Here is a 72,089-nt window from a genome sequence, read left to right as displayed (position 1 = left end):
GTCACTTGGCACAACACCTGGCTTCTGAACAACAAACTGTAGGCCCTACTGTACAAATTGATGTTTCATGACATCTCCAAACTCTGTTTTCCCAAATATTCAACAAAATTTAAAGGAGACCTCCGGATGATTTTCAGATTTTTACATTTGATCAACTATAAATTAGTTATACTGAGGACACAGTTTCAGAATTTGCGATAATTGGGATGAAGAATAAGAATATTTTCAAAATTTAGAACAAATTGCAATGAACAAGGATGATGACATGGCAGAGTCAACATAAGAATGCATGAGTTGGGGCTCAAGGAAGCAGAACAAAAGAAGAAGGCATGCATAGATTACACACAGGTGAACTCGCAAGCAAGCGTTATTGTAATGGAATTGCACTGCTTCATTTCTGAAATATGTGAACCTCCTATGTCATCATCCTTGTTCAGTGTAATTTGTTTAAGATTTTTCAAAGTATTGTTTCTCTGCTCAAGAACCACAATAAATTCCACAAATCTATACATGGAGTTGTCACTTTATGTACTACTCTGTACAACATGATGTGAAATTATGAAAATCGTCTGGAATGTCCCTTTAAGTGTATTCCAAATGATCTGAAAATGCTACTTGGCCATACCTGCCAACTGTGAACTACAGTTGTATGAACAATTTTTGGAAGCTGCTCAGAGAAAACAAGCTCATGGTGAACAGGTTGCAAATAACTTTATAGGCCTATAGACTGCAATTAAATTCAAGTTCATTTATTTCACATATTGATAAAAACAGACAAAATATAATAAACGAAAGCATTGAAGGAGTCACTGATAAAATAGATTTAATCATAAAGGTAAAAACTAATACAGGATTGATCAAATGTGAGGGACAAACAAAGGCCGGTGGCCTGTCAATGGTGTATCCAAAATTTACATTACATTGTAAGACTGCGGCGAACCTTACTACCACATTTTGATGTTGACATATTAAATACAGAGCAAAGTTGTCATTCTAATATATAAAAAAAAAAAAAACAGGTGAGATCTCTTTCTTACAATGCTTACCTGGTACCATTCAACAAGTGATTGGTCAGCAGTTTCCACAGCATTCAGACCTTGAGCAAATCATTTCAATTCTTATACTTTCCAAGCTTGGGACTCCTTTATAAAAATCTCCTCGGATCAAAGAAAACTGAAGAGAGCACGAATTAGAAGTTGCAGGACTGAGGAAGCACTTAAATTGATCCTCGTCATGACCAACAGTGGTCGTGGGGCCAAGAATATTCAGGATCTCTCAAGAGACCTGCAGAGTTCTGCTGGTTCTGCTTAAGCAAACACTCTTCAAATTCTTCCCCAGCTCATCTTGTTTAAACTTGAACTACCGGTATTCAGGCAGGCGGTTAAAATCACAAACCTGCGTGTGCCACCACCAGCAAAGCTTCTAGCAGGGTTGCTGAGGCTGGAGGAGGTCGGAGGTCAATAACTGTCCCTAGCAACGCCCAAGCCTTCCTGTCAACAAGGGCACTGAGGTTCATTCCCCTGTGATTCCTGCAAAGTATGTGAATGGGGTGCTCATCTTACTATGCACCATCACACATTGGCAAGCCGGAAAAATTCTAAATATCTCAAGCATACTAGAATGTAGTAAGCACAGCAAAAAACATCTTTCTTTTGAGATGTTTGTTTATAAAGACAACTTGGAAATGTGGACAGAGCAGGCAAAGCATCAACTGGGGGAAACTTGGAGAGCAAATAAACAAGACGTGTTAATCATTTGAATGGCCCAATTTTATAAAAGTGAGATGTAAAAACAAGCATAGCAGCAATTCTGCCAGGCAGAGTACAGCACAGAGGTCACGACCTTCAGTAATAAAGTCAAGCTATTGTGTACCGTAACCAAGTCATAAAATACCAGCATGGTACAAAGGTGAATATTTTGTGTATCCAGTTGTAGTATATTGGTTTCCAGACATCAACACAACCATTCATCACCCATCTTTCTCCCTCCTTCTCCCAAAGAGACAGGGGAGCAATACTAAATGACCTTATCACACCTGTCACTCAGGCCCACATCCAGTCAGTTCAGGGCAAACATCTCCACAGAAACAGAGGAGGATGTTGACATGCTCCAGTAACTCTGCATGGTGACAGGTAATTGATTTTTATTTAAATTGAGCCCTTCATGACTACCATTTCCCAAAGTTTATACACCATCTAATATTCAGTGACATTAAATCCCATATGAAGGTGATTGATTGCAAATATAAAACACACATGGAGAGGAAATGGGATGCAACAAATCGTGTAAATGTATTTCTGGAACATACAACTGTACATGTACACATTGTACAGTACACTCTTTGTAAAAGACATGATGGGTTTTGCCCTCATGCACAAAAGTACAAATTTGTGTTCAACTTTTTATGCAGCCATGTGACTGAGGTTATAATATTGAGACTAGAGATATTCACTGCATATTCAAGATGGAACTTCACATGCATATATGTGTACCGGTAATTTCATTTTTTTTTTAATCCTACAAAACCTACTTTGTATTCTCTGTGGCTGAAGATAGTTCCCAGCACCAATCCTACAGATTCATTTTACAGTGTATGCATGCTTGTGATAATACATATTTGTAATTTCAACTTTCATAACTGTCCCCCCCCCCCCCCCCCCGTTATCTTTTCTACGATGTATGGTTATTTGCATGACGGATACAGTACATACATTAGTTATGAAGGCAAGATCAGTAAAAATAATGAGATAATTGAACACCTCCATGATTTTATTGACCATGCTGGATTAACCTTTTGCCCTTACAACTGTTCTACAATGTAATGGTCAAGTGTTGCCAAACCTTGATCACTATGATACTCATTATTACTTCAATAATTTATTCACAGAAGTTTCTTTGTGATGATTATGATCTTTTCATCTTACCATCCAATGAAGCAAACTTTACTGGATCAAATATACAATAACATGTATACAACAACATTTTAAATGAAGGTCTACTCTAGAGGACAATACAACAATGCACCATACTTTCTCCTAGACAGAAAGATCCGTCTGTCCGGAGGACTCATTTGTATTTTGCCATTAACGCCGTCCTCCGTAGACAGACGGAAGGTTGTAGTACCCATTGCTGTGTGGATGTTCTTAACCACTGTCTCTATGGAAAATTGGGTGAGGTACCTCACCCTTCTCGATTGCGTCTAATTCACGGCCCTAGGTCGGCAAATCAACTATTCAAGAATAGACTACACTCACCAGATTAATGAATAATCCAATATTTCGGTCGAATTTTCAACGCAAAACACACATCAACCAGCCCGTCGCGTCGTCATGTTCAAACTGCAGAAACATACAGTATGAATCTATTAGCCAATCACATGCGAGGTAGTTTCTACGTGTTTTTTTTTTACTTAATAAAGTACATCTCGCATGTGATTGGTTTACAGATTCAAAATGGCGACCTTCAGCTAGCGAACGGCGATGTTGCGATATGGATAAAATTTCTGCATTATAACCGCGTTACTGTGAGTATTTCGATTGCAAAATGTGAGAAATTAACCCCAAATATTGCTGCATAATGTGTCATGTCATGTCAAACTTGTTTGTATGTAAAAAAGCTGTCTGAAATTTGGTTTATCGTAACGTTTGATCTGTGCGCTACTGCCACACAGGAGCTGGCATCATTGACTTCGGTCTGTATACGGAGGGGATCCGTGAAGCCAGACGCAGTCTCCGCGGAACATTCCCCGACGGACAGATACAGACCGATCTTTCGGTCAAACTTTCTCCAAGATCTGTGAGACATCATCGTGTTTGCTGACTCTCTCTGCCTTCACAAACAAAGGGCTTTTCACTTGGCAGGCTTCTGTTGCTTTTAAGCAAACACGAGATTGGCTTTAAAAGAAAAACACTGTTTGCGTTTGCTGCACAAAATACAAGGGATGATCAGGCTTCTCTTAATTTGAATATCCCATTATTATCTTAAGTGAAATTCTAGTGCTTAACTATGGCAGTTTGCTTTTCAAGCAATACTTAAAATATAGCTGAACAATACATGACATACATACATAGTATGTACATTACAGGCTTTAATATTCAAGTCCGTAATCTTTTTGCACACAACATGAACTTTCCACAACCTTGAAGGATTGATACAACTTGTTTTCAATTCTACCTTTTTCATTTTAAATTCAACCATACAGAATCCTAAAGCTATTGACTGCTAGTCAATGCAACGCACTTTGATTTCAGCAACTTTCCAACACTTTGAAATCCTAATGAACGTAACACTACATTGTAACATTCAATACAAGTTTTTTACTCCAATGTGTGCAAACCAACATCTGCTGTTTATTCAACTGATTGTGTTTTATCAAGCTCTTGACTTTTATTTCCTATATCAATTATCATTTGTACGTATCTTTGGACGTTCTTTTCGGGCTTGGTCAAATTCATGTTCAGGCAAGTGTTTTGCAACAGTTTGAAAATCTGCTTGCCTGACTGAGAAAGTGATTTAAAAAAAAGAAAAGTTATGTAGCACCCTGCAATTAATCTTGTATCAAAATAAAACACCATACAATGTACAATGTACACACACTACAAATATGTAGCATGTACAGTACACTGTAATTCCCTGCCATCAGTCAACCAAAGCAAAATGTACAGCTGGGCAATTCCGCAGTTAGGTGGACATGACATGGATAAAAGAAATGTGCCTCTTTATCTTACTCTTTAATCTAGGTATCAACTAATGCCATGGATGTTCACCAATCATTAAGGTCTTTCAAATTCAGTAGATTTTATCTTTCGTATTGATTGATTTCGCGAAATCTAAAACCATCATTTAAAATGTACATGTGGGACTGGGGATGCTGAAATTCACTTAAATGCAAATTACAGTGGGTTCCTTTGAAATTTTTTCCTCAAAGTTTTGCTAAAGGGTAAAAGATAAATACATTTAAATACTCCAGAAGTCGTGTGACATTTTGTAAATTACAAAAGGGTGAAATGACCTGCGGAATTACTCTGGACAAATGTAACGTTACTAACCGTAACGTTACTAACCATGCTTTTGGGGGTCTAGCTAAGAAATTATTGGTCGAACTGCTAAAAAACATTGTGTGAACATTTGTCATGATGCAATAATTGAAATTAATGCAACACTTTGTTTGAAGTAACTTGAATTTTTGCACACTTTTTGTTACAAGACATTGATTTTTTTGTCATGTCCTTTTTTCATAACGTTACTAACCAGCCCTTTAAGTTGCCATACATTGTAGCAATGCTATTATTTCTTATATTGTATTCATTCTTTTCTGTATCATAAACCTGGGAATGATGAACATGTTTTTGACATAATTTTGGCTTGAAATGAATAAATGGTAATTTAGTAGTAAAAACAAATATCTAAATTTGTTCAAATGTAACGTTACTAACCGTGGAATTGCCCAGCTGTACATGATGTGTACATCACACATACACATTGTACATGTCTACATACTGACTATAATTCAAAGTGAAATTTTCTTTTATATTCTACACTCTTGTTTAAAAAAGTCAATAGACAGAGCATTTCTTATCAACTGCAGTTTAGAAATACAGCTCTTCCCAAAGTTTCAATTTTAGATCATGAAATTATTTGATAAATTGAATATTTTATTGCCAGTTCTAAACTGCACTGTTTCAATTTTTAACAGCCATTATAATTTGTTCACTCATTTTCTTTTAATACATGTACAGGATCACTGGTCAAAGACCTGTGCTTTCTGGATTTTTACTTTTTACATGGTGACCCCACTTAAAATCATGTGGGATAGGAGCACATTTACATGAGTCATTGTAGATGCATTATAATATGTAAAATCCACTTTATACCTTCCCTATCCCTACTGTATTAAGTTTCAGTCAACTTGTTCTTGTATACTTGTACTGGAGAATGAATCTAATAACAAAAAAGCAAAAGAATTTACTAAATACCTGTAAAACAAAACAAAAAATGAGCTGCAATTATGTTTAATCTGGCAAATAAAGTACATTGTTTTGAGTATAAAGTGTACATTGCAAATTTATGCCAACTGATGGATCAGAATTCTTGTAAAAAAAGAAACAACAACAAAACAAATATGTTTGCTAACTTGTATGGCATGGTGTCCACAAGCATGGTAATCACTACAAAAGTATGAAAATGTTTGAAAAACTGTTATAGTACAGTGTATCAATGGAAACATTTTAGAATAGAGAATTTGCAGATAAGGAAAATTTGAATTGTAAAACTCTTTGGATAATATCTGATATCAAAGCTTCTGAAACAAAAACACAGGAAAAAAAATGGATTTAAAAAAAACAGTCCTGCACATACCTGTATATACAATGTACACGCTATTATCAGTGTACTATGCTTTTTTTTTAAATGTAATGTACAGTGTACCTGCAGTCCATGAACAGTCAGTGAGATGCATTTTAACACTTACATCCATTATCAGATTAGAAGATAAAGATTAACAACCTATGTCTTGTATAAATTTATACACTCAAGTAGTAGTAACAGATGTCTGGAATTTGATTAAAAACGTTACTTAAAAATCTATGAAGAAAAATTACTGAAAAACATAAGAAGAACATCAAAAAATATATGTTTAACCTTTCTGGGCAGCCATGTCAGAACTTTTCTTACCTCCTTTGCTTTTCTTCTGAACATCTTCCCTCCAGTTTGGAATGCATTGTCTTTAATATCCTCTGCGCTCACTCCGTTTATCCTACGCTCAAAAACAAGGCTATCCGTAACTCTGGAATGCTGGCCTTCAGTTTGCTTAGAATGTGATGCATTATGTTCAAAGAACTTGAATCTGCTCTGTGAAAGGGTACCCTCTCCTGCCAGGCACATTGCAGCATTGGTTTGCTTGGGACCCTTTTCACTGACGGAGCGGAGGGTCGCCCCATCCACAGTGCTCTCACTGAGCACGTCGAAGTGGGGCACGTTGGACTGTTTCCCTCCAATCCCATGATTCTCTGCGGGGAGGTCTTTGCACTTTCTCTGTGAGTGTGACATCTGCATGTCTTCCACTCTTCATTTGCAATTGACATCATCATGAAGGTGCAGCATGTTTGTCCGTGGTGCCTTCATCACAGCACAAAACGATCCTACATTGGGGAATACAGACAAACAAAATGTTTCACTTGAGTCTTCACTAAATCAAATTACCTGGTAAATGTGCTTTGGAGACAAGGTAGGTTTATAAATGTTTAAAACAAAGTTTCACTCAATTAATAGAATATGGAGACATGGTACATACAGTTGCATTTCTTATCATGATCATAGACAAGTGCACCAATCTGCCCCCCCCCCCCCCCCCCCCCACGGAAAAAAGCAGTAACTGACATTTTTATGAATTTGTACTTTTTTGGAAAAATGAATAGTTTACCCAATGCTCTTAAATGTGAATAAGTCAGTTTTGAAGAAAAAAAATTAAGATTGACCAAATATGCAATTTCTCACTTTTGCAAAAAGCAGTAACTGCATCCAGTCGATTCAACTTTTCAAGTTTCCCCATGGAAGAAAGCAGTAACCAACAAAACCTACGGAAGAAAGCAGCAACTAACAATTTAGTCTAATAATTCAGACTCTGTAGTCCTGCCTGTACATTTTTCCTAATACTTTTTTTTTCAAATTCTATCAATTTTCTAAAACAACATAAACAGCAGTTTCTTCATTAATTTAGGGGAGTAGATATAAAAAGATTGTTTCACCAGTAACTTGACTCTGCCCGCAGGGAGTCATTATGACAAGTTGTAGAAAAAAAGTTTCTTTCTGGAGACTAGCAAAGCTAACATACTGAGCGCACTCAGAGTGCAGAATACGCGTACTGCATGCGCGCATAAATTTTGCAGCATGCCTACACCTTACATGTCACACTGCAGCAGTAACTGCAGAATTCATCACACACAGTCTAGTCATCACTTGCACAGTACAGTACAGTCTGAGTGACAGTGCCAACCATGCAGTCACACAGTGACTGAAAATTTTCTGCAGTCCAGGCATGCCTGCAAATCTATCATGAATTGTAGAGGAACCAGAAAATCAAGGTGAGCTGAAAATATGAGTAGAAATTTTGAATGGAGATGAGCACTAGATCAGTATACACTAGAGGTCTAGTCTAGTAGTAGATCGTCTAACGCTAACGCTAGGTCTACCGCGTACCAGACCATTCACTTCAATTACCTTACTGACTCACTGTTGTGTTTAAACACAAAATACCATTTATTCCTAGATAGAGTACAAGCGACAAGACCGAGTCTAGGTCTAACGTTAGGTCCTAGATCTTATAGATCTTATAGATCTAGACTAACCAGAAAGTAGAAGAACTTTATAAGCTGGTGGTGGTAACAATTCTCCTTACTATGGTCATGTGACACGTGCAGTTACTGCTTTTTTCCATGGGGAAAACAGCAGACTCCTGGCCATCTGTAGACCGAGTGCAGTTACTGCTTTTTTCCGTGGGGAAACTACCCAGAATCAAGGGTGAGTCACCGCAGTAACTACATTTTCCTAAATAACATTTAAAAAATAACGGAAACACAATTTTTTTCCTAGGTTTTGTTAGACAACTAGGTATGGTGCATAATCATACCACAAAATTATTTTCGAGTGTTTCTGTGTTTTTAAAGAATCTGCAAAAAACACAAAATCGCATTTATCTCAGCTCAGCGGATATGCAGTTACTGCTTTCTTCCGTGGGGAGGCAGCAATAGTCATATTAATTTAATGCCTTGAGCAACAGTAACAAGCCAAGCCAAAATACACTTGAATAATCTTACACCTCTTTCAGCACAGGACTATATTATCAAACAGGCAGGCTACTCAGTTGACGAGAGCCTCGCAACCACACTCCTATCAGGTACCATATTCGAGAACTGAATCGCATCACCATTCGTTCTTCCCAAGCTGGCATTCCCTGTCGTCAGAAATTGTTTCAGCGCCATCTGTGGGATCATTTCGAAACCGTCTAACGGTTAATCACAGTGGCTAGTTCAGTCCGGGAAACCCGCTCATGAGGACCGCCCCCGCGTACGAGGATGGTCCCTCCTCATGAGGACCTCCCCCCTCCTCATGAGGCCCCCCGGGGAACGCCTCATGAGGCCCCCCCTTCACTTCTTATTCATCTCACATCTGACGTATAAATTGTCGCAACTTTGCACGGTGATTTTTTGTTACACACACATGTCCACTATCCATGATGAAAAGAAGAAAAAATCCTGTCTGTTTTTTTTTTTTTTAATCGAGTTTTAATCACCCGATGCAGAGCGCCCATCAAAACACGGGCGCCAACGCGTTCGCACAATGCAAGACTGCCGCACCTAGCGGCCTGATCCGACTAAATATTTTCGATGCTTTTTTCTGCGGCTCTCACCTCTCCGCGCACGAATCAGCCTCGTGAAGCTGAAGTCTGACATCTTTTTACACAAATTCGTAACGAGAAAAATTAAATCAGTACTAACCTGATCTTGTCCATATATTCCAAATTACTATTCCACACTGATAGAGTAGGTGGGTAGATGACATACTCCAGTTTGTTAGCAAAATAATCACTTTGTAGGTATGACGAGTTCACTTTCTTCGTCAATTCCGCCCACGATTCCGCCGCCCGCTTACCGTTTGGGCGCTTTCTCTGGAATCATCCCGCGACGCGACGTACGTCGCATCACATCACGCATCCAGCACATACCAGTCTGGTACTTAGTATGTGCTGGATGCGTGATGTATGCGACGTACATCGCGTCGCGGGATGATTCCAGAAAAAGCGCCCAAACGGCGGAATCGTGGGCGGAATTGACGAAGAAAGTGAACTCGTCATACCTACAAAGTGATTATTTTGCTAACAAACTGGAGTATGTCATCTACCCACCTACTCTATCAGTGTGGAATAGTAATTTGGAATATATGGACAAGATCAGGTTAGTACTGATTTAATTTTTCTCGTTACGAATTTGTGTAAAAAGATGTCAGACTTCAGCTTCACGAGGCTGATTCGTGCGCGGAGAGGTGAGAGCCGCAGAAAAAAGCATCGAAAATATTTAGTCGGATCAGGCCGCTAGGTGCGGCAGTCTTGCATTGTGCGAACGCGTTGGCGCCCGTGTTTTGATGGGCGCTCTGCATCGGGTGATTAAAACTCGATTTAAAAAAAAAAAAACAGACAGGATTTTTTCTTCTTTTCATCATGGATAGTGGACATGTGTGTGTAACAAAAAATCACCGTGCAAAGTTGCGACAATTTATACGTCAGATGTGAGATGAATAAGAAGTGAAGGGGGGGCCTCATGAGGCGTTCCCCGGGGGGCCTCATGAGGAGGGGGGAGGTCCTCATGAGGAGGGACCATCCTCGTACGCGGGGGCGGTCCTCATGAGCGGGTTTCCCGGACTGAGTTATTTTCATCAAATTTTCTATGTGCTTGTAAATATCTGTTAAAATAAATTGTATCATAATGTAAATAGCACCAGTTTGCAAGAATCTTCAGTATACTGAAGGAGGCAGACTTGAAGAAGAAGAAGCCAAGTGATATTCATGGCAAGGATGCAGTATTCTATAAATACATTCTAATTTCAAGTAGTAAACATTGTTACCACAATACAAAGAATCTTCAAGTTTGAAAGAGGCAGACTGAACCAAAAGAAGAAGAAAAAGATGCACAATATGATTTTATTGTTGCCCATGCCCATGATTCGACAGTGCGTGCCTTTTTACCGTAGTTCGTTCTATTCGAACGTTAACGTTACAGATCATGCTAGCGCCAGCTAGTAAATCCAAGGAGGTACAGTATTAAAATCACACAAAAATATTAGTCTGGGACTATTGACTTTTTACACTAACTTTTCACCATTTTCGGATGAACCCAGGTTTCGGGTTAGATCAACGAATACAACACTGATCCGCGAATGAAATTAAAGCCGTATCCAACTACTCACTTAACCAATCAAATCATCTTGTCAACTTACCATGAAACTGCAGATATGTTCCAGGCATTTATCACGAGTATGTTAGTCAACTTTTCCAGATACGGTAACTAGCATTTTGTACACACCGCGCTCAAAATTTTGTTTCCCGTCGAATCGCGATCGCGCACCTCCTCGGTGTACTCCAATGTTGACGTCCCAATCACTGCGATCCCGTTTTGACCGTAAGTGGCGTTCTTTCTAAAAGACCGGTTCGTAAACTTCACCAATCTGTTCCGAAGAAAGGATTGGTCAATGATCATAAGCAGACATTATTAATTTTGTTTTGAATGCCGTTGTAACAAGCCAGACGTTAGAAACTTTATGAACATTACATAAGTACAATTTATACGCATGCAATTCTTTTTATTCAATAATTTTTACTAAAATTAATTGAAGAAACTTTGGGTTTTTCTCTTTTTTTTTCCTTACGGAACTTGCTTTTATACAAGTTATGTTGTTTTTTTTTTGAAGTTTCCTCTATTCTTTACAATTTAGTGCTATAAACCTATCAAATTAGGACCTACACTGATTTACTAAAAATATTTATAACTTAAGCATATCTTGATATGCATGTTGTTCGCAAAAGCCGATAAGTCCATTTTCAATTCTTCTAGATCACGATTTTTCGTTACACTCTGTTGGCGTTAAGTTTTTGCCTTCTTTTGTTAGACACGGACCCGCAAAAAACAGCTTTGAGATCAAATCAGGAGCCTTATATTGCAATCAAAAATGATAAACTCAAAACTAAAACTGACAGACTAAAAAAAAATCAAAATCAAAATTGATAGAATGAGAATAGTGGTGTTATAATGTATAGATGGTCAGCAGCAATAATATATTGCAGTATGAGTTTACAACGTTGTGTTCAGGGGCGGCGCAGCCGTGGGGGCTCGGGCCCCCCACTTTTTGTGCACCATACAAAGGAATACATAAGGTGTCATCACTTTGGGTCCCCACACTTTTTTCAACCCGGAAGTACGTAAGTAGCACTAGAATAGAAATAGATAGATATCTTGAAGTATGGCGGCGGTAATAGGTTAAGTGTTTTCTCTGAAGACCTTTCTTTTTATAACACCCGGAAATGGGATGGGAGAGAATGAGCTGATGACCGTTATACCCGGAAGTGGACGGGGAGAGATGAGCTGAGGACCTTTTTTTGTTTGTTTTGTTTTGTTCTGTTTTGCTTGTCAGCTGAAGAAACCCGGAAGTGGACGGGGAGAGATGATCTGAGGACCCCTTTTTTTTTTTTTTTTTTTTTTTTTTTTTTTTGCTTGTCATAACGGCTGAAGAAACTCGGAAGTGGACGGGGAGAGATGAGCTGAAGACCCCTTTTTTTTTCTTTTTTTTTTTTTTTTTTTTTTGCTTGTTAACCCGGGAGTGGGCCCCCACACATTTGAAAACGCTGCGCCGGCCCTGGTGTTGAAAAGTGAAACAAATATAATATATAACTCGCATGAATGATATTCAGCGGTTATAAAAAGTTTCATCACAGTGATACCATTACTATGTATCAATCCCGCTTGAAATGAAGTGAATAACTGAGGTCCGCGATTGTTTCACGTAATATTATTAATCATACCACAGTTATGTGTGTGTTTTTTTTTTACACATGTATCATACTGTATTTTGATATCTTGGCTGTTGGATTAAGACCAATTTCTTTATTCAGTTACATTCAAACTCATCGTCTTCTGTTATCATCGTTGATTAGGTTTATTCAAATCTTAATTTATTTCCTTCTGATATTTTCATGTCAATGAGAATCCTTTTTATCCTTTATAAACTATCCTCCTCCTGTCTTCATTTTGTGAGGCAGGATGATGTTTTTATTATCTGTAAATATAGCAGGTTTCACTCTATAAAATAACGCTGATTCTTCTCCTGTCCTATATACACTGTAGAAAGAGTGGAAAATGGTGTTGATTTATGAGGTAGTGCATGAGATACGCAGGCTTCCTTAATACCGGTATAGCTTTTAACGGTCTGATGTACTTTATATGTTATAGCAGACACCAAGCCTATATCAATTACGTTAAAGTTAAAACTTGCATTGATAGGCCTACTTGTATAATGTACAGGGGATGGGGTAATATTCGCTATTATAATAAGTAATAATGATAATAATTATATCAATTTATAAAGCGCAAAACCTATAGACTTTCTTCTGCGCTGCAAAAGCTTCTGATGTGGCTACTTGATGATAATAAACAGTTCAATGAAAAGATGTGTTTGAGTCGTGATTTAAAGACTGCTATGAATACAGTTGGGGATTTCCTGACTTCTAATGGTAGATTTTCCAGAGTTTGGGAGCTGCACGGGCAAAAATGCTCTGTCCAGGGCCGGCGGAGCGTTTTCAAAAGTGTGTGTGTGTGTGTGGGGGGGGGGGGGGGGGGGGAAGCCACTTCCGGGTTTCTAACAAGTAAAAAAAAAAAAAAAAAATCAACTTCTGGTGCCACTTACGGGTTTCTTCAGCTGACAAGCAAAAAAAAAAAAACCAAAACAAAACAAAACCCATCAAAAAACAACACAAAACAAAACCCAAAAAAAAAACCAAAACAAAACAAAAAGTCTTCAGCTCATCTTTCTCCTTCCACTTCCGGGTTTCTTCAGCTGACAAGCCCAAAAAACAAAAAGGTCTTCAGCACAAAAACACTTCAAGGTCTCTATTTACTTATTTTTTTCTCGTGCCACTTATGAAAGTGGGGGAGGGATGGCCCGAGCCCCCCCCCCCGTTCCACCAGCCAACATGCTGTCTCCCAATGTTTGTTCCCAATGTTACATTTTTTGCTTTTTCCGAATTAAGATTCGATAATCCAAAAGTAAAGTAATTGTAACGTTCGTTTTTCCAAAGGTTCGTTATTCCAAAACACAAAAATTCTGTATACCCATAGTCTTGTCCGAAAATGAAATAGGGTTCGACCGGTTCGTTACAATCCGAACATTAAAACTTGTGATATCATTCCGACAGTTTGTTAATCCGAAAGTGAAATACTGTATTAGGTTCGTTATTCAGAACATTCGATAATCGGAAATGAAATTAGGGGATAGTTAATCCGAGAATGAAAAAGAGAGGTGATGATAACGATCCTTTGAAATTTCGAGCCATATTCCGATTTCGGAAGAACCTTCGGAACAACATTTTTTTTTTTTTTTTTTTGATTAGCGAACCTTTGGAATAACAAACCTTTGTAATACCCTACTAATAAAGGGAATGAGGAGAATATAAACTAATTAAGTTCATTGATATCATGTATCTATAATATCTATATTGATTTATATATTTTTTATATTTGGACTAACGAAATTTTGCGGAATTTGTGTATTTCGGAATAACTATATAGAGTAACCTTCGGAATCCGAACATCGCCCAAGTAGGTTCTCCTTCTTCTCCTTTTATAAATTCTTCTTCTTCTTGACATTGTTTATGTAGCTGTTGTTGTTGTTGTCATCGTCGTCGTCGTCGTCGTTGTTGTTGTTGTTGTTGTTTTGTTGTTTTGGGGGATGGGAGGGAGTGCACTAATTCGTATGCCCTACTGGTCTTCAATATGGCCTATTACACAATAATGTTCCTCATGAGGTTGACCTCCAGACCGAAAAGGGGGTGGGGGGGGAGGGGAGGGGGTGGATGGTGCTCGGTTTGTGTTGTTGGCATTTATTCAATCGTTTCTGTGCTGCTTTTCTTCTTTTTTTCTTTTTTAATCAAGGGTCAATGCTCCTGTCCCCCCCCCCCCCAAGCCAATTGATATTAATAATCTCAAGCCGTCAAGCATGGATTGTCTTATGTGTGTGATTTTGTTTTTCCAATGTTTTTTTTTTCTCGTTTTTTCTTGATAGTTAAAGTGTATCATGTGGGTGGGGGGAGGGGGGGGGGTGGTTCAGGTCACCCCATCCACCCACCCTCCTTCGCCCCCCCCCCCCCGCGTTTCGTTTCGGCCCCGGTCTTTTGAGTGGCTAAAATATACCTATTTATCCTTTGCTTCGATTAAGTTCTTCTATAAAAATGACTGTGTATTTTAATATTATGATAGGCCACAGTTAGATGTTGATATTAATGTTATATTCCACATGTTTACATGCATGTCCAAAGTAGGTCTCAACAAGAAGTGAGGAACCTTTATTTCGTGCAATGAAAATTTAAAGGTCGGGGGCACTGGGGGGCACTGGTATGTTTCGGTTCTATTACAGATAATAGCGAAAATACTTGTGTATTAATCGGTGTTGCACCCCGCAACTTGTTTTGTGCAGTGCGAAATGACTATGCAATACTTCCTGACTTTCCACTGCTTGATCTTCCATTTCTGTCATTCTATCCTTCTCTCCAACTTTCTCATGAAGATAACACCGCAGGCGCAGACACCATCGCGCTTGCGGGATACCCGAAGTCCCGCAATGCTATACACACATAAACATATCAGTGGCACACACCGGATAGGAGTCACGTGACACAACATTAGCATAATACTGTGTGGTGGTGTAGCCATCTTGAAAGTTGGCGAATCTCGACTGCAAAATCTTGGCGTAGATCTGTCGTCTGTGCGGTTCCTGAGGCCGTTGGTGATTCTCTCAAGTATTCAAACGTAAGATATGATAGATGGAATCCTCTTGTAACTAGTGGATGACCTAAATTACTGCAATTTTCATGTTGTGGTGGTTATTTTAGCCTCACAATGTACAAACTCGAAGTTCCAAACTGCAACGTTTATGCATCTGTGTGTATTCACATGCACCCGTACACAGTAACTGTGCCAAATTTCTGCTCACTTGTCCTCGCACATGCATGCTTGCACCGCATTACACTCGGTGCTGAGTGCTGGAGGAGGGAAAATGGGAGGTTGGGCTAGCCTTTGGGCCCGTCGAAGGGCACACACATTGCATGCGTGTGCCTCCCGCAGAAGGCTGGTTGCGTGTTTTAATAGCCTCAATTGCACAAGGTGGAGATAGTTATTGTGGTTTTCAGCCCTGCTGGTCTGTTCAACAATTTTAAGTTATTAAAGAGCAAATCTTAAATTGGGATACAAATTTATTGCAAGTCAAGCTAAATAAACGGTTATGTCATGATTCATCATTTTCATGTAGGATTATTAGGAAGTCTAGCAATGCACTGATATCTGTTATATGGAAAAAGGTCCATATTGCAAAAGTATTTAACGCATTAGACCTTTGAACCACATGGCTGTGAGCCTAAATCGAGATGTTGATGTTGCTTTGCCTTCTAAGATTTACACTCAAGTGTGGTAGGCCCTATCAAAATTCCAACTACCAAGCACAAGTAGGATCTACAGTACAGTAGGTGTGGTTTAAAAAAAAAAAGAAAGGAAAAGATGTTTCTCTTTATGTGAATTGCTGAGTGAAGAATTTATTGAGCAGCACAAGTGTTAGACGGTTGATCTACAATTCTCTACAATACAGATCTCCAAATCTGAACGCATGTGGAGCTCAAATGTTTTTACCTTTAAAGGGGAAGGCTAGTAACTGATCAGTGGAATCAGTGGAAATGCTGGGAGATGATTGTTCCGATCCTTATGGGATTCATTCTAGAGTTCATTGTATATCTATTGTTGTGTGAAAATGATTTGCTTCAGAACGGTCTCATATTCAAGTAATGTGCAGATTAATGCTCCGTCACTGACCAGGGACGCTAACCTGGAAGCATTAAATTGCACATTACTTGAATATGAGACCATTCTGAAGCAAATCATTTTCACACAACAATAGATATATACAATGAACTCTAGAATGAATCCCATAAGGATTGGAACAATCATCTCCCAGCATTTCCACTGATTCCCACTGATCAGTTACTAGCCTTCCCCTTTAAATTCTTGGGATGTAACGTCAAACTTCCAGGAAAGAATGCGCGATGTGTAAATGTACCGGTACGCTTTTATTCACATTGAATGCCAAAGTACTTATATTCATAGATTGTATCAAATTCTTTCTTATAATCTCGCAAATAAAAGTTATTTTCTAACCTGTAATTTTACATTTGATAAATGGGATTCTTCTGTGATGCGGCCCAACCCTTGGCCGATGATGCCAATGAAGGACGTGATGCGGGTGAAGTTCCCCAACAAAGTTCAGCAGAGAGCGTGGAAAAATCTGCTTCGCAGGAAAGACCATGTCGACCTGAAGTCAAACTCGCATATTTGTTCAAGACATTTCCAGAAAGGAGCAGTTTTAGCAGATGGCACTGAAAATGCCCCACCAAAATATTTTTATTGGAACAATTTCGGACAAGATAAAGCACGAAGGGAGAGAAATGCTCCATCCGAGCGGCGATGGATCTGGGCTGGTTCGCGATCATCGCCCAGCCGCACCGGATGTGGACCCGAATGTGAAGCTGTCAATTCGTGGCAGCGTACGGGGAGTTATGCCCAGCCAACCCTTCGTTTACCGATCTTAGGAATATTTCTTTCAATAAATTAATCGCAACGCATGACGAGTTCTGCGTATTTTGGATGTACAATCAAAGATCCTACACTATGTAGGATCTTTGGTACGATTTTCTAGAAGCCCAAAACCGGAAATAGAGTGAGACCCCCAGTTTTTGGCTGGCCTCCAGAATCTGGACACCTATCTTTTATCACAAGCCAGCAAATTCTGCTGTCACAACACATGCATAAACAAATCGCATCATTTCACATACTGGCACAGTCATTTTGATTTACAGCAGGAAAGTGCGATAGTCACCTCCAAAAATCCATCTATAATCCTGAATTTTGCCATCAAAAATGCAGAATCGGCGCAACTTTTCAGTCCCATGTTACGAATCAGGATCACCCAAAAAGTGCTAAAAATTGAGAAATTACGCCGTTCTCTTGCAAGATTTTTTGCTTATCGCAAGCCGAGAGTGTGATGGTATCTTTCAAAACACAACTCAAGAGAAAAACAGAATCTCTGTACATGCCGATGCAGTGATTAAATGTACAAGGGGTCGAATTCAAGTCCCGACTCGCCAGAATTCGGACACCGACAGGGGCCTCAACATCCTCAATGCAACCTTACGCCAACAAGGTATGGCGCGGCGCATTTTTCAGCGGCCTTGTACGCGCATTGACACTGAACGCGCATAGTGCTTGTCCGTATTTTGGAGAGGCTGGAACGATTCTGGTGGATTATCAAGGTGATAATATTTTGGGATTTTGTAAAATTTCATGATGTATTAAATAAAATCAACATTGAGATAAAATAGTTTAATATATTCAACATACATTCATCTTATTCAGTTATTGAGCAACCACTTTACTGCAGATGTCAGACATGCCATAAGATGTCCTACTGTTTAGAGCAAAATAGTAAAGATACTTGTAGTTTGTATTTAGAGTTACGATGTATGTGAAAACTAAAAATATGAAATCTGGTAGTTGCAGACTGCACAAAACTGAGAGGGTTACGATAGAGAATCAAAGAAATATACAAAATGTTTGTTCATTGCGTGATTTGGCAAGCTCATTTTTTTCCCCCAACAGTTATGACTGTCCATCTAAACAACATGTTCACATGTAGTTACAAGCTTGTAGCTGTATGAAGGTGTGTGATGGCACCTGCCTACCTTGAGATGTTTTCATGCCTCATACCATTGTTTTTGTGATGCAGCAAATTTTTTGGGTGTGTCTTCAATGCAAGTCACACATCTGTGGTAATTACGTGTCCAAAACTTCCAGTTGACAAAAAGGGGCATGTTTTACTTTCAAAATATTTTCAAAGACGCTTTGGCAATATTTGTGCTTGCACAAATGCTGGTAATGCAGCATCAATTCAAAGGCTGTAAAACCTTTCGTGAGCTGCTGCTCAGTGATCCACTGCTACATCTTCATGCATGCAGCGTGCTCTCTGCCTGACGATGCATGCTCACTACTGGTATACCATTCTCATGCTTGCTAATGCTGGGGTAATGGTGGTGGTAAAACTTGCAATCAAGCGAGCATGGCATAATGCATGTGGTACTGCCAATGTAAACAGAAGAGAGAGAAGTACTGTATATAAGCTGTTATTTTCGCGAGGGTTTAATTTTCGTGAATTTCGCGTATCACATGTGGATCGCGAATTTAACAACACATGAAAATGTCTCCATGCGCTTTGTTAATAGTGCATTAAGGTAAGTGTCGGGGTCAAATCGCAAAAACAACATCTCGTGAAAATGTCTATGACCTCGTCATTCGCGAAAAAAAACAGCGAATACAGTACTGTAAAAGTGGATATTTTCGCATTTATTTCAGCCAGGTAAGATGAGTTTTGTGTGTTTTTAATTTTGGGCAATCAAGACATCAACTACGGGAACATACTGTATGGCGAGCAAAAATATTTCGCGTGCTATTTTTTGGTTGTGCGAAATATGCGAAAATTTCAACACCGTGAACATTTCCACTTTATAGTACCAGGTACATGGAACTGCCTGTTGAACAATGAGTTCAAGTTAGCAGAAACAAGCACGTTTGCAAGCGCACAGCACAAGGGAGTATGATGACACAAAGGGGGCGTGGCTTCTGTGCTGGTAGAGATACTTGTTACGCATATTTTCCAAACTCTGTATGCTCACTAGACCCTTATTAGGGGTCTTCATGCTACGCAGCTTTATCAGCGTTGTTTGCAAACATGAGTCAGTCATTGTTTCACTCATACTCGGTGAATAGATAGATGGGTCGTATGACCTTGATTTGAAAGGTAATTTTCTCAAGATAGAAACAACACTTTAGCATGAAATTTAAGAAATATCTTCATGATGTAATTCTTTTTCATGTAATTTAGTTCATTATCCACTCTCTATGGAATTTCAAAAACTACTTCAACACCCCAAACACCCTTGATGTAGGACAAATCTGCAGCTCAATGACACATATCACATTGCGTACAATTGCCAAGCCACTTTGACTTCGTTCAATATTACCAGTAACCCCACCAAAGCCATTTAGGAACAAAAAAAGATAACCTCCACATTTATGGTGTGTGCTTGTGTGAAATTTGAGTAATGCAACTTTCAGAGAGAGAGTCAGACATGAAAGGTTTGCAGCAGCCGTGTAAGCCCTTTCACAGCATGCTACATTTCACAGTAGTTCAATTTTTGAGAAGTTTACAAGCTGTCTGATACAAAAACGTATTTGCAAAAATAACTCAAAAAAAAAAAAATAAACTCCTGTGACTCAAAAGTTGTATACAGGGCTCAGGCTACCATAAGATACTAGTAGCCTTTTTGGAAATTTGGGGGCCTGTCATCAGTTTTTAGTGGCATCATGCCCTGGTACATGTGTATCGTATCTAAGGTGGATAATCACTAACTTTTGTCTTATAAAGTGATAATACAAAGTTCTTTCTCATTCCATCGACATGGTTCTCAATCCGGAAATCAGTCATGTGTGAAATTTTCATACAAGTCCCAAGTTACCAAATACAAAGCATATACAGTAGTCTCCATTTACACTGCTTTTGTTCATCGGTGTGTCATATTGTACTTGATGCCAGTGGTCTTCTTTTCCCTTATCATCCTTTTGCCAAACCATGTCACATAAGAACAGCTTGTATATAAATTTTATGCCTATTTTTGTCTCCTTACTCACTCAGACACGTACTCTCCAACCAACAAAATGTCTGAGATGCTCAACTTCGGTCCAGAGTGGCTGCGAGCCCTCTCCGGTGGTACGGGTGTGACGTCGCCGCCGCCGTCCCCTCAGTTCAAGCTGGCAGAGCATCGCTACGGGCGCGAGGAGATGCTGGCGCTGTTCCGAAAGTCAGACAGCATTCCACCAGAGTTGGAGGAGTTTCCGTCGATACTGCTGAAAGAGTGTCGGACACCAATGACGCTCACGCCTCTCAACGAAGACGAGCAGGTACTTCTTAGTGTCCTCTCTGTACAGATGGCAAGGACTTGTTAAGTTATTTGTTTGTGTTGAGAGAAAGATGCCAAAGCACAAACTTTTTCTTCTTACCTATTATTTAAACCCAGATACAAGTAACTAAAGTTTGCTGAGAAGTGGGATGGATGGCATATGATGGAAAATCATTGAAAATACACAAATTTTAGTGGAAAAATATGTGTGCGATTATCTTTCATTTCCAAGTTACAGACCAAAGCCATCTGCAGCTCATACAATGTGTTTGACATCCGATAATAGCATAATGATAGTAGTAATAATGATATGAATGATTTGGTCTCCTTTACTTCTGGTAACTACTTCAGTGTTAGCACCGTTCATCCAGTGGGCACTGTCATTATTCCCATAGCATTGCCAGGCACTGGTACCCATTTTTTTTCATGTCACTGCTGTTTCCATTTTTGCTGCTAATGTCACAGAACTGAAATATAATGCTGTATTGTGTTTTGCCCCATACAGCGGTACCTGTCTCAGTGTGTGAATAGTGCTGTGGTGATGAGACTACGAGGCAGGGGAGGGGCTCCCCCTCCTGCTAGGGGGAGGGGGACAGGCAGAGGTAGAGGTAAGTCTTCAACAGTTCTCCATGTTCCCAACTCCCGATTTCCTCATATTTTGAGGATAGAGATCAGAAAAAGGGCATGTTAAAGCTGATGTGTGCCAATTTTCATATTTTGTGGCCCGTAAAAAAAAAACCCACACTTTTGGTACAGATTTTATTACCAGTAAGTGCAGGATTGGGGAAAGTAAATTTCTTGTTATTGTCTTTTTATCTGCAGACAAAATGAGTCCCAAAGATGTCTTTTAAGACCCCCCCCCCCCCCCTTTTAATATCTTTCAGTTGCAGTCTGAGAGATTCCAGGGTAAGTGGTGTTGCAGAGCGCTGGTGTCAAGTTGAAATGATTGAACTTGAATTATACTTGGAAGCTGTAGCCACAGTTATGTTTTTCTTACAACATAGTATTTCAGTAGATCCATCCCCCCGTATAGTCTGTTGCTTTTACCTTCTTCACCAGTTTGGGAGGAAAGGGAGTGGGGATTAGAACGCTGGAAGGCGGAGATGGGCCCTGTTTATCAAAACTTACAATTGATTTTTAAGTCTTGGAGATCCTTTATAACTTCCAAATCAATTGTAAGTCCATTAATCAATCATAATATTTAAATTAATTATTTGTCTGTATAATCAAGAGACCTGTAATTGAAATAAATAATCCTTTCCTGTGGAATCAATTATAACTTTTTGAAATCACTCACAACTTCTCAAAATCTATAGTAACTCTGTAATTGTTCCAAATTATGAGTAGAGACCGTCTAGGTAAACTCAATTGTATGGCGATTTCCTGAAGCAAGTGGCTGTCATTCTCCTAGTCTTACCGAGGTCTTGTTGCAGATATTTGATTGTTGAACTGCTAATTTCCTATCAAACGTTTAATTTCCTTTTTACCCTTGAGTTGTGTTCTGTTCCTTGCATTGTGACTACTGTATGTGAATAGTACAGTAGCATATTAGCGCCTATGGTAGGTCAAATGTGCGCACTTTGCAAACTCAATATGCGTAAATTCTAGCATTACTTTTAAAAAAAAAAAAAATCTGCTTCAGGCCTAGGCATTGATATTTGATATTGACGGCTTCAGGGAAGAATTTGTGCTCTTTTCACAGCGCCGCATGCTACCAATCAGGGAGGTGTTAGAGAAGGTGATGAAACAAAAGACATTTCTTTTTAAGTATGCATCATCCCTCATTCACATCAAATCGAGCAAGCAGCGCTTTGCTCTCCTATTTAATATTTTTGGCAGCAGTTATTAGTGTCTATAGAACAGGACATGTGAACAAAAAACAGAAAAAACTTGTACTTCTTCAACTGTAAAACGCTAAAATCATGCGGATATACGCATTAGCCAATTATTTTATCTGAAAGATTTCACATTCAGGTAGTAAACCTGGCAATCAGAATCCTGCACAAATGCATGCAAGGTGGTTAAATGATGACATAAATGGTATCCCGCGACGTACCAAATGAAAATCAGCCATTTTGTTGAATTATATGTTTTTTTAAAAAGGTTGTTCTCTGGGTTGCCAAAAACTGGAAATTATTTTGGTGCTGGATCTAGTGGCGCTAGCCACTACACTGCAGTGCACTGAAGCACACGCTAATGCTAGCACAGCGTGCCATGCATGCATTGTATAACATGCAGTGGCATGGGAGTGACTATGTACACGCACACACAGTGCATGCATTTCTCTGCGGCTGTCCTTGAGTGGATGTGAGGTGGCGCTACACAACGCGGTAACCCGGGGTACTACGGTACCCCGGGGTAACGCGTGATGCATCAAATGCTAAGTTTTTGTGCGATACTGATGTTGCTTTTTTTAGTCCTGGGATATTGATAACAAGAAGATTTGAAGAAAAAAATGAAAGGATTTGTTCCGTAACATATAATCAAAGAGTTCCACACAGGATTTCAACGTTTCCTCTGAAATACAGCTTCAAATGGTTAGAATCAAGAACCTCTCATTTGGTCACCATTATCAAAACTGTACAGAAGAGCGGCTTGGAGCATGGAACATCAAAGCCAGTGAAATGCTAAGCATCCAATTGTCATGCTAGGGAACCTATGCATAAATTTGGACGAATTAGATAGAGATTCCACTCCATCTCTATCACTTCCCTGCTACTAATTAAAGCTCCCTGATTGACTGCCAGTAAAACTGTAACTTACCCTAAGATGAGGAAAAGTGAAAACCACTGTAAAATAAGGTTTTCCAGAATGTTGCAAAAATTAGGTTATTTTCTTTGTGATGGCAGTGCGTGATGTGGCTGTATACACTGCCTTTCATGTTTTTGCCGTTACTACTGAAGCCATCAGCACTGCAGTAAAGTGATCACTTTGCGCGCCTGGCGCCCCGGCCAGCCCATCAAGCCTGCAAGGGTCAAGTCAAGTCAAGCAAGCGAGCAGTGGATCAGCGTGTGTGCGCATTGAGCATGTGAGGAAGACATCACATGAATGAGTTTTGTTTGGTCTGCATGTAATAATCTGATCAGCCGCAGGTTTCAAAAAACAATGTCAAGACACCACAAATACCCTCCAGTTCCTGAAACCCTAACACATAAAACTTGAAACAATGCATGCACAACTTTCACATTCGGTCACATTGCATAAATATTTTATGTCAGATTGTGTAAATTTGACCGGGCAGACATTATATGTCGGGGTTCCTTCAATGTGACCTTTGTCATTACCTTGGCGGTGCGTTTACATGCTAAATAGTGAATGTGTTTTTATGTTGCAGCAGCACGGCTTCTACAAGTACCAATAAGTGGCTAGCACAGCCATGCCCAATTTTAGTTGAAGTAAACAGTCATTGTTTAATTTTGTAGTGAATTGTTGTTTGAGCAGACAGTGCCAAAAACTAGGCTTATCCAGTAATTGTTATTTTGATGAAATTGATCATAAGTTAGACAATTAATTATAAGTTGAAATCAAGCATAAGTCTCTTCATAAAACGGAAACCTGTAGTTGATTGAAAGTTATAATTGATTATGAGTGGGTCAGAGTAATCTTTGATATCACAATCAATTGTAGCTCTCGCTTGATAAAACAGGGCCCTGATCTGAGCGTCAGTTGTGTAGAATCCCAACCAAAGAGTTTCATTTTCCAAATTAACCATAACTGCTCGAGAATAAGGTTACTTGTGTCATTAGAATGACTCTTATTTCCTCTGAAGTAAGAGTTCTGACAGAGGGAGGGTACAATAGCTACCAGACTCAAAAGCAGTCAAATGTTTTATCTTAGTAAATTTTTCTGTAAAAGAATTAGCAATGATGCTACATCTTCTCTGTTTTTCCAGGTCGCGGTCGTGGTGACTACCAACGGAGTGGGAGTGGTTACGAGGACGAGACGATAGGGTTCCCTGGCAGGAGAGAGTTTCAAAGAACCATTAGTTGGGATGAGAGGTAAGCCATTGGAAACCATTTTAAAACTTTACATTGCTATAGCCACACATTGCTTTTCGTGGTGAGGAGATCTAAAGTTCAAGTATAAAGAATTCTTCAAAAAATGGACTGTCTAATTTTAGTGCAGTGGAGAATAATGATGTCTTAAAACCCAAACAAACACAACCTTGGAACAATTGTGAGATCGCTCTCTCAGCATGACATTGCAACGTTCGGGACTGATATTGTTGCATTGTGATTAGGTCAGGATTAAGTATTTACTTCCATTCCTTCCTTCAAGTTTAGCTTGTGAAATGAAATCAGCACACTCCTCGTCATTGACCGCTTGTGGGCGAATCTCGCTATCGATGGTCAAGTCGAAGCAACTAGGTAATTTAGTCTGTTGCAGTGGTGCTTTTGTGTGCCCCGTGAGTAGATATCACATGCAGCAATGACACCAGTGTGAGGGCCTTTGAGAAAGCTGCAATAAATATTAAAATGGGGTCCTGAAGATGTTATTGGTCTGTACTCGGCAATTGTTAGAAAGAACAATGTGAATGATAACGATACAAACTTTTGACATTTCATTCATGCAGCAATCTCCACGACACCAGGGGCATACGCACCGAGCCGAGGGGTAACTTTGAGGACTCTGGCCCGCCCTCTCCCCGCAAGATCATCGACAGGGACAGGGGGAGCTCCAGCGATAACTGGCGCTCCCCCCGCAGCGAGAGGCTACCGTCCAAGACAGATGACGAGGATGACGGGTGGAGGCACGGTTCCGGGAAGTCCACGTCTCGCCCGCCGCCCTCGAGAGAAGACGAGAACTGGAGAATGTCATCAAGTGAGGAGAACAAAATATTTGATGATACACTGAGATGCTATGAATTCAAATCACATCAATAGTGGTGTAGTTTTTGTACAATTCTGTGTGCAAAGGTGTGTTCAGTGGTGTCTGAAGGTATGATGATGTTCACATGTGGACTTGAGTTACTTAACACCTTCTTCCCTAATGACACTGGTTCATGGTAAAGTTGACAAGACTTTTATTCATTTGGCAATACATATGTTCATTACAGCTGCTTGATTAAGCTGCTGAGCATTGGCAAATGAGACTCTATATCAATTCCAGAGTATCATGTTTGTTTGATTGTCGAATATGTATTTTTGCTTTTGAAATTGCTTTCTTGGTCTTGCTTATGTGAGACGAACATTAATGTAAAGTTAATTGAAAAATACCCCCTGATGCTTGTTATCGTCAAACCTGCATCAAGACCTGATCGTAATCACATGAGAATATATTTGATGTCCTCATTGAGTCTCATTTTGTGAGATCGTTTGTTTGGTTTCATCTTGTCAGATCACCGTGATGGCATAGTTTCTTGCCCAAGAATTCATACTCACTGTATGTAGAGAACAATTTTCTGAGTGTTGGCCATAATATTTGTAGATATTAACCAGAGATATTGTGGCCAAATCTCCATCTTGACCAGATTCGCCAAGGTCAAACTGGCACCAGCCGAGAGAACGAGGGCTTTCATTCAACGACGGCGATCGGGACCGCGACAGAGATCGGGACCGGGACCACTTCGATCGGGATCGAGGCCAGCGGGAGCGGCGGCACAGCGGCCGCTCGTACCAGAACAACTGGCACGAGGAAGAAGAGGTGCCCGAGTGGTCGCTCGACGATGCCTTCGACGGGGAATCTCTCGGCATGTTTGATTCTTCAGGGGCATTCTGTTCGGGCAAGGTAAGGCTGTTTTTTTAGATGCCATCTCTCTACACCAACACTGCTAGAGGTCTAATGCTTGCCCCTCTTCTCCCCCTATCCACAAATGGATTGTTCATTGAGGCCTAAGAATCCCAGGAAAGCTGTACATCAATTGACTATGTCTTGGGTAGTGATTGATTACATTGATTTTGACCAAATTACATGTGCAAGCTAAAGGAGCATAACATATGTGATATCTTGCTTGCCCTTAGAGAGAGGAGAGACTTGTGTATTTGTGTAATTGCTCATTTTTGGGGATATCACAGTGAACACTGAGCTATGGATATAAGCTACAAAGAAGTAGGAAGTTGTTACCTTCCTCACCTAGTAGAGCAACTAGAAAAAAAAAATCATCATTTTGCATTCTTTCTGTCTGTCTCTTCACCCTCACTTGGAAAATCAAAGAAAGCCCTGCATAAGGCATCATTTACCATTTGCAGATGAAAAAAAACAAAAACAGCATTAGTGCTTTAAAGTAGTTCTAAAATGTGAGGTTAGGATAGAAATATCCACTGTAAAAATTTGAATCCATATAATCGATTCTAAGTATTGTTAATTACACAAAATGTGGACAATATTTGTAATAAAAAAATTGTTTCCAGACTAAACCGTCTACAGTTTTGGTTTATTGAGAGAAATACTGATATCTCCTAGTATTTTAGGCCTTATTGCAAAAATTTTATATGGTAGGATGTTTTGTGATACAACAGGGGGGCATTTCATGAAGCATTTTGTCGGATGAATTTGCTGTCAGCCAATCTTGTGCAAGGATTTCGGTAGCTTTTAACAGTTTGTCAGACGAAATGTCTGACAAAAATCTTCATAAAATGCCCTCCAGACCTACATATATGCATTAAATGTGATATCTCGAAAAATTGTTAAATCACTGCTCCCAGAGGTAAACAGGACCTTTAAACAACTATGATCGAGGTACGTGTATGTTATCTCCTAGATCAAGACACGTACAGCATTCACCGGGGTTCAGCTATATTTAGAATAGCTCCTTCCTGTTTGCCAGTCGTCAACTCTTCTCTTTCAAATGTTTATCTTGCAGGGTACAGACGACGATCTACTAGAACCATTAGAAAGTGAAGATTCCAAGGCTGAGATTGGTGAGATGCAATGCTCTTTCTCGTATATCCTTTGTCTGCCGAAGTGAGGCTGTGTGTGGAGGTTGCGTGGGCATCACAATTTTTTGTTGTTGTGATTGTGGTTTTATTTTTAAGTGGTCTTTCCTGGAGCACATGAATGCTCTTGAGCAATCTACCATGGGACTTGGCTGGAAGCCCCCTTCAAAGTTCCAGGCAAAGTATGTTGCCCAAGGATGCAACTGCTCTTGTCAGGAGACTTGAAGGGGAATTCCCCCTGCTATTATGTTGCTTTGTATGAAAACATAAAAGAGTGGAAAAAGTAGATCAGTGAAAATTTGGGGGAAATGGGGCACATGTTAACACGGTATACTTGGGCAAGTGTTTATGGGATATGCGTGTTGTAGCAAAAATCATCCCGTCCTCAACAGGTTTTTTTAAAAAGTTTTGAATTGTGAAAATTTAGAAACTAGTAAGACAAAAATGGCAAGTCTGTGTGATTTAGGTGTTGAGCAGCTCTCCATTTGCATTCGTACACAAAATTCACCAATTTTCATGTTTCTTCAGAAAAAATTGTCTTCAGACCTGCTCTTGAATCTATATATTTGTCAGTCAGAGGATAAGTTCTGTCTGTGCCCAAATACTTGAGAAAAACAAAAAGAATTAGCAAAATTATGTGTGCCAAACGAATGGAGTGCTGCTCAACACGTAGATCACACAGAGTTTGCAATTTGTCCTACTTTATCATTATCATAGTCTCTTGTCACATAAAATGATGAAATGGAGTGTAGCATATTTGGATGAACCCAGGCCATTAACCCTATTTTAACTGGGCTATTTGAGACCAAGTTTTTACTGGGGGGGCTCAATTTGACCCCCCCTTCAGATCTCGGCCGCCGATCGCATGATTGCCGTGAAATTTTGCCTAAAGATAAAGCCGGATGTCAACTACAAGATTACATGGTCATACAATCGAAAAATATTACCTTTCTATTTTTAATAAATTAATTATGCAAATTTATGCATGAAATCATATTTTCACCTATAACTTCATTAAAAAGACTGAAGGATTGCTAAATTTTTGTGTCAGAATTCCTCAAGACGCATCAACCAATTTTCTTGTAAAAAAATAGCACAATCAAAGTCAATTTCTTTTGTTTTTTATTGTTTTGTTAATTTCTTATGTATTTTTTGTTTTTTCGACCTTTTGTTTTCTATTGTTTTTTGCCAAAATTTGTTGCAGGCACTTTTTCAAGCTTATCTACACTAGACTGGATTAATTTCAATGGTGAAAAGTTGAAATCTAATTTATATCAATTTAACCAAAAAACACAATTTGCATTGGATTTGCACACGATATCATGAATTTGAGCTGTTTTCGGGTTGACATGCATATGCAAAACATTACGTAACTTCAGAATGGTGTACCCGGACGTCGCAAATTTGGTCTCAAAATATGCGGGAGACTTCAATGAAAAAAGTCATAAACGACGCGGCAAAATCTTTGCGCGTTGCGGAATCGTGGCGCGAAACGTCGAGGGAGGGGTCAATTTGAACCCCCCAGTTAAAATAGGGTTAAGGCAAAGGATAAGCTTTCTTTCATTATTTGTGCTTAAGTAATTGTTCAGAGTGATAGCAGTTACTATGCAGAAGTTGAATATTGAGTAGCATTTTCATAAAGTGTCTTGCGAGGAAATTGATTTGGAAGACCTAACCATTACAAATATATTTTGTCCTGTTTTCTGTAGACAATCATGAAGCTGAGGACATTAATCAACAAAGTGATAAAAAGCAATCCAGAGATAGAGACTCTGACGATCGAAAACCTTCTTCCAAACACACAAGTGCCGACGACGTTCTTGATGAGATGTATAGTTCAAAGTCAGACTCTCGCGACAGCGCGGAGAAATTAGATAAGCTACGTTTAAACTTCAACAGTACTTCTTCCAAAGCTGCCGCCAGCCGGGACATGCCACAGAGTGGTAGCAGCGTACTAAGCAATGCCAAAGGTGCAACAAGTGCAGGACCCAACACAAAAAGCAATATTAGTAATCAGGTGCTGAAGGAAAGCAAGGTGGAGAAGCTAGCCGTGCAAGGGGTGGAGGTGCTCCCGGGCGTGGTTATCGGTGGATCCGCCGGGGAGGGCGTGGGCGGGGCCGCTAGCGATGCGGAGGCAAAGAGGACCGACTCTCGGAAGAGCATAGAGGACATTGTGGAGAACAGCGTCGCCGCCAGCATGGCAGCCATGGTGGCGGCCACGAGCGGCACCGGCCCGGAGGCCGCCAAGCCAAAGGGCGAGGTGGCAGTGGTGTCCACACCGGGCGTGGCAGCACCCCCACCCTCATCGAGTGCGGCGGCTGGAATTCTGAAGGATGATGATGAGGAGGACCAGCTGAAGCACTTGGAGAAAGCTGCCGAGAGCTTGATGGCAGAGCTCACTGAAGAAGTAAGTTTGCTTCACCTTGTTTATGTCTTTCAGTCAGCGTGAATTCTGGTAGAGCTCTGGAACTTACTTAGAACTCGTGACGTTCATTGCTTATTAATGTGCACATTTGTTTGTTGCAATGATTTGTGTAGCTCCATTTAAAATGAAAACATTTTCCTTATGTTGCACATTGATTTTTATGCCTCCGCCAACGAAGTGGCCGGAGGCATTATGTTTTCGGGTCGTCCTTCCGTCCGTACGTACTTACGTCCGTCCCGTTTTGTTTTTGTCGATATCTCAAGAACCGTGTGGTGGTTTTACATCAAACTTGGTATGAGGGTATATCCTGGGGGGATAATACTTTGTTTGGATTTTAGGGTCACGGGGTCAAAGGTCAAAGGTCAGGTTATTTTGTGGAAAAAAAAGGTTGAAATTTCATGTTTTTCTCCATATCGCGCAAATGGTTCCTTCATGGAACTTAGTATATATGCATGTACCGATGGGCAGTGATTATCTAGGGAAGTTGAGGGTCATGGCTCAGGGGGTCAAAGGTCAAGGTCAACTCCTCAAAATATCACTACTTTCCTTATATTTATGCAATGCCTGAAGGATTTTTTTTAAACTTGATGTATGCATGTATTACCCAATATATATTCTGTGGGAAGTTTCTTACCCAAAGGTCAAAAGGTCAAAGGTGAAGTGAAAGTGCTAAATTGCACTTTTTCCTCCATATCTCGAAAGTAACTCAAGGTATCATCATGAAACTTACATATTTATGCATGTTCTACCTAACAGTGATTCCCTTTGGAACTGTGAGGTCAAAGGTCAAAGGCCAGGCTTAGATAATACTATTTTACCATTTGATACTGAAATTATACTTTTTCTCAATACCTTGAAAATTACTCAATGCATAAACTTATAAAAGGGTCAAAAGTCAAGTAAAAATCATCAGTTCCCCAAATACCTGCACTCTGACGTTTTAATCATTCATCCAATTGAACCTAGTTCTAGGAAAGTGAACATTCTGCACATTTGTGGCAAACCTGTCATTTTAATATTTTGCCAATTGTGTGAAACTGTCATCACACATTGTCAAGACATTGTACTATAGACCTGTTAGGAGAACCATGCATTATGGCGGAGGCATACCAGTCGACATTTCTAGTTTTTAGCTCACCTGAGCCAAAGGCTCAAGTGAGCTATTGCGATCGCCCTTCGTCCGGCGTCCGTCGTGCGTCGTGCGTAAACTTTTTACATTTTCATCTTCTTCTTGAAAACCCCAAGACCGATTTTCATCAAACTTGGCAGGTAGCATCCCTAGGGGGTTAGGAACTCAATTTGTTAAAATGGGCACCATGCCCCACCCAGGGGGCCCCCAGGGGGGCCCAAACCCCCCAAAATTAAGGAATCTGTAAAAATCTTCTTCTCTAGAACCAGAAGTGATAGAGCTAAGTTAATACTATGAGTTAGTACATTGATGACTGTAGTTTCAAGTTTGTTCATGGCAGAATCAGGGGTGCCCCCCTTGGGACCCAGGGGAGGGGGGTGGGGAAGGGTTCTAATGGGGCCTAAATTGTACATTTTCATCTTCTTCTTGAGAACCCCATGACCCATTTTCACCAAACTTGGCAGGTAGCATCCCTAGGGGGTTAGGAACTCAATTTGTTAAAATGGGCACCATGCCCCACCCAGGGGGCCCCCAGGGGGGCCCAAACCCCCCAAAATTAAGGAATCTGTAAAAATCTTCTTCTCTAGAACCAGAAGTGATAGAGCTAAGTTAATACTATGAGTTAGTACATTGATGACTGTAGTTTCAAGTTTGTTCATGGCAGAATCAGGGGTGCCCCCCTTGGAACCCAGGGGAGGGGGGTGGGGAAGGGTTCTAATGGGGCCTAAATTGTACATTTTCATCTTCTTCTTGAGAACCCCATGACCCATTTTCACCAAACTTGGCAGGTAGCATCCCTAGGGGGTTAGGAACTCAATTTGTTAAAATGGGCACCATGCCCCACCCAGGGGGCCCTCAGGGGGCCCAAGCCCCCCAAAATTAAGGATTCTGCAAAAATCTTCTTCTCTAGAACCAGAAGTGATAGTGCTTAGTTAATACTATGAGTTAGTACATTGATGACTGTAGTTTCAAGTTTGTTCATGGCAGAATCAGGGGTGCCCCCCTTGGGACCCAGGGGAGGGGGTGAGGAGGGGTCCTAATGGGGCCTAAATTGTACATTTTTATCGTCTTCTTGAGAACCCCATGACCCATTTTCACCAAACTTGGCAGGTAGCATCCCTAGGGGGTTAGGATCTCAATTTGTTAAAATGGGCACCATGCCCCACCCAGGGGGCCCCCAGGGGTCCCAAACCCCCCAAATGAAGGAATCTTTATAAATCTTCTCTAGAATCAGAAGTTATAGAGCTGAGATAATACTATGAGTGAGTACATTAATGACTGTAGTTTCAAGTTTGTTCATAGGAGATCCAGGGGTGCCCCTCTTGGGTAGGGGGGGGGGGTGGTTGGAAGGGTCCAAATGGGGGCCTGAATTGTACATTTTCATCTTCTTCCTGAAAACCTCATGATGGATTTTTGTCAAACGTGGCAGGTAGCATCCCTAGGGGGTCAGGATCTCAATTTATCAAAATGGGCACCATGCCCCACCCAGAGGGCCCCAGGGGGCCCCAATCCCCCCAAATTAAGGAATCTTAAAAAAAATTGGGCCTTTATTGTACATTTTCATCTTCTACTTGAGAATGCCTGGTCAAATTTTGGTAGAGCTGTGAATAATTTAGGTTAGTGACTGCGTGAAAGGTGAACTTGCGATACTCAGGTGAGCGCTAGACCCGCGGGTCTCTTGTTTAATTTTTTAAATCAATTAGTTTTCTGCATTATTCTTGAAATGTACACACTTACCTTGTCAAGATACATCTGCTATCAAATATCAGAATTTATGCATGCATGCTTGTATTTTCAGGTAATGAAAATAGTTTTCTATTAGTGGATACGTTATGATTAATGCCAGTCTAATACAAGGTAGCTTTTTGTGAGTACCCGAAACTTCCACATAGCACTGAAGAATTGATTATGATTAGTGAGTGTGATACTGAATTCAGATTTGTTGAGAATAGCAAATATTACTTCTCCACTACATCAGATTGATCTTTGAGTCTGTGTCACTTTTGCTGGGAAAGCTATTTGGTTTGCACTGTTTGGTTTAATGAACCAGAGTGGTAGTTTTCAATTGATGGCATAGTACAAAGTCAATAAAAAACAAACAAACAAACATGACATTTTTCTTCATTTCACAAAACACTCAAAATTATTTATGCACGAGTAAGGATGGTATGTAGGCAAGGTTAAATGATGCGAGCTGAAATTCCTCCTCTTGCCAGGACGACGACAAACTTGGAAATGAGCTGACCATGGATGGAGGGTTAAAGGTGAACATCAACCTCCCACAGCTACCACCGACCCATGAGCATGCACACAAATGGTTCTATAAGGACCCTCAGGGACAAGTGCAAGGTAAGAGACCGGAGATTCAATTAGCCTCACTTCTGCTTGTCGTGCTTTCCCCATCATTCAAACCGACAACAACAATGACTCTAACACTTGTGAATATGTAGTAGGATACAGTTGAGACACCTGGTGGGACAGGGATCAGGATCTTGCCTTTGAAGTTTGAATCCTGAAATGATGATGGTGCTTACGATGATAATGGTAGTGATAATAAAATGACACTGCTTCTAATCCAAACAATCATGGTAATAATACCGATATACCAGTACATAATTATAATGATTTTAGTACTGTAAGTGTTGAAGGGTTGCGCAAGTGAGGATGATAACACTACTATTTATTATAGGATGACAACATTTGGGCATATGGAATTAGAGCAAGAAATTTTCTTATTTTTCGTCAATTTATGTCTGCACTATTGAACTTCATCTCTTTCCACTACCATCATCCCTTTGTATATCTCTCTCTCACCCCTTCTGTCTCTCTCGCTCACTCACTCGCTTCATCCTTTCATCCCTGTCCGCGCTCCTATCGCCCTCACTTCCCTCCTCCAGGCCCATTTACATCGAGTGAGATGTCCGAGTGGTTCAGCGCAGGTTACTTCACCATGACGCTGCAGGTGAAGCGGGGGTTGGACGAGGACTTCGAACCCCTGGGGATCCTCATCAAGAGATGGGGACGAGTGCCATTCTTGCCGGCCCAAGAGCCCACGCACAATCACATCACAGTGAGTCCCAAGACTTTTTTTTTTTAAATAACCACCACCCCTTCTTTCCCTCTCATCACTTTAACCGTTTTCTGGTTAAATTTTTTTAAGCATCATTGGAATAGATAAATATTTAAGTGTTGACTTGGTAATATTTTGAGATTTGATTTTAAAAGGAAATGAAGTAATGTATAGACATTGTTGGATTATTGAGAGGTACTTATAAGCTGTGAGTTGCTTGTGTGCTTATGTTTGTATTTGACAAGCTTGGTTGCAAACTTGAAATTTGGACTATACCATCTCCAATCTTACCAAGAAAAATTTTACTTCACTTCTGCAGAAACTCTCGTTCTTGTTGCAACTGATTGACATATTGCTCTACATCAACATAAATAAGCTTGATGTAGGGCAATTTGTCAATCAGTTGCAATAAAAACAACCTGATGCAAGAAGGTCATCACTTTAAGCAGTTATTCTCTCTAATTGTTTGAAGGTTGATATTTGTAATAGCAGAGACTTTGGATTGACCAGTCACAATCTGAGTTAATCGGTAATTTTGACCAATAGGGCTAGTTAGTATCATGGCCTTTGTTTGTGTTTGCAGCAGAAACCATCAACTCCTACAGGGAACCCCACAGTGGGGCCCGCCGCGGCCGCCCCCGCCCCTTCAGGCCCCACCGTTGGCCCGTCGGTCAGCCCCACCCCTAATGCATCGGCCGCTGTGACGGCGGCTGCTATAGCCGCCCAGCAGCAGCAGCAGCAGCAGCAGCTGGCTCAGCAGCAGATAGCGGCCCAGATGGCCCAGCTCCTGGCCCAGCACCAACTCATTCAGCAGCAACAGCAGCAACAGTTGCTGCAACAGCAGCAGCAGCAGCAACAAGTCTTCCAGCAGCTCTTGAATCAGCAGCAGTCGCTGATAAGGTGAATCACATTAGCTGCAGCAACCACAAAAAATCTTTAAGTAGGATTGTCTCACTCAGTGCATGATAATGATGTCGTCACTTTTGAATAATCAGTTCATGTATCTTTAACAAAGATTTACACCAGTCATTCCATACTACTGAAGAGTAGATATGTCAGTTTGCATAAACAGTAGATTCTTTACTGACCCTGATTCTTGTGCGGAAGAAGTGAATCCAATCCTGTGTAACTATGGCCATCTAAATTATGGCTTTCTTTTCCTGGATTAAAATTGAAGTCACTGTATTTGTCCTTCACTATTTTCAAGTCAGTATTCTCGTCCTGTTTAGGGATATCATTTGCTACTTCAAACCTGGTTAGTATCCTGTCAGTGGACCTTTTAAGCCCATTGAATGAGACTGTCACTAGTTGCCTGTGAATTGCTTGTGGTCACTTTGTAGAGTGCAGGCCAGTCGGATCTACCAGGAGCTGATCCAGCGGGGCAAGACGCTGACCCTGCCCCAGCAGCAGACCCTCCGCCAGCAGCTAGCCACCCTGCAGCAGCAGCACCAGGTCGTCATGCACTACCAGCAGCAGATGCAGAGGCACCGCGGCCTGGCCATCCCCGCCGGGGTGGGCGTCGACACTCCGGCCACCAGCCTCTCCGCCACCAGCGTGGCAGGGGGGATTCCCCCTGGTGGTCACGCGGTCAGCGCCGCCGCAGCAGCAGCAGCGGCCGCGGCGGCTGCTGCTGCTGCAGCTGCCAAGGAGAAGAACGAAGGCCCGGAGATCGGCGTCTGGAACTCAGTCCCCACAAAAAGTAAAGGTCTGGTGTGTCTGTGTGTTTATGGGCTGGGACAATAATAGTAACAGAAAAAGTAATGTCAAGTGTCATATAAATGTAATTCAGGCAAATGTATGGGCTTCTCAAAGTCAATTTTCTCATCAAAATAGCTTGATTTAATATGCTAGAAAGATTATTTTTGGGAAGGGGGGTGAGTCCCTTTGTTTATTGAACCCTGTTTGTGCCAGGAAGGTTGGACAGTAGTGTGTACAAGGATAAAGGGTTTTCTGTGCAAACAGGCATTCAAAGTACACAGAGGATTAGGAAGACAAGGTTCTTCTATTCTAAACTTTTAGAACAGATAGAACATTAGTTCCATGTGAGTGGAAGTGAATGAAGTCCTTCAAAACCAAGTATATTCAGATGTAATGATTATGGCATGGATGAATGGATTTATCAGAGTATTTGAATAATTGCTTTTTAAAAAGATATAGTATAAAAGGATTTATAAATACATTTTTGTGACCAGTATTTTCTGAAAAAAAAATCTATATTGAGTTGTATTGTTGGAGTGTTTTTCTCTGTCCAAAAGCTTGCAGCTCATGAAAATATTCAGAGGTGTGATGATTATTGTAGAAGCAAAATTGTAACATGCAGCTTTCCCTAATCAGTGGTATCATTGCCACATTGTTCACTATGCCATGGTACCATAACACCATAATCATATTGTATGGTGGAGTGTAGACACGTAAATATGATGATGTTTGCAGAGTTATTTTGTTTTGTTTTGTTATGTTTTCCCTGTGGACCAAAGATTACATACTCACCATTCAGTTTCTTGTCTACCACCACAGGAGCCGACTGGGACATTGGGGTGTGGGACCCAGCCATGGCCAGGGAGGTCATGGAAGAGGTAAAAACAAGCAAACTTTCCCCCTCTTCTTCTTTTTTTTTTTTTTTTTTTAGCCAATCGGTCCAATTTTATTTATATACTTTTCTCATTTGTCCTTGCTTCACTTTGCCGTTTTATTCAAAAGTCACAGTAAATTCAGTCTAACGCTGTGAGCATGATAGTTAGGCCAAAAAAAAAAAATTGTTGCATTGGCGTAACATGAGATTTTCAAATAGGGTCGGTCGGGCGGATTTTTTTTTTTTTTTTTTTTTTTTTGCTACCTGCATTTTACGTGTAAAACTCGTGCTCAGCTCAGTAAACAGTTACAACTGCTGCACCGAATGTGCTGTGTTCATCTATTCTACAAATCATTTATGAGGCCGATATTACTGGAATTATACCCCTTCACAGAATTTAAAGATGTTGAAATCCCTATCCTGAATGTTTTCACTTCATATTTTACTATTTTGACTTAGATAAGATAGATGCAAATTGACCCATATGTACGATCTTTTCATCGCACACGGCGATCTCTATTACAATCCCACATATACAGATTCGTGTAAGTTCTCCACACAAGAAACCTATGGCAAAACTGTGCACAATACATCGCAGTCTGAATGCTACGTATACACTGAATAAATCTTGTTAGAGTACGTGTCCGTGTTGGAAACAGATGACGTACTGATCAAGGAAGGCTTATGCGAGGCGCTAGATCTCTCCCTCGTACATCAGATATCCCCAGAGCCGTTTCCACTTCCGGGTTTGTGCGATCGCGATTGCAATCAACAAGATATTTGATATCGATAGCAAAAAAAAATAATAAAAAAACATGGGGTCGGCGGAATTTTTAGGGTCGGGCGGGTTACGCCAATGCAACAATTTTTTTTTTTTTGGCCTTAAATAGAACTTCATTTTGATATTTCATCCCAAAATGACTGAATGTAAGTTATATTCGTAATGATGATAATAAAGGTAGAATTATTATTATTAGTAGTAGTAGTTATTAAAACAAAGTGGCGGAGGGGGGGGGAGAGAAAAAAAACCAAAAAACAATTCTTCCACAGAGAAGGTCATTCAAAGTCACATGTGTCAGATCATGAAGGCGATGATGTGAATGTTTTGTGACGCTCCTTTCTCTTTCTGTCGCGGTGACTTCCTCTTCCACAGGAGCGGCGACAGCAGGTGCGGCAGAAGGTGGAGGAGGAGAAGAGGAAGACGGAGGAGATGCACGAGGAGGTGGAGAAGCAGCGGGCGGAGGAGCGGAGACAGGAGGAGCTCAAGCTCAAGCAGCAGGTGGAGATGATCGACAAGAAGTGAGAACGCAAAACTTTCTCCTCCCACTCCCGCAATGTGTCATTTTCTTTCACCTCCCACTCATAGGGTCCGTTGTTCATCCGTGATCGAGTTCTTCTGTCTGGAAGTTCATCATTTATTGTAGCAGCAAACTTGTCAGACTCTTGTCATAATTTCAGGATGTAATTTGCTGTAGCATCTGAGCGAATGTTCTGGGTCAGGGTTGGAAGTTGGAATTTTATGAAATGACTTTGCAGCATCGTGTCACATTGCTCACTAGATGTTATATTTATTGCTGTGCTTGATTTAATGTTTTACAAGTTGCTGTTTATGATGAAAAAATGTACATTCAGGGACCATGGTTATAACACAATTTTGTTCAACTTCGTCACACCCGTATAATTTAATTTGATTTAATTTGAGAAGCAGAATAAATACGAAAGAATTAACAATTAACATGAGACATGATAAAGAGCTTGGCCACTTTGGTAGTGTTCAAAGTTGAGCACATAAGTCTGTTGAGTCAAACAAGTAGGTGGAAATTGAGTTACATTTTCAGGGTGTATGTATGAAGAGTTTGTTCGCAAAAACCGATAAGTCCATACAGTTGAACCTCTCTTATCCGGCCTCCCTTTATCTGGATCTCTCTATTATACGGACGCAATCTCGCCGTAAATTTTTTAAAAATAATTACGGGAGGAAAGGGGGATTCCCAACTCCTTGAGATCTCCTACACAAACACAATGAATTACATATACTTGATACATTTCTGAATAATTATTTAGGTAAATCATCCCAAGAATTTATAAAAGAAAATGACTTCATTCTTGCAAACACGAACCTCTATTTTGGGGTCTGTTACTGAGTGTAACAATGAAAAGGTTGCAGTATACATCACATTACTACATGTGGTACTACAATGGGCTACATCAGTACATGTGTACATGTATGTATATGTACATGTATAAAGCACTGAGTCTCCCGTATCCGGCCAAATCCCTTATCCGGATGAGCCCTGGTCCCAACTTGTCTGGATACGAGAGGTTCAACTGTATTTGCCAAGTGGAGATATTTACGATTAAAGGTCAAGAAAAATAAAGAGAATTATAAAAAGATATTTGCTTCTTTTGACCATAACTTCAAAAATATACATTTATATGTAGTGATAAATATAGCATTTAAAAGGTATTATTTTGTACTTTATGATAGAGGCCGTACTTCAAAATCTTCAAAAATGGACTTATCGGTTTTTGCAAACAAGCTCTTCGTATGTACTGAGCATTTGACACCTCTGAAGGTTAAGGAGGGTGGCCGACAAACCCCTCATACATGTGACTTTACCGTCTCGGGCGTGGTTTCTTCCATTTGGTATGTACACAGGAGGCAGGAGGAGGATCGGTTGCAGCAGCAGGAGGATGCCCTGCGGCGGGCGGAGGAGGAGAGGAAACAACAGGAGGAGCAGCAGAGGAAGGTGGAGCAGCAGGTGGGTGTGGTCCCCCCCCCCCCACCAGTGGGCGGGGTTGGATGCCGAGAAATGGTCATCCGTGCAGCTGTGGTGTGTGATGCTGTTTAGAAATTTTGTGAATTCTTGCCGTTGTGATTCTTCGGGTCATGTCATGGCTGTCTCAACCTCACACAGGATTTTTTTTTTTTTTCTATTATCAAATCATCTTACCACTGTGCAGTCTTATGCACTAATCAGTGGATTTGTAAATTGGAGTTAAACATTCTAAACTTTTATCCCAAGCAACCTCTAAACAGGTTAATTTCTAACTGGCATCATTTCACTATTTATTCACAACAAATGTTTAGTGAAAAAAACAATTACAAACACATGTTCTAACCATCAGAATGTGCCATAACCATCAGAACATGCCTTTGATATTCAATAAACAAAAGTAAATGTTGATCTTTATGAATCTATATAAACCTGTCGGCAACTTCAGCTCAAGTTTGTCACATGCTACTCGTTTGCCAATGCTATTTCAATGATTTTAAATGATTTTGCTAAAAACAAAAATAGTGCCTGTAAAACAGGGTCAATATCTTGCAGTGTGTGCGCCTCAGTATATTTCTATGTCTTGAAGAAGGCATACTTGAGGTTTACCGTTTCTGTCCCCATCTTTTATCCCAGCGCATGGAGGAGCAGCTGAGGAGACAGCAAGAAGAGACGGCCGCCGTCCGCCGCGCCCAGGAGGAACAGGCCGCCCGGCTAGCTGCTCAGGAAGAAGCGGCTCGCAAGGCGCGGGAGGAGCAAGAGGAGCGAGCCCGGAGGGAGGCGGAGGAGAGGCAGAAGGAGGCGGCCGAGAGGCATCGCCAGGAGATGCTGAGGTCAGTTCTTCTCACAGTTTGCAGTTCAACTACCCTTCCCACCCACCCCCCCCCCACCGTCTTCATTGGACCTTTCCAGGTCTTCGTATTGCACTTTTAAATGTCTTGAAGACTGTGGTGTAAAGTTGGGTTAGTTGGTCAATCATCACAAAATGCAAGCCTTGTTTTGTTTTCTTGTTCTGGTGCTCTTTAGCCAATCTTGTCACATCTGTGACCCTTCCCCCCCCCCCCCCCCCCCCCCCAAAAAAAAAAAAAAAATTCTCTTTACTGAGAGATGAAATGCAATTCGGCATTCATGTAAAGAAAATTCACACAAAGTTGTTATAATGTGCAATTTATCTACTCAGTGACTCCTTGAAGGTGTCTTGCTCTCAAGTACATCAGGAACTATCATTGTATGTCATTGCATGAACACTTATCAGTAATTCCACACATGTTGTCTCCAAATTTGCAAAATGTCTCTTTTTTCCAGCTGATGAAATAGCCAGCTGTGAGTAGACTGTCTCCCTATAGTCTGTGCAGATGTTTCGTGCAAATAAAAAGGAAGTTGTGTATCACAAATAATGGCTGCTCTGTCTCCAAGAAGTGATCACTTGCCGTTATGTATTTCAAGTTCATATGTCGGGGCGTTCAAACAACATTAAGTTTAAACAGCTGCAATTATACAATCAAGTGGAAGGGAGAAGTTACGTAGAAAGAAAATTAAAAGTTTTTAAAATTGTAAGCTTCTTTCCTTTTTGTCTCGCCCACCGGAGATGAAGGCGAGACTAAGGGATCCAAATGGCGCCCGTCCGTCGTCCGTCCGTCGTCTGTTCGTCGTCCGTCCGTCGTCCATCGTCCGTCACAAATGTTAAAGTTTACCTCCAAGACTCTCTTATGATGCATAACTTGGCAACTGTTACAGCAATGGCAGCCACACTTGGGTGATAGAAGCACTAGGGGTATCTTCATGTTATGGTGTTGTCGGAGGTCATGTGATGATGTCAAAGGTCATTTGAGGTCATATATTAAAGGACAAGTTCACCTTCATAAACATAAGGATTGAGAGAATGTAGCAATATTAGTAGAACACATCATTGAAAGTTTGAGGAAAATCAGACAATCCGTTCAAAAGTTATGAATTTTTGAAGTTTTTGTGCAGTACCCGCTGGATGAGAAGACTACTGCAGTGTATGAATAACTTAGATGTCACATGCGTACAAGAATATAAGGAAAATATAAAGAGAATTTCACAAAATTCCATCTTTTGAAAAAAGTACACATTCCCCTGACTCGTTACCGACACATGTTATGGGTAATATTATTCCCCCTGCCTTTAGAAAGAGGCAAGTCAAGTGCTCTTTTATTATGCGAAAAAAGTGAAAATACGTTGAATTTTCTTTAACATTTTCTTTATACTGTCGTACGCATATGACTCACAAGCTGTAGTAGTCTCCTCATCCAGCGGTTCCAACACAAAAATTTAAAAAATTCATAACTTTTGCATCGATTGTCCAATTTTCCTCAAACTTTCACTGATGTGTTCTACTAATATTGTTGCATTTTCTCAATCCTTATGTTTATGAAGGTGAACTTGTCCTTTAAAGAGTATGTGCAAGACTCTCTTTTCTATGTTAAAGTTTACCTGCAAGACTCTCTTTTGACAAATAACTTCACGTAAGTTGCTTGGATTACAACCTAACTTGGGTCATAGATGCACTGGGGGTACCTTCATGTTATGGTGCCGTTGGAGGTCACAGGATAAGGTCAAAGGTCATTTGAGGTCATACGTGAAAGTTTACTTGCAAGACTTATCACACGTAACTCGACACATGTTGCTACAATGGCAATCAAACTTGGGTGATGGATGCACTGGGGGTACCTTCATGTTATGGTGCCGTAAGAGGTCACATGATAGGGTCAAAGGTCATTTGAGGTCATACGTTAAAGTTTACTTGCAAGACTCTCTTATCACACGTAACTCAGCACATGTTGCTACAATGGCAATCAAATGTGGGTGATGGTAGATATCTCTTGGGAAGTTGAAGGTAACCACAAGGTCAAAGGTTACAGACGGGTCAACGAACTTTTAGGGCCCAATGTTAAGTTTTTAGGGCGCATTTCGTTTATGGCTCATAACTTTTGATCCCTTTGTCCGTTTGTGACCAAACTTGGATGGAAGATGTCCCTTGGGGAGGTGAAGGTCGTCACAAGGTCAAAGGTCACAGACAGGGGTCAACAAACTTTTAGGGCCCAATGTTATGTTTTCAGGGCGCGTTTTGATTGTGGCTCATAACTTTTGATCCCTATGTCCGTTTGTGACCACACTTGGACGGTAGATGTCCCTTGGGGAGTTAAAGGTCATCAAAAGGTCAAAGGTCACAGAAAGGGGTCAACAAATTTTTAGGGCCCAATGTTAATTTTTTATGGCGCGTTTCGATTATGGCTCATTACTTTTGATCCCTTTGTCCGTTTGTGACCAAACTTGGATGGTAAATGTCCCTTAAGGTGTTGAAGGTCACCACAAGGTCAAAGGTCATAAGCAGGTCAATTAACTTCTGGGAGTTATAAAAAAATATTGATTCCTTGTACGCGAATGGGCGAGACACAATTTGGCGATTGCCTTGTTTTTCACTTGTTTGGTTTTGGGGGCGATGGGTTGTATAGTTTTGCTTCGTTTTCTTTCAGTCTTTTTTTAATGTAAGGCTCTGATCATATTTTCAGATACTATATAGTACCTGACAAGAGATATTAACAATAGATAGTGAAATATCTAAATCTCTTCCTTGTATGGCGTATAAGGAACACGACATGCACCAAAGATTCAGTATACTGTGTACTATGCACTTTGTACAATAATGACCCTCTGAGTTATGAGTGTATTTCATGCCGTTGCGCAATAATTTGGTTACACAGGATTGCGCAATCTTTAGGGCAGGGTTTCTACACGCCAAGCCTGATTCTTGTATTGTGCAGTCTGAATTTGAGGAAGGGTTTGCAGTAGAATGGAGCTGTGATGTGCTTTTGGTTGTGCATGTGTGCCTGGATAAGATTGCCAATTACCTTGTGATTGCATTTGTGTTAATGGTTTGTGGAAAAGGCGCTGAAGATGACGTGAATCATTGATTAATCTGACTTGAATGCGGTGGAGAATCTGAACCACTCAACAAATTATGCAGAAGCAAAGTTTTCAGGTGTGATGGAGCAGGTAGGTCTTTTTGCTTAGTGAACAGTCAGCTCAAGTGATCTATGTGAGTAATGTTGTATTGAAACTAGGCGTCAGAATTTGCCTTTGCAGCAGTGTAAACCTGTCACATCAAATCTCAATTAGACTAATTTTGTAATGCGTTCAAATTCAAGGGCATTCTTACTCCAGAACCTGCCAGAAAGCAGTTGAAATCATCTGATTCTGTTAGGTTCATCTTAGTACTTACAATCTTATTTGCATGCTCTTCTTGTTCCTCTGATGAGCGATTCACAGGAAAGTTTTGTAATTGTTAGAAAACAGCACTTGGAATGTATTCATAAAAGCTCACAACTGTCACTAAATGTATTTTGGTGGAATATGACAATGTCTTCGTAATTTAAAAGGTAAAAAATTATCTACCATATGTTGGTCCTTATTCAATCTCTTTGATAAACAATTTTCAACACTTAGGCAACAAAACATTCAGCGGCAGCAGGAGACGCTCCAGAGGTTGCAGCAACAACAGCAGCAGCAACAGCAACAACAGCAGCAACCTAGTGTAAGTTTGAGCATTAGCTAGACCAGCTTTGGCTATTTGTGTTCCTTAATCTGTTTGTTCATGTTGAATTCCTTGTGATGAGAAAGTGATGAGATCTTTGCTGACAGTTTCGTTAGTTTAGCAAGTTCTAATCCTCTCTAAGATCTTTTGAGGATGTAATTTCAAATTCCAAGTGTGAATATTGTTGCTCACTTCCTTTTAGCAAGTTTTTTAGCATGTTAGCAACATTAGCAAGGGCACACCTTTGACGCAGTCTTTGGTTTTATGGCAAATTATTGTTCATCCAGATTCGCAAGTTTAGCTGACATTGTGTCATTGTATATATTGTGTGTAATAACACATAACTGTGTCAATATGTGTGTTTTGTTTGTTTTTTTCATTCCACTAATTTACATTCTTACATGTTAAAGGAAGTGCCTGTTATACCTTAGCTGTCTTATAATTGAATTGCCTCTTTTAACATGGCAACTGTGATGAGTTTTGTATGTTGTGTTCATCTAAGTATGGTATCTCCTGTAAAGCCAGAAACGTTCACGGTATGAAACTTTTGGGAATTGGAGCCAACAGCCTTTTTCATGGCATGAAACATTCATGAATTGCCACTGGCATTCAGTGCATCGTGTAGACAAAAACTGTCGCATGCATTTCACTTTTCTGAATCATGGCTCCTTGCAAAATTTGCAAAAGCTACATGCTCGTGAATATTTCTGGTTACAGTATATTGAAAAGACTTGTAGCGGTTTCTCTGAGACTGCTGTGAAAAATATATAAATAAATAAATAAATAAAAATCTGTTTGTTGCACTGATGTTGGTGTTCGTTTGTTATCAACTTCAAGTTGCCAAGCAGTGCCATGTGGGCACAGCGCAGCGCCGTTGCCACCTCGAGCAGCGGGCCAACCCTACAGCAGATCCAGAAACTCCAGCAGCAGCAAGAAGAACTGGAGAGACAAGAGGTACTGTGTCTTCACTTCTCATGATGTCCAATTAATAGTCTATTAAAGAGGAAATCCACCAAAAATGAAATGAAATTATGAAATCCTGATAAAAGTTCGGAGTGGATTTCTTCTTTAAGTCATCCGTCTTCCAGAGATGCTAACTGTTAATTTTATTTTGCAGTATTTTGTACAATTTGTTTGTTTTTGTTTTGTTTTGTTTTGTTTTGTTTTGTTTTGTTTAGTTCGGGGTTTTTTTTTTTTGGTTAAAAATGGTTTTCACCAAATTGTATTACTATACACATCTACTGTGGGAAAGGTAAAAATATTGTTTTTTCCCACCAAAAGTGTGCCTTTTCAACCCTGAGAATAGTGAAATACTATTCTGAAGGTTGGCATCCGGGTAATCTTCTCAGAGTGGCTTTCTTAACTGTACTTGTGTTTTGGCACTGAGAACAGCACCAGAGAAGACAGAAAAAGGCAAAACACCAAGTTCAGCAGACTTATTAGAGCTCCGCAAATCTGATGTGGCTGTTGAAAACCCAGAAAATTGTTGTCTGTGAAATTGCACATGTTACTTCTGTACGGACAGTCTGAAGAAGCATTGTTATACAACTTTTGTTCAATGGTCACATGTTGTTTAGGTCCCCTGAGCATATTTTTTTTTTTTTTACAAAAGCCGTGTTTTAGGAAATTCATTCAGAGAAAAATACACACATCGCAAGCAAAGTTATAGCTGCCTTCTGTAGGATGAATTGAAGTGACATCAGTTTGTGCTGATCATGATTATGTAGACATGCAATATATAGGTAGTCGTTACTGCTTGTTGGGAATTCTTTGGTCTCTGTCTTCAGAGAACTTGAAGAAATTAGGTGGAGATTGTGAATTGCATCACGTTGAATGAATCAGATTTTGAAAGCTTGCGTGGATTCAAATTTTGATCTGTATTTCGTGCTCCTCCACCTCCAGCGGCAGAAACAGCTGCAAGCGCAACTTCTACAACAAAAGCAGCAGCAACAGCAGCAGAATGCCCAGAGCAGGCCCGCTGGCTGGGGATCAAGCAACTCAAGGTGAGGGCGCCCTTTCCCCAACACATCATTTCACTCTATTCTGCTCTGTTCCCCTCCACCCTTATTTTGGCCAGTGACTTGAAACACCTGTCAGGAGTTCCTACTTGCATTTCTAATCCTACATTTCTTATATGCACAACCATTCCACAGACTCTTATAACAGATATTTATGACCCCGTTTACAGTGCGGGGCTGGGCCGAGCCGCGGCCGAGCCTGGCATCAATTGCGGGGCCGAGCCCAGTTTACACTGAAGCGGGGCTGGGCCAAGCCGCGGCCAAGCCGCGGCCAAGCCGCGGCCTCGCCTCGCACTGTAAACGGGGTCATAGTGAAATCGAGGGAGAAGTATCTGCCCAAATTTTAATGGAAAAACCAACCTATTCCAAGGTACATGTAGCAAGCTCTTATCAATGTTAGTGATGCACATAGTATTGTTTGGGGTGACATGGACAGCAAGTACATGTAATAATTGTTTGTGTTGACACTGATCACAATGTTCACCCATCAATAGTCGAACTAAGGTATGCATGTGTTTGTTACATCCACCAGTGTGAACCAGACCACCAAGTCCTTGAGGGAGATTCAGGAGGAGCAAGCAAGGCAGCAGATGGAGCGAGGACAAGCCAAGCAGAATGTGCAGAACAAGGTAGGCTTGTTCTGTTCTTTACCAACCCTGCTAGATCTCCCTTATTCTCCTGGAGGCTCCCTTTACCCATTCCTCCTGCAATTCTCTGAGCAGCGTCAATGCCCCCAAACGAGATTCGTTTTGCCTATTGACAGAGAACGGACATGTTGGTAATCCGCCTATGCGAAAACAGCCAAGCGTTGCGTGCATCCCTTTCCAAGATCAACTGCATGTGCCATTAAGGTGTGAATCGAGCATGCGTTGATGGGCTCACAAATTCTTTTGTTATACAGTACACTATAAAAACACCCAAATGAAGCCAGCGAAAGCAAAAATCTAGTGAGCTAAGATGTCTAAGTATGTCTTCATACAAGTTTTATAGCAAAACAAGCACATCACTACGTTAGAAAAAGTTAACTTATACAAAAATACATGCAGCTTTGATATGGGATACATGCAGTTTTGAAACGGGGAGAAACAACTTATACTGATAGAAGAATCTCTAGTCTTGCAATCAAAGTTATTTTTCTCGTCAGCATAACAGAAATAAACATGAATTTAGGCCACAAATGCAGACACTCCTGTTTACATTTTAGGAACATGGTATACCAGGTTTCCATAAGGCGGGAATGGGTTCGCTCTCAAGGTCTGAATTCTTCCTGTTCTGAAAAGAGAATTTAAAGGCCTTTTTTATTTGGGAATCATTATATTCCCGCCAAATGAAGTTACAGGTGGTTTATAATTCCGCACAGCATAACCTGGGTTACCGCCATACCCCGTGTTACAGCATTATGTAGTACCACCTCGTGTTCTAAGATGTACAGTTACACACTGCTATCATGGCTCCCCAATTTTAGCAATCTGGAGATAATGATCACAGTGCTAATTCATCCTTTGTCATGACATGTTTAACATTATTACAATAATGATGATGATGATAAACATTTATAAAATTTTATGTTATTATAGTTTTGGACAGTACTTCAAAAGGAGTGTTCATGCTTCTTTTCACAAGAGTACTGTTTTTGTGGTGCTTTTTCCATGTAGTTTCAAAGTTTAGTCTTAAATTTCTCTCTCTCTCTAATTTTTCAGATTACATGCATTTCATTGTGGCTTGTGTTTGGTTACATTTTGTACATTTTACTTGTATTTTAAGTCAACTTCTGTAATGCAAAACAGCAAACTTCACAGAGTGTTTTGTGTCCTAATTCTCTCCTCTCTAACGCCTACCATCCCGACTGGACAGGGCATGACGTTTTCTTCGGCTGCCGTGTGGGGAGGCGGTGCAAACACCTCCCTGGCCTGGTCAGGGGAGCATCCGGGGGGCAACGTGTGGGGCGACCAGCCCCGGACAGTGTCCTCCTCCTCAGCTAACATGGGTTTCTGGGACGAGTGTGCTCGGGACAGCGTCAGCAAGTCCACGTGAGTCGCACCAGATAACGATTTCAGCCGTGGCCACTTCGAAAATGTCCCTGATATCAAGCTCTACTGTATATCCCCATGTCTCTGATTTCAAGCTCCATATCCATAATGTCCCTGATATCGAGCATTTCAGTGCTTAAAGGGATAGTACAGTATTGGTGGAGATGAGAATTGGGCTTTTAACTTTTTGCGAGATACCAAGAAAACACTTATGATATAGTGCAGAGCATACCATTTTAAGAGGAATTCAAAGTTTATTTGATGAAAATCGGGTTTGGAATGACTGAAACATCCAAAAACAAAGTAAAACAAAGCGATCGTAATAAAGTGTGGGTCCCACACTTTATTAGAATCGCTCTTTTTTGGATATCTTGACCATTTCAAAGCCAATTTTCATCAAATAAACATTGAATTCCTCATAGAATTACATGCTCTTTCATATTTCATAAAAGGTTTCTCATTATTTCACCAAAAAATGTTAGAAACCCGAAATTAGGTCTCAACCAAAACTGTAAGATCCCTTTAAGTCCTAGTGGACAGGCATTGAAAAGCATTTTACATCGATTCATCCTGTGTTTTATTTTTGTTTGATTGTTCCATTTTGTTTAGCTCAGATTGGTTTTCACTGAAAGGCAACCGCTGAAAGGAGGTCACATATAGAAAATGCTCAATAGAAATGATATCAGAAGTGATCGATGCGATTAGGGGAAAAAAATTCTCCATTGTTAGGACCTCTAATGCAAGTATTATTTCCAGTAGATTAGCAGATGGAAGTTGAATAGATGGATTCTGAATATCAGCATCCTGTCCTCTTTAGGTGATGAAGATACAAAAATGTTAACAAAAACAGTTTTTATAAAAAGGTGTATGCATGTGACAGTATGTTCAGTCTTTTCTGTTGTAAGAACATCATAGACAGTATTGTCCTATATGAATATGGAAAAAGGACAGTAAAACTGTTCATTGAGTTTTCTTGCAGTGCCAGTGTTGTATACTTTTGTGTTTTGTTACAGTGTAGAGGGGACACTCTCACTTGATTAATCGTGTAGAGTTAGGCAATAGAGGGCAGTCTTCATTTATTTTGCCAAAATGTGACATACTCGTCTGAAGTCATGTACACACTTATATGTTTGTATGAATATTTTTTTTTTCCATTTTCCTCTGCTCTGCACAGAAATAGCAATTTCCCCACCCTGCGAAGTGCATCTGCCAACATCACCACCAGTGCCCCGACGGTGCGGAGTCAAGCCCCAATCAACAGCAGCAAGGGGAGATCCAAGGAGGAGGTGAGGTCACGAGGTCACGAGGTCAAACACTCACAATGTCACGACAGCCTCAGTGGTTTTTACATGATAGTTGGCTGGGAAAAATTGTTAGGATCGTTTCTCTGCAGCCAACATTGTGCAACGAATGCACGTAACGTTTTCTCTGCAGGGACTTTGTGTGTTTGTCTGTATATTTGTTTGTATGTGTCTATGTATGTGTGTTGCGGACAAATTGATAGGTAGAAAAGTCACAGGAATTGGAGGGTTGTGAATCATTGGAGGCAATGTGGTATAGTGGATGAGAGTCTAGACCTTCAAACAAAGCACCCTAAGTTCAAATTTTCTGTGAAGTGCTCACCATTTTAAACAGTTATTTTACCCATAATGTCCTTCCCCACCCCCCGACACAGATGTATGAATGGTAAACCGGTAAAGCTGGGGTAAATGACGACAACTCTTTATGCCATATATTTAGCGAGTCTAATTTATCGCGAATCAGGACTTCACGACAATTTTTGCGAGTATTTAAGTTCGCGATTGTGGAGTACAGTACTGAACAGAGAAATGTACATGTATACGTGCATGGCACATTCCTGTCGGGATTAGAGTTCGTATTTTTGCATGCGTTTAAATTTGCAAGTATCACCTGACACGCGAAATTTGCAAAATATTTGGCGTATACAGTACCTGTATGGGTGCAAAATATTTGGCGTGTACAGTACCTGTATGGGTGCAAAACCATTTGTCTCATTTTGTGTCTGTACACTTCCAGGAAACAGTAAGGAAGCTGTTCCAGAGCAATCTGCCGTCAGCAACCACTGAGTTTGGCCAGTGGTGTGAGATGGAGCTGAAGAGAATGAGGTCACCTGTTGACAGTAAGTCTTTCATTATGAGGCCGACAGGTCCTTAGTCCCATACCATTACTTCCATGTTGCAAAGGAGTCAAGTGCATTAGAGGCCCAGTGAGTCACGCTGAGCAATGTTATGTGTTACCATACTGTCTTCTGTAGTAAAGGCAGAACAATCTGTCCCTTGAATAGGACATTACAGAATGTTCTGTGTGTGAGAGAGTCACGACCCGCGCACATGAAAGATCTCGCATCATTCCTTCATCGCAAAGAACAGGATTCAAAACCCAGTGAAGTTGTAAACTGTACTCCAACCGGAAGAAGAGTAGAAGAATGTTGACAGTCAATCTTTTCTGCTGTGCAAAACCTTTGATTCAGTGCAATATTGAATGAGGAATCGTGCTGTCTGAAAGGCCACTTTGACAAGTCCTTAGTCCAATACATTTGCTTTCAGGTTGTGAGATTAAAAGTTTGACTGCATCCATAGTCCTGCACCCTTAAGAGATTTGGAAGTCATATAGGCTTGGTGATATGACCACTGAAGTTAGGCTGCATATGAATATCAATCTCTATGCTCTCTACAGAATGTCTAAAGAAAAAAACAAACAAACAAGCATATTTTTAGCAGAACCATGTGTAATGTTGGACATTGCTTCTCTAGGAAAGAAAAAAAAGTTGAAATGGACGTCTTTCTTTTGTTCCACTGCGTCTTTCAGTCTCCACCTTCGTGTCATTCCTGCAAGACATTGATTCGCCATACGAGGTCCACGACTACATCAAGATGTACCTCGGCGAGTCTCGCGAGAGCACAGAGTTCGCCCGCCAGTTCGTAGAGCGGCGCAACAGACAGAGGGAGCAGCAGCAGCGGCAGCAGAAGGACATGGTAGGGCGCCCTCGCTGTCATACCAATGTGACATTTCGTAAGAGATTACAAATGAGTCACGGAATGAAAAAAAAAACTGAAAGAAGCTATTTAAAGGATAATGAATCCCAAATATATACGTGGATTGAGTGAATGCAGCAATATGAACACATTGGTGAAGTTTTATGAAAATCGGACAATCTGCTCTAAAAAGCAGTAGATGACAGGATCGAGTCCCACTGGTTCCTTTTTTTCCCGACATGTTTGTAAATTTACAGATCAGCAGTTGCGATCTTAACAAATTAAATTTGTAGAGGAAGACAAATTTAAGAAACTCACACCTGAACCTTCACCCCTCTAAATAATATCTTTCTTTTGTAAACATTTAATCTGCTCTAAAGATATGAATTCTTGTAGTTTCGGTACATCTATCGCTGGAATAAGAAGACTGCAACAATTTGTTATATGTCAAACATGAACAACTATATAAAGAAAACAAACAAACGGAAAATCCATAAAAGTTAGTATCATGAAAAGTATGCATTCCTTCCACTTTTGACTGACATGAATTTAGGTTGATATTATTTCCCCTGCCTTCTGAAAGAGTTAAGCCAAGAGTTTGTTTTGTTTTGTTTTGTTTTGTTCTGTTCTGTTTTTATGCCTCCGCCAAGAAGTGTCGCCGGAGGCATTATTTGATTGTGCTAGAGAAGTGATAATATGTTGAATTTCACAGAATGCCCAATTTTTCTCAAACTTTGCCGATGTGTCCTGCTAATATTGCCGCATTTACTAACTTCATATACATATGAATATTTGGGTTTTATTGTCCTTTAACCCTTATTGGATAGAAGGGTTAAGGAGTGGTGAAATTCACCCCATTCCAGCCATTCCCTGCACCCCTCACCCTCATTCATCACCAAGATGCATATTAAGGGGTGCAATGCCGGAGGGGGAGGGGGGTTTGGAATACATGCAGGTGAGACTTGGGACTCCCTTGTCTGTAAATATGAAAAAACCTTGTTCATAAAGGAAAAAGACCCACCTGCTACAGTGTGGTTGTTGAGCGTGGTCTATAGATGACATGTTCAAAGACCATTATAGTTTGGTGACAAGGGTGATTTCTGCAGCCATTGCGATGGGATTGAAGTCTCAAAAATTTGGTCTTCCGTAAATGATGTCGAGGGTGCCCATGTAGCCAATTTTAGCTTGTCAGCCAGTCACAATAAACCTCCCTTGCAAGGAAATTTCATATGTGTGGCGTCCTCAAGATTATTGGTGTATTTGTCTGCCAAAAAATTACTCAAATGAGTTTCTTCCAGTGAATTTTTGTTATCGCGACTTCACCTTCCTCCCGAATTACAGTTCTTGTGCATTGTTTCACTAGTGCCTGGTTTTGTCTGCATTATAGATTCTTCCTCTGTTTCATTTATCCATTTGTTGAGAATCGAGTTGTCTGAATGCGTTCAATTATGTGCTTCAAACAGTCTGTAGTGTGCAACTATCAAATCATTTCTCTTATAAGTTTTGCTGAACTGACAATCATCTTCAGCAGTACATGTCTAGTGTCCCTGAAAACTGACGGGAAGTAGTCGTATGTCGCTTTCTTGCGCTAACTCATGTTTTTCTCTATCCAGCCTCTGTAGTGAGCAGAAACACAAACATTTGCCCCCAATCTCGTTCCTGCAACAATACGATGCCAAAACTCAACCTGCGCTCTCTCTCTCGTTTTGTTTTTGTAGTTGGTAATCTCTGACTTACTCATGAAGAGATAAACAGATGAAATAAGGTGAATGACTTTTCAATAAAGCACTATGATTTCTTGACATGAGAAAATTCTGCTTTTTTTCTCTCTCTTTTTTATTTTTTAAGATGAAATATTACATGATGCAATGCTTTGTACAGTCTGCAGGTTATTTTGATTGATCAATTATTTATGTAGATGCGAGCTTAAGTCATGTGCATGCCATTTTTAGCACTCATGATTGTTCTTTCATTTGATGCCGGAAACATAAATCTTTGGCCATTATACTAGAAACCATTGGTTCCTGTTTGAAAAAAAGCTGCTGTAGTATGATTGATCATGTCAGTAGCAGTTGTTTGGTCATCCTTTTCTTGGCAGCATGTTTAAGAACAGGAAAAAGAAGATTACTCGTGGGGACCTCAGAGCTGAAATTTTGTGCCATGGTGTTTTGTTTTGTTATTTACAATCATGGCCAAAATATATTATCCATATTTATGCTGATTTGGATCATGACTACTTGTGATATGTTGGCTTTCATGTGAGAACCTTGTCTCTAAATGCAGAAGAAAATATGTGTTTGCTGTCAAGGCAAATGTCATTGGGGGGAAAAAAAATTGAAACTAATGTCATATTTTGTAATCAATTTCACTTGTCTACATGCCTTTGATTTATAAGATTTTACTTCTATCAGATGTTAATGATGGGGGGGGGGGGGGGGGGGGGGGCGGGGGGGATAGTTTGTAGTTACAATTGCCGAGATAGATGCTATATTAACTGTACAGTTTGCACTCTAAAAATACATCTGTTTTCTTTTTACAATGTTTATTCAGACACTGACGCTATCAACTAAAAAATGAATTAAATAGAATAGATTTATGATCCTTCCCAGGAAATAGCTGCTTGTAGAAAAATTTCTTTGTAGTAGCTTCTGCAAAGTTAGTATAAGGTGAAGATGCGGCACTCTTTATTTTTAATTCTCAAATTTGATAGTTTTCGTCAGTCTCGGCATCACTCCGTGTGGTGTGTTTCACCAAACATGAATATTGGACGAAAGGGATGTATTCTTAGGTAATGCTGAAGTGTTTTGTGGTACGTCTCAAACTAACGGTTACCTTTACATTGTGTATTCCCCTCCTCCCGTCCTTCCTCCATCCTTTTCCTTCTTTCTGCGCTTCTCTAACCTGCTTACTCTTCCCCCTTCCTCATTGAATCTGATCCGTCTCGACACTTTGTCACTCTTTCATGCTCTACTCGGATCCATGCGTCACGTTGATCAATTTCTGTAAATTGTTGAACATGCACCTCCTTTAACCTGTTTTTCGGTGGATTTTAAATACCTGTTGTTTATGGCTCTTTTCACACGCCCCGTCTCTGTCTCTGTCTCCGATTTTCACGTTTGTTTCAATTTCTTCTTTAATTCGCCACATATACTCTCTTGAATTCTGTGTACTTCTCCGTGGCACTGTATCACTCTCGTCAATCTTATCATCCATCTCAATGTTACTCACTTTTCTCTTGCTCTCTATATCTCTCATTTGTATCCCTCTTTCCTGTCTAATTTTGTTATGTTTCCTTTTCCCTCTCATCTTATCTCCCGTATATTTCTGGGGGTTTTCTTTCTTGCTGTGCTTGTATCTGTCAAATGCATTCCAATCTTACGTCTTTTGGCTTGATTCATCTTTTCTTTCCTGCAATTCGATCGTCAATCACCTCCACCTCATCTCACCGTCCATCTTCTGATATTTCCTTCATCATGTCTGCTCTTCTCTCTGTCACCTCTCCCAACTCTCCCTCGCTCCCTCACTCCCTCTTTCTCTTTGCTCCTTCCCCATGCCCCTCCCCCTTTCCGCAAAACAGGAGTCTGCTTGGCTGGGTACGAAGTCCGGCATCCCGGGACATCCGTCGGCAGTCGTCTCCTCGGCTGCAGCCCAGATGGGAGACTGGGAGACCGAGGCACGCAGGAACAACCGCAAGCAGAAAAAGAAGATGCAGCGGGTCGACCCTAGCATCCTTGGCTTCAGCGTGAACGCAGCGGAGCGCATCAACATGGGCGAGATTCAGACCATCGACGACTGAGCACGCTTGCTCCGATCCGCTGGAGCCGCTTCCGTCCTGAGGGAGAAAGGGCTTCGAAACGGCAACAATCGTGGTAGCTTTGGCTCATCTGTGATTCCTTTAATAGCCTTCAACAAAACACAGACACAAAAAAAATCAGAATGAGCATGAAGAGATATCCGACAGGCACCAAATAAGGCAAGATGAATGAAAGAGGTAAACTTCAGCTCAAGCGGTCGGAATCCAGTCAAGCAGAGACTCAATATTGGGAGGTGCTCCGTATGAGATATGCTTGAATGATTTGCAACAGTGGCAGTCATCTGCAGATTACTAGTGACCTAACAACAGGGTAGCGGGTGCCTGCTCAGACATTAACTTGGGTGTAGGTGTATCATGCCGGTCGCCATGCATGGCAGGCTAACGTTCTTGCAGGTCAACACAGACTGATTGAGATATTATGCCTGATGGAATGCTGCCAAGAGCCATTGTGTGTATGTGTGTGCGTGAACTCTGAAAAGAGTCATGGAAAGATGGCTGTAACCCCCAAGCAAGAGGAATGCATTTCCTTGGTTGCGTTACACCAGATTTTTTTTTTTTTTTTTTTGCTCAGGCACTGCCGATGGGTCACCTTGGTTTGGCGTTTGCCCAGCAGCTGACCAAGTACTGGACGTTTATCAACTCAAAGAGATTTCAGAGAAGCTTGTGCGTGATGAGGCTACCGAGATTGAATCGTACAATCTGTGCTAAAAAAAAAAAGAAAAAAAAGTTTGGCGCTTGCCCAAAGACGGATGAAAGGGGTGTGAAGCCATCGTGAAGAACTTCTGTACACTGAGCCATGATCACTCTTTATTATTATGGCGACCGAATGGGATTGTCTTTAGTGACAAGTGTAATTTGCTCTTTGCAAACGAGAGCAAGAGTCAAAGATATTTCCACAATGGACTGTAAGTGGAACAAAATCGATCATGAAATGCCATTTCTTAATGGCACCAGGAGTCATTCAAGTTTTCGAGTGGGAAGTACGGAAACTGTTAGCATAGACCAGCGATTCATTCCAAAGAAGAAACTATGCCAGTCGTGCCAAATTAAAAACAGGGATGTATTATGATAGTACAAAAGTTTATAGGAATAGATAGACATGAGGTTATTATATCCTATTAAGTGTTTATGTGCTCTACTTTGAAATAGAACAAAAAAAGGAAGGCAGATGTGGAAATAATTGTTAATAACTTTCTTGCTTTGAATCGTCAGCTGAATTAAGTGCTATGAAATACTCATATGGGTTTGCAAATGTGCTCTAGGTGCAGCTACATTGTATGTAGAGTGAGATCTCTTATTTTTGTCTGTCCTTTTTTTTTTGTGGGGGTCGGGAAAGGGATAGTATTGCCTGCAAACGCAGAGAACAGGAAAAGTCTGTGATCAAGGCGACGGCATTCTACATAACTAGGCAATGCCAACTTCTTCACATTATGCACATAGCTGTGCGGTTCCACTCCAGTCTACAAGTAGAGTGTGTTCGTGTTGTGCACCAGATAAAACCTGTCGTCGACTCAAGTTGGTCCATGTAGAGTTAGTGCAAGTCCATGCAATTTGTCGTTACTGTATTTGATACTCCGCATAACCCAGAGTAACAAATTATATGTTAACCGTTTAGCAAAGTATCTTGACGTGATTTTAATCCGAAGGTCACAAGTAGACTCTGTAATAAAATCTGAACCTTGCTCTTCCTTAACTCACTCAAAAGTACGCAATTTTATATCTTGCTCCAAGAAAGACTTACAATTATTTTGTTATGGTTACATCTTGATGTAGTGAAACCCTGTTTATAAGTCTGTTTTACCTCTTACTCCATTGTGCACCTTTATTTTTCTTCAAACCTGACTGCATGAAGAATAAGTCATGCCTGATACTAACACTTACAACATTTTAATTCCTTCATTTCTAGTCCATGCAATATTTATGTTGGATTCAGAAAACCTTCTCACCTTTTTATTGGAGTTTTGATTTGAATTGACCTTACTGACCTCTTGTATGCTTATCAGACATACTATCATTGTTGAAAATTTGTTTATAAGAAAATTTCCAATCTACATATTGTAGCTAGAGGGATGCAAATGGCAGATAAGTCTGTTTCTAGTATCAGGATTTTGCGCACATTTCATGTTGTAAGTGGTAGCAGTGAGCATGTATCCACAACGCGCTGCAATCTACTTGCACCATACACCGTATGCAACTCCTTAGGTGTGTGCTTTAGTACACAGTCGTAACAAAAAGTGAGAATGCACCAAGATCCTGAGCATATCCCATTTTACCCCCCCCCCCCCCCCCCCCCTTTCATGATGAGGTTGGAGGTCATGGTGATACGGATGCTTCGTTCGGTTATTTCTCCGCGCTGGTGCGAACGGGTTGCCTTGGTTTGACAGAGTATGCAAATCAGAGAAAATCCTTGTCCCCTTGCTAGGTAAGTGGGCCTTCCTGTTTGATTCTTCCCCTGTGCCAATTTGAGGTATCATCCCTGATGCTGTCCATTTGTGTGTCCCAAGAGTCGTCTTGTTTCAGCATCATCTTCAGGACGTTTCTCAGCCGGCCTTGCTTAGCAGGGCGGAGAAGAGATGGCACAAACCGGGCATGCATCATTATCAAAACTACCTTGTCATCAAAAATAGGAATTCAACGGCTCCATCATTCAGGAGGTGTCGTCAGAATGTGAAGACTGTGATACTGATTGTATCAGCAAAGTAGCAATCCTGTCGAGTGTTATAAGTCACAGAATGCACATCTGTAAGAACAATCACGAATAGTTCTAGTTCATTGGTGAAATTCACTAGACGTATTAAGAAATGAAATATGCATCACATAAAGTATTTAACATTGCTATCAGGGTGATAATTAGTGAGTTGGGTCTGCTGTAGTTCTTTCTGGTTTTCTCTTCTTTGTTTTGTTAGTCTGTTTTCTAATTCTCACACCTTTGTTTCCAGTACCTGTCGGTACACATCATCGAAAGTCTTTCTCAACGTCCAGAGTTTCCATGGCAACTCTCTTGGGATGCAAATGTTGTGTCAAACTTGACTAAGGGGTTGCATGATCTCTTTGATTTTCTGCTTTTTTTTCTTTTTTTTTTTTTTGAGATTAAGATATATTTTTGTTCTAGCGTGGTTGCCTTGTGTTTGCACCCTAATTTTATCACTTTCTATTTCACAATAGCTGCAGATGTTCTTACATAGTTCAGATGTCCCAGGTACAGATTTAGAAACTTTGGTAGAATAACTTTAAGTGATGGACACCAGTGTAATGAGATAAGTAAACTAACAACAACATCAATAAAAGAATCTGAATAGAATGTTACTGCAAGCTGATGCTTTACTGAAATCAATATTTTATACAATTCAGCTGGGATGACTCAAACTTGAAACAAATGTAGAATCTCTCTCAGAACTAGCTGTCACGCCATACTGTATACGCCGAATATTTCGCGAGGGTTTTATTTTTTGCGAATTTCGCGAGTCAGCTGCTATTCGCGAAAATTAAAAACACATGAAAATATAGACTCTGATCCTGATATGAATGTGACGTACGCGTACACATTTCTCCGTTCAGTACAGGACTCCACTCGCGAATTTAACCACTCGCGAAATCGTCGGGAAGTCTCGATTCGCGAAATATATATGGCGTATACAGTATCCTCCTTGTGAACGCCAAGCATCACATGTCATGAGATGTTAGAGTGTTGCTGTAATATTTGTATGCATGGGGAGGGGGACCACACTTTTGTACGGTGAACGATAATCTTCCCGTTAACCTAGGTCGCATTGATCATCCTCAAACAGTCAAGGAAAGTTGTTGGCATGAGCCATGTATAGGGGTGGCTCTAATGTTTAGTGTCGAGATTCAGTCAAGTAAAGCCTTCACGAAATCATACCTTTGTCAGCGCCTGACTTTTGTATTAACCTTTGCAAAGTAAAACTCGAGAAAAGAAAGAAGTGTGAAGAGTAAAGTGAAAGCCTTGCCGTCGTGTCACCGCTAGGATAATTTTTTGTTGCAGCAGTTAGATGAAGCCTTTGAACATCTTTCTGGACGAGTTGCAATCTTCACTGTGAAAATGGTTAACACTGTCACTTGGTTCTGTGATCACTAACTGGCTTGGGTCGTGATATATGTATTTAGAGAAACATATTCTTGAATATACAGCCAACATTTATAAATGCATCTTATCATATTTGTTGCATCCAACCAATATTGGATGGTCGTCCTGTCCAAGATGAAATGCAGATGTCCGGGTCAGACGCTCCCGATGTAGTCGCCAATCCCATACCTCCGATGCGTTCATTTGTTCTTCTGTGTATTTTTTCTCCGTTTTCTCCCTTTCTCGTTGTAGTAAAGCGCTGTTCCTACAGTATTCAATTCTTGCTTCCTTCAAAACGTGCTTTCATTGGTTGTGCATTCTTCTGAAGTTATTCCTCATGAAAAGGTAGAATGCAAAAGGAAAATGTGTAGTAACTAATAACTGTTGTGGGTGGGTGTTAGGTTCAGTTTTATGTTTCGTCTCATTCCATGGACCTTTAGGCGTGGAATCTCTGTAAGTCGGTAGCGTGTGACAAGCAACAATTCAATGCACTTCTGGAGTAATGCCTTCATAAAGGGTTCACTCCCATAAATTGGTGGTTCTCTACACTCTTACCTAAAAGACGATAAGTTCCAAGGTTGCATTTGTGCAAGGTTAAGTCAACAGTTCATAGCAAGTGATTGAATATACAGTGATTATTGATTCTTTGGCTGAATATCCCATATATTTTTGTTTGTTTTGCTCCATGCCCAACGCAAGCGCTGGCTAATACACCAAGACATTGGTCTCTTTCTATTCTCGAGCTAGTACATGTGAAAACTTGCAGTGGAACCCCCTGCAATCTAAAGTACTGTTCCAAACCACGTTGTAGTCGACTTTAATAGTTCAAGCACCATCAGATGCATGGAGTGGTAGAGATCGCATCATATTGGGCATGAGATGAATTTATTGAATAGTCAAGTTTCTCATGCTTCAAAGGAAGAATGAGTAATAGTTTATTCTACAATTGTACAATTTTTATTGGTGATAATTTCATGTCCACACCTATGGGGTAGATGCGAGTCCATGACTCGTTATTTTCAAGTATGGTTGAGACTAGTATTGTAGGTTAGTGCGTACATGTGAAATTAATTCCATCTTTTTAATGAACCTTCTACCGTTGTCCATTAGTTTTGCTTCCAGTCTACTTCAACACAGAATGACTTTGCAGGTATTGTTCCACAATCAGCTAGATATAGGTCTATGGTGTCAGTCAGGTAAACCCCACATGACAACTCTTGGTCCAAGAACCTAGTGTAGAAAGTGGCACTTTAATCCAAAGTGGTTCCTTGTTTATTCATTAGTGTCCCACTTATGCGGTAGACTGTAGTAGATTTCTCAGATCAAAGTTCCTATGTTTGCATGGTACTATGCCGTGCCAAGGAAAGGTCACTTTGGTGACGGTATACCTCCACTTTGCACAAACCACCTTTCTTCCATTCTGCACGCACCGCTCACTGTTAATGATTGACGGAGTAGAACGCCGCTAGACAAAATGGGACGGAAATCTGCCCAAAAATTCACAGCTCCGTAAGTCTTGTGTGGGTCATCTTCCGTAAAGTGTCTGACGAAGGGGATGCCATGTCGTGAGAAGCAGGTGTTATCCTTTTTGTGTCAGTGCTGTTACATATCACCTTTCGCATTGCAGGCCAGAAAAAGGCCTTTCATTCTTGAAATGAGAGAGACTTCCTGCACGATACAGATGCAATGTACACATATTATGTACATTTCTCTAAATTTATGATTCACAAGGAAGTGAGTGTGTTTGCCTAAGGTTGGGCAAGGCAAATAAATAATGTGGCTACAAATTCAGCATTTTCTGGAGCATAACTGAAATATTTTGTTCTCTTTTTTTTTTTTTTTTTTTTTCATGTGAAGGGTAACAAATCTCCACAATATATGCATTCTAATGATACCATCCACTGTGTTAATTGCTGCGTTATCATTCACGTTTTGTCCAGTTCCGATGCGTATTTTGTGCACTGTGCCCCAATCCCCCACTGGAATGTCGCATGGCAGTAGTAGTCATCCACGTATGTTTAGTAGCGACGGCAGTCAACATGTCAATCTTGGTGTGATCCAAACTTCGTAGTAGTAACCTCCTGCTCATGGTTCTAGCACATGGATCATTTATCGGGAGTAATTACCACTTAACCTGCAGACTTGATGTACTGGCAAAAACTGAACCAAACTATTTTGTTCTCATTTGGTAGAGTCATGGCTGTACTACTACAATACATTACCAGCGAAACAAAACAAAACAAAAATGAAACTTGTGCCTAACGAAAGATAGAAAGAAAGGGAAGAGAAAAAAAATTACTTAAACGAAAAGATTTTTTTTTAAAGTGGTTCGGCAGTATTTGTAGGCAAGAATTCAAAGTGTGTGCCTGCTTAACAATGTGTGTTAATTTGTGTGATGTACATGTCATCTTTCCATATGTCTGTCTCTGTCCATCTGTCTGTCTGTCTGTCTATGTCCACATGCCCGTTTGTCTGTTCATGTGTGTGTTTGTTTGTGGGAGAGTCTATTTTTTCTGTGTACGAGACGAGTGTGAGCTGATGTTTTTTTTCCTCCATGGACTGTACAAAGTGTAAAAGTTTACATAAAAAGAGAAAGATATTGATATTTCCTGCCATGTTTAAAGGATTGTACATGTACAAAAATATCATGTATCACACTTTTGTTCTTCAACGATTTTGTTTTCCCCCCTTTTTTGTGTAATGAAACCGTAACTATGGTTTTGAACAGCATATATGGGTTTATTGCAATTAAAATTGTACTTACTCTGTAAATGTGCTCTTTGTCAGATGTGTCGTCTTCTTGTTGTTTAGCTCTGACTGATTCATGTGTAATAAGCAGCCAAAATGAGTTCTGGAAGTAATGTATGCCCACAGTGCATTCCTGTTGTAACAAAATGCTTGTAAAGACATTTTGCTACAACAAAGTCAACAATCAAGTCCCAAATCATCTACGTGTAAGTAACTGCATTTACGTGAACATAATTTATTGGGCCATAACAAAATTTCGACATGCATAAAGAAAACTGCCGATCCCAAGGACTTCATTATAACACTTCGAGTCACTTGTATACAAATGTACATGTCCTACTGGCAAATGCAAATACATGTACATGGGTTAGTCAACCTTTATTGAGCAAGGAGATAAAATGTGATCATTGAACATGTGCTTTGTGTTCTTGTGAGCAGAACATTTTTTTACACTTTCCCGGTTGAGAACAATTTGTGTAAACCAGTGGCAATAACCAAACATAAGAATGTACACCGTGTGTGCATTTGCTACTTACGGCCTCCCCTCAGCAGCATGTAAATGCTGTGATGTGAAACTAATGTACAAGTTCATGGATCACATCATGTCTTTGAAAAATTTCCGTATCTCGCATTTGCCAGGATTATATTATTTTTAGGTTTCCCTGTACTAGAATCTGTACAATGTATTTCTTAATGAGGTCATAATATGCAATATAATTGTCCCTTCTCTTTTGGCCAGTTGAATACTGGCAACTCACAACTGTTATGACAGTTCTTTGGGACCAGCACTTTTCTTGTTTATCGAAATTTTGTTACAGCTGAGCAATACAGTATAAAAAGATAATACTGTACACAATGTAGATGATTATTTAGGGACTTGAATTTCTACTTCATCATAACCAGATTTTCGTTATAACCATGTTCGTTACTAATGGGAGTGGGTTATATTTCTTCAACTTAATGTTTTTGTATACAGCATTCAGTCAGCAAGAAAAGCTTCAGAGAGTTTTACAGAGAATTAGTTACATCATTACATACACAACATTTAAACTACAACAATCCAAGGCCTGGAGAAGAGACCAAACAACCACTGTGACAACACATGAGCAAACAAATATGAAAAATCAATCATCTTGCAATTTTGGGTTTAATCCAGTATAATATGTATTCTTCAAACAACTTTGGAAGACATATATGATAATAAAATGCATTTGTAACGCCACATAAATGTAAGTATACAATTTGATATACGAGATTTAACTGTACACACTATTTGTCAAGCAGTTTATCTATAATACAGCATGGCACATGAGAATATATGTACGGCTAAACATGTAAATACATGCATACCGTATTGTACATTGTACTGCAATAGTACAAACTGTATACATTTTGAAAAGTAAACCTTGCATTTAAGTCGACACAATAATACGGTGATGCATGCTAATGTCTTGTAACCTACACAGAGTTGGAGGTTTGAGTCTGCTCAGCTAACAGTTATTGATGAATATGTGTATGGTAGTAGGATGACAGGAGGCTTACTGCTGTCATGAATTATCGGGGTCATCCCACTAGGCCGACACCCACGAGACATACGGCCAACGAGTTCGACTTTGAAAACAGGTCCATGAGTCATACAGCCCATGAGTTCGACACTAGGCAAATAAAGCCCATGAGTTTGACACTAGGTAAAAATAACCCACAAGTTCGACAGATACAACACAGGGCTTAATGTGTCGGTCTCGTGGGCCTTGTTAGCTTAGTGTCGAACTAATGGGCTGTACAAGTTGTATGACTCGTGAGCTGTATAACTCATGGGCTGTATGATGTGTGAGCTGTATGATTCGTGGGCTGTATGACTTGTGGGTGTCGGTCTCGTGACGTGCACCCAAATTATCAAGCTCATCAATCTTCAGATTCACAACATTGTACGTGTACCATATTGTGACAAAGACCGTTTGGACAAAGTGAAAGGCAAGTCCAGCCATGGGTCTCGTAACTAAAATGCTGTTACACACAAGCCTTCACCTATGAATCATTTACATGAGCACTCTTCCAAAACATCACACTCTTAACATGATCTCAACTCGATTCAACTTTAAACTTTCTCCTGGTTTACTTATGTATTTCCTTTCTGTCAACACAATCTTTTATGCCGACTTTTACGAGGTGACAGACATAAGATTTCTTCAGTCGAGATGATTTAATCATGTCAACATACGCCATGTGTCTCTTTACAAATGTTGTCTTGCTCAAAGAATTTCACGTACAGTATTACTTAGTAGGGAAAACTGGAATCTACATCATCTACATCAATGAACAACTCATTCAAGGTTTACTGTATTACAATGTACAATATACAGTGCCCATATGCATAGGCCTACACATAAGAATTACGAGTTGTAAAGTTGTAACAAAATGCTAAACATTTGGTTGAAAGTTACATACAACCACAAATGCGTATTAGTTCCTACACGGTATCTTATCACCTGTCAGTACACTTTACAGGCAGTCCCTCGCCCATTACATACCATTCACACGCACATATCATTTTTCCTTGTACAATGTAGATATCTCTTCTTCCCTACAAAATAAACTCTCTCTCTTACCATGCAAAATACCCAAATACGTGAAAGACATTTCTGTCACACACATCTTTTCAATTATCCATTACAATCGTTCGAAACCATTTTGAAACAGCTTCAAAAGAACAAATAAATGTCATACTCTTAAAGGCACACAAAACAAGCAATTAGAATAAATACAACATGTGCATGCCGAACAATATTTCAGAATCTTTGCATAGGTTTGGTGAACATGCCACAAAGAATGCAATAAATGTACTCACAGTGAAAAGCGCATCGTAGACAAATCACCAAAAAGCAAGGAATCTATTGCAAATAAAATGACTTTTCCCACAATTCACAAGGCCCTTGTCAATACATCATTTCATTCTCTTGCAACTGACAAGAAGTTAAGGTGTAAACTAGTCAGAGAGAATTAAGAAAAAAAAAATAGAAAAGTCACTATGGTATGCCTCCGCAATATCACATGGTTCTCCCAATAAGTCTATATACAACTGTACGTCCTGTATGTCTTGACAACATGAGACGACAGTTTCAAATGATTGGTAAAAAATTTGAAATGGCATGTTTGAAAGTTTGGCACAACAACAAAGTTGCTATGATAGCAACTCTTGCTGCAATGACAAGTGTCATGATAATGAAAAGAACCTTGTTTCCTGTTTGACTGCTGCTACAAGAAGTTGCCATTCTGGATTCTGGCATGAATTGCTATCATAATATCTTCCATGAAATGAGACTTGATGGGAGTTTGTGGGATTGACTTTTATGCTTTCAGCTGTAGTGATAAGTACTGAGACATCATAGTGGCTACAATGCCGCGACAGTATGTTAAACTATTGACTCTCGATCAAGATAATTGGCGATGGTTAATTTCCCACTTTCTATAACCATGGGCAGCCCGACAGGAGCACAGGCTAAAACAAATAATTCAGCAGCTAGGTACCAACGTTAAAACAAATAATGCTTCTGGAATGAAGAAGGCCTTTAAACATACCTCGAAATCCAATATGTGATGTGTGGCATATCCAGGGATATCACTGACTTAAATTGAAGACTGCAGTCAAACCTAGAAAGTGCCAACAACATAAAGGCTACAAGCACTTTGTGTTGAATCTCACCATCATTCACATGTTAGATTAATCACGATTGACCACTGCTTTACAACTTGGCACCACCATACACCAACAGTGTACACTGAAAGGCTCTTCATGTAGAATGTGCAGTCTCATACATACAGGTCCATGGATAGATACATGGAGATACATCGGCTGAGTTGTTCTTTTATTTCTCTCTCTCTTTTTCTTTTCCTTGATGGGGGTCATGTTAGCTCCATCTTTCTTGGTGCTTGCTCGATGTACAGCTGCATCTGTGCATGTAAAAAGTCCAGCAGCTTTTGATAATTACACGTCACAAATTAATAATGGGAAGACATGCTTTGTCATTTGGATTATCATCACCATAACATAGCACACTTTCTTTTTAACTGCAGTACAGTATATTGTCAAGTACTGCCAAACAACACATTGAATAACATACAACATGCATCCTTCATGTCACAGTGGGGGTGAAAATGCTGTTTTAAAATCCATGGAATCTGTTGGAATGCAATAAAAAAAAGCACCTATGGTAATGGAAACACAACCAAGTTTTGGCTATAAATACATTGTGTACAAGCTACAACCAGCATTATGTCCGCCCATGTCTTATGTCCAATATCAAGGTTGAACTTCCCTGGTTGAACAATGACTTCATGAAGGCATCTATGAAATGAGAGCTCAGTGTTGACAATCCCCCCCCCCCCCCCCAAAAAAAAAAGAAAGAAAGAAAGAAAGGAAAGCACTCTGAAGGTGCAGACCTCTGCCAAACAGGTTTTTCCACCACTGATCTTGCCCTTCCATAGAGATCAGTGATTTCCACTCATTATGCATGCTGAAAACAGCCCACTCTCATAATATACTGTAGAAGCCTTTTGTTACATCATCAACTTTCAGCTGCGCGGCGCCTCGCCTAAACTAAAGCTTGCACTTTAGTGCGCCCACGCAAACCTCAAATATGCGCAGCTTGAACTCCCAAGTTCATTGACCCTAACTGCCAAAATAGCAAAAATCCTTCACAAAATCCATAAAAATTGCCGGATCACTACCCAAATTTAATCATCTGTTACTTGTGTCATTCTCAACCTTTCCTGTTAGTTTCATCTAAATCCGTTCACAACTTCTTGAGTCATTTTGCACACAGATAAACAAACCAACGCTGATGAAAACATAACCTCCCTTGGCGGAGGTAATAAATGGATGGATGGATGGATGGATGGATGGATGGATGGATGAATGAATGAATGAATGAATGAATGAATGAATGAATGAATGCAGGGTTCATACTCTTTCTCATGAATTAAATTCCATGACTTTCCATGACCATTTTAGCCAGAATTCCATGACCTTTCCATGACTTTAACACAATTCTTTTTTTAACACATTAAACTGAAAATTTGATCTCAAATCAAAGCGAAGCAAACAGAATACACACATCTCACACAAACAACAGATAAACTTGTATAAATTTTGCAATTTTAAGACTTTCCATGACCTTTCGATGAAAATATCAGGTTTTCATGACTTTCAAGGCCTGGAAAAAGAATAGGCCAAATTCCATGACTTTCCAGGTTTTCCATGACCCGTGTGAACCCTTCCTTCCTTGAACGAACCAACGAACAAACGAACGAACGAACGAATCAATGAATGAATCAATGAATGAATGAATGAATGAATGAATGAATGAATGAATGCATATAATGTACATTCAAGCAATGCATCTAACCTTTAAGAGATCTGATGAAACTGACTTCAGAGGGATCATCCTGGCCTCTTTCATCTGACACAATTCATCATCTGCCTCTACCCAAGGGAATTCCTGCCATGAAGTCAAGGGTACAGTCATAAACCAGACACAGTGAACACAAACATGCTTATTTGACCACCAATCTCATGACAACTGATACTGAGCTCTGAGAAATCATCAGTTTCTGCTAACTCTGTCTCATTCCTGTCTTTTTTTTTTCTCAGCCAGACAAGCAATCATCATCATTCTAAGAAGAAAGATCCTCCTTTAAAAAGATGCTTATGCAAGATACAATGTACCAGTAATTCTTGGCCTGAGGAGGGCTGAAATATGGAACGAAGAGGTACATGTGCAATAGAAAGGAAATTCTGAAAAGATATTGTGAATACTCTCCCCATCCCCTTCATTTTCTTTCCTTTTGCTTTGTTGAACCTATTACAGGTTGAAGAGGAATTCCACATACATCCATCTTGATGATCCAACTGTGAGAGAAGGAGAACATAAATACCTGCCGAACACTAATGATCCTATCATGCTATTACAGCACCTAAAATCATTCAGAGCATATGATCCCACAGAGAGATCCATCTTCATTAGAGAACAGGGGTGGTATTCTGAAAATCTTCTTAAGTTTCTTCCTAAGTTTCTTCCTAAGTCAGAAACTTAGGAATTGCCTAGGAAAGACAAAATTGGTATTCTGAAATTTCTTCCTAGGCACTTCTTAATGCAAATTAGGCCATCCTTATTCCCGCCCACGTCCTTTCCTAAACCAATACGAAATGCCGTATCATAAGGAACTAACCAATGACAATCGCATATTACTATGACGTAGGGTCAAATACACGAGTGCGCGGCACGTCCCCTTTCTCACGCTCATTTTGCGCATCAAAGTACATGCGCGCGCAATGACTGACAAGCGCGCCTATCACGATGCTTGCAGTTTGCTATTCTTAACAACGTACTTAGGACAGGGGTGGAGCTTTCCTTAATATTTTTCTAAAATTCTCTCCTAAGTGCATTCTAGAATACCAACTTCTTCCTAAGTCTGAAATTTGCATATTCCCACCCCCTTCCTAAGTTTCTTCCTAAGTCTACTTAGGAAGAAACTTAGGAAGATTTTCAGAATACCACTTAGGAAAAAATCCTGACTTAGGAAGAAATTTCTTCCTAGGAAGGATTTCAGAATACCACCCCAGATTTATCATTTTGTTACTTTGAGCACTTGCACAAGTATGATGACTCTCACATAGCCTTACCTTCACAGACATACTTCCATCTTATACAGTGTACCTGATGGCTTGTTTTTTTTTATTCCAGCTTTTGAACTATTTTCCCCAAAATGACAGCATCAGCCTTTGAACATCAGCATGTATAGAGGAATGACCTAGAAATGGATATTTGATAAAGGTCATCTGTTCTCTTGAGTGATAATATCTCTTCACACTCTGAAGATGTTTACTTTTTCATTTCCCTCTCTAATTCACAAGCAAAACTGTCATACTTCCATTATCTCTCTACTTATAATTGAAGCATATGGGAAAACCTTGATTAAAACATGATGAAAACAAAGAAAATTGTTAAAAGTATGTATCACCAACCTGAAGAAGGTGCTTTTCATTGCTCTCCATGGTAGCAGATCCTTTTGTGTACACCAGTACTGAGAAGGTACAGTCTGAAGCATTTGTGACATAATAAAAGATATACAATGGGGAATTGCCAGCATACCATGTATCATAATGTAAAATAATTACTACATCTCAGTGACACTTTCCTTTACTAATTCCATGCTATCAACAATATTGGTTCATATCTCTAACAACCTTTTTTTTTTTCAATGCATTCTAGAAACTATTTTGTATTAAACTCCTATTGAAAGCTCTAATCAAGAGAAGTGTTCAAGGCAACTTAAAACCCTTATCATTCTCACCTGATGTAATGTTCTGTGAGTATGAAAAACAATAATTTGGCACATGAATGTTCCATATTATAATATGTGCTATACGAAATGTATTTGGCCATGATTTCATTTTTCAGATTGCAAATTTAGTCACTATACACGTTGCCTTACAAGACCTGATTTGCGAAATATTGTGCTCTTGAAATACAATATTATGGTGACTACTGCAGCTCAAAATTGTCTGACCATTAGTTTTACTGATCCAAGTGAAAAAAAAAAGGGTCACATGACTAACCAGGGGGAAGCTTCTGCAGCATGGCGTCACATGTGTTCAGCCGCAGGACGAAGGCCCTTAGACTCTGCTCAAGTCTTTGCAATTTGTCATCAACTCTGTCGAGAGGAGCCATTTTGCAATAATTATACAAGTGTACATACATCAGTACAATTCACAGACATGGAATGGCTTGCTTCTCGGTTCTCGTATTGACTAAAGCTGTCATTTTCAGAAAGCAAACTTCCTCAACAGAGATTTACTGTTTACATTTATAAGAGAGCTGTTCAATAGTTACCAAAAGAAAAAGGAGAAACTCCTGTGCTCTTGCTTAACTGCTTAAAATGGCATTCAAATCATGAAATTGTATTGAAAATGGATGACTGACAAGTTTCATTTAAATGTGTATTAAGTAGGGAGAAATAGATGGGCAAATAAAGTCATTAAAATTATTTATGTTTGAAAACACAAAGCCAAAAATCAGAGATCACACTAAAACCCAACAGAATAAAACCATTTCATAAAGGCATGTAATACAAATAGTCTAACAGTCCTTGAGTGGGGGAGCAACAGGTATTTAAAACTGAGAGCTGGCAGGCACAAGAAGCCTCAACAACAAGACTGTACCAACGACTTCAACACTAGATGATGTTCAAAACATATTGGCATTATAATAACCAATACACAGATTACTAGGATAGGATTTCTGCATTATTTACTAACTGCAGAATTAAATTTCATTGTATTAATTAAATGTTAGTATTATCACAGTGACTTTCAGAAACAAGGATTCCTAAACATCATCTTGACATTCTCTACTGCTTTGCAGTATGTGAGAAATCCACTCATGTGGACACAGCTTTACCCTTCAAGCTTCTTTTCTGCTGGCGGCGTGATTTCAAAGACGAACCTCTCCACAGGCTGACTCGATGGGCTTAGCAGCACTACAGAGACACATTGCACTTCATTCTGTGAAAATCAAGTTGGGGGAGGGGGAATAAACATTGACGTTAAACCATATGACTACACTTTTCATATCACTAAACACTGACCCAATTGATAGGACAGCATGGCGAAGAGCCATGATTAGGAAATAAATCATCCAAATTCACAGAGCGGGGAAAAATGGATTTTATTCAAATGATGATGATCAATGATGATGTCTGTATGATTGTAAACAAAAACAACAGACCCACTGGTCTAGCATCCCCCTGAGCAACACACTTCCCCTTTATGGCACTCCACCTGAGGCAAACTACACTAAATTTCCAAAATTCTGAGACTCGGGGATTGCTGCAGGTTCCTTGGGCAATGCCCTTCTAATCTTGGGTACCTTTGAGCCCCCCTTAAGAGATGCCCCAATGGGACACAACTATCATTTGTACCTGTAAGCAATTGTCTTCTCCCCCCCCCCCACCCCACCCCCCCCCCCCCCCCCCCCCCCCCATGATTCCTGCCAAAGTTCAGTCAAAATCCAGCCACAAGTTTTCAAGATAAATATGTGAAAAAAGTTCAGGCATGACACACATTGCACAATTCATGTCGAACATCAAACAAGCACAATCATTCAATTGAGCCATTGGTTCAGGTGAGCTTATTTGTGGGGGGGGGGGGAACAGAAATGGGGAAAAAACACACATCTAACAATCAGACTGATTCTCATACCTTCACAACATGAGGTTTGATGCCAAGGACTGCATCAGTGATGTACTGGTTGAGTTCTGGATGGCGTGATAACTAAGGGATAAATGACATAGAAATTCGGATGGAGGTAACACTTTGCCAGTTGGCAAAATATCTCAATACTTCTTTTCATGGGGCACAGACTTAATCACAACTTGGTTCAAAATTCTGTTCTTCCTCTTCTTCATCATTGTCTTCTTCTTCTTCTCTTCCAACAAAAGTTCTTCTTCTATAATGGTGTGGCAAGATGTGTCTGAGTGATACTGATTGCTGACTTTCACTACCGTAACCACCTGGAGTTAAACCTCAAAGTGGTCAGTATCAACTAAGTACTCAATCATTTTTTTTTTTTTTTTTTTTTTTTTTGGGGGGGGGGGGTATCAAGTCAACCCTGTTGTATGCGAGAAGTGCAGTGATATCTTTCTTTTGCAGTCACATCTTTGACATGCGCGAGTTGTGATCCTGTCAGTTTGGGCCTCAAACGTGTTTGTCCTGGCTGAGGGACAGTATATTCCACCCCTAAACATGCAGGAAGAATGGCATGCAAAACACATACATCATCATTGCCCTCCTCAGCTTGTCTCACTGGGCCTCCAACTTAAGACCTTGTGGTTGTAAGGTAGAAATACTTTTACCTGAACGGCTGAGCCAGCTTACTGGTAGTGGTAGGTCTATTTACTACCTACATGTATAGCAATGCCAACTGACATAGATGACAACATAATGAATTCCACAAAATGTAAAAATATTAACACAGAAAGTTAGTTCGCGAATTTTTTCCATTGTGACTCTTTCTGCATTTATACAAGCATTCTAACCTGAACAGGAATGTTGTACTTTTGTCTTCTCTCAAAAATTCCTGGAGGGTAGAGATCTCTGATGTACAGAATCTGGTGGACCGCTA

The 72,089-nt window shown here is 40.2% G+C and overlaps 2 protein-coding genes across 2 annotated transcripts in view; one reads left to right on the top strand and one right to left on the bottom strand.

Moving 5' to 3' along the window:
- The first annotated feature begins 15,465 nt into the window (after positions 1 to 15,465).
- LOC139742736 (uncharacterized) lies at positions 15,466 to 55,058 on the top strand. The gene is made up of 25 exons (XM_071653260.1): positions 15,466 to 15,566; positions 20,548 to 20,813; positions 21,318 to 21,420; positions 24,705 to 24,810; positions 25,386 to 25,633; positions 26,283 to 26,539; positions 27,615 to 27,672; positions 29,397 to 30,094; positions 33,458 to 33,590; positions 34,139 to 34,311; positions 34,898 to 35,211; positions 35,652 to 36,010; positions 36,829 to 36,887; positions 38,037 to 38,182; positions 39,543 to 39,651; positions 40,297 to 40,493; positions 44,131 to 44,218; positions 45,056 to 45,172; positions 46,121 to 46,221; positions 46,754 to 46,865; positions 48,091 to 48,266; positions 49,441 to 49,552; positions 50,304 to 50,406; positions 51,096 to 51,262; positions 54,840 to 55,058. The coding sequence occupies exons 2-25, from the start codon at positions 20,571 to 20,573 to the stop codon at positions 55,056 to 55,058; spliced, it is 4,398 nt and encodes a 1,465-aa protein (XP_071509361.1). The 5' UTR covers positions 15,466 to 15,566; positions 20,548 to 20,570.
- Positions 55,059 to 65,811: 10,753 nt separating this feature from the next.
- The window catches only part of LOC139742764 (mitotic spindle assembly checkpoint protein MAD2B-like), a gene marked incomplete at its 5' end in the record, with an annotated part of 6,311 nt that continues 33 nt past the window's right edge, over positions 65,812 to 72,089 (bottom strand). Inside the window, 7 exons of the mRNA XM_071653285.1 lie at positions 65,812 to 65,859; positions 67,314 to 67,406; positions 68,933 to 69,006; positions 69,527 to 69,621; positions 70,368 to 70,471; positions 71,168 to 71,239; positions 72,004 to 72,089. The exon at positions 72,004 to 72,089 is cut by the window's right edge and continues 33 nt beyond it. Of these exons, the coding sequence (XP_071509386.1) occupies positions 65,812 to 65,859; positions 67,314 to 67,406; positions 68,933 to 69,006; positions 69,527 to 69,621; positions 70,368 to 70,471; positions 71,168 to 71,239; positions 72,004 to 72,089 (572 nt within the window). The remainder of the gene's footprint in view (positions 65,860 to 67,313; positions 67,407 to 68,932; positions 69,007 to 69,526; positions 69,622 to 70,367; positions 70,472 to 71,167; positions 71,240 to 72,003) is intronic.

Source organism: Diadema antillarum, unplaced genomic scaffold, assembly GCF_040938485.1.
Source record: "Diadema antillarum isolate AM-2024a unplaced genomic scaffold, OU_Dant_1.0 seq00001018_RagTag, whole genome shotgun sequence".
NCBI lineage: Eukaryota > Metazoa > Echinodermata > Echinoidea > Diadematoida > Diadematidae > Diadema > Diadema antillarum.
The sequence above is the reverse complement of the archived record's forward strand: the minus strand, read 5'-3'. Positions and strand labels throughout refer to the sequence as shown.

Excerpts from the sequence above, each read along its gene's own strand:
- LOC139742736 (XM_071653260.1), top strand. The coding sequence starts at position 20,571 with ATGTCTGAGATGCTCAACTTCGGTCCAGAGTGGCTGCGAGCCCTCTCC. Across the intron at positions 24,811-25,385 it reads ACCATTAGTTGGGATGAGAG|CAATCTCCACGACACCAGGG; the intron begins GTAAGCCATTGG and ends TCATTCATGCAG. Across the intron at positions 39,652-40,296 it reads AGGTGGAGCAGCAGGTGGGT|CGCATGGAGGAGCAGCTGAG; the intron begins GTGGTCCCCCCC and ends CTTTTATCCCAG.